At 34.3% G+C, this 66,897-nt stretch overlaps 5 protein-coding genes, 2 long non-coding RNA genes and 2 other non-coding genes across 10 annotated transcripts; 7 read left to right on the top strand and 2 right to left on the bottom strand.

The window, feature by feature from the left end:
* Positions 1-7,608: 7,608 nt before the first annotated feature.
* Positions 7,609-7,681, top strand: TRNAR-CCG. The gene has a single exon. It is a non-coding gene; the product is annotated as a tRNA-Arg (tRNA).
* A 2,532-nt stretch (positions 7,682-10,213) lies between these two features.
* On the top strand, positions 10,214-10,286 carry TRNAR-CCG. Its single transcript has one exon. It is a non-coding gene; the product is annotated as a tRNA-Arg (tRNA).
* Positions 10,287-16,392: 6,106 nt separating this feature from the next.
* On the top strand, positions 16,393-17,926 carry LOC115999860 (phosphoenolpyruvate carboxylase kinase 2-like). 2 transcript variants are annotated; one of them, XM_031239799.1, is made up of 3 exons: positions 16,393-17,203; positions 17,372-17,404; positions 17,479-17,926. In XM_031239799.1, exons 1-3 carry the CDS (start codon positions 16,405-16,407, stop codon positions 17,523-17,525), a joined length of 879 nt encoding a protein of 292 aa, XP_031095659.1. In that variant the 5' UTR covers positions 16,393-16,404; the 3' UTR covers positions 17,526-17,926. The 2 variants fall into 2 exon arrangements, with proteins under 2 accessions (XP_031095659.1, XP_031095660.1); XM_031239800.1 differs by lacking the exon at positions 17,372-17,404.
* A 2,024-nt stretch (positions 17,927-19,950) lies between these two features.
* On the bottom strand, positions 19,951-21,180 carry LOC116000331. The gene is made up of 4 exons (XR_004094092.1): positions 20,773-21,180; positions 20,572-20,645; positions 20,229-20,266; positions 19,951-20,139 (listed from the first exon to the last, which is right to left on the bottom strand). It is a non-coding gene; the product is annotated as an uncharacterized LOC116000331 (long non-coding RNA).
* Positions 21,181-24,513: 3,333 nt separating this feature from the next.
* LOC115999561 (pollen-specific leucine-rich repeat extensin-like protein 3) lies at positions 24,514-24,933 on the top strand. Its single transcript, XM_031239403.1, has one exon. The coding sequence runs from the start codon at positions 24,514-24,516 to the stop codon at positions 24,931-24,933; it is 420 nt and encodes a 139-aa protein (XP_031095263.1).
* An 18,519-nt stretch (positions 24,934-43,452) lies between these two features.
* On the bottom strand, positions 43,453-45,925 carry LOC115998081 (protein GRAVITROPIC IN THE LIGHT 1-like). Its single transcript, XM_031237548.1, has 2 exons — positions 45,788-45,925; positions 43,453-44,937 (listed from the first exon to the last, which is right to left on the bottom strand). Exon 2 carries the CDS (start codon positions 44,874-44,876, stop codon positions 43,608-43,610), a length of 1,269 nt encoding a protein of 422 aa, XP_031093408.1. The 5' UTR covers positions 44,877-44,937; positions 45,788-45,925; the 3' UTR covers positions 43,453-43,607.
* Positions 45,926-50,812: 4,887 nt separating this feature from the next.
* LOC116000424 lies at positions 50,813-51,728 on the top strand. Its single transcript, XR_004094104.1, has 2 exons — positions 50,813-50,904; positions 51,234-51,728. It is a non-coding gene; the product is annotated as an uncharacterized LOC116000424 (long non-coding RNA).
* Positions 51,729-52,613: 885 nt separating this feature from the next.
* On the top strand, positions 52,614-54,595 carry LOC115998365. Its single transcript, XM_031237922.1, has 2 exons — positions 52,614-53,318; positions 54,328-54,595. The coding sequence occupies exons 1-2, from the start codon at positions 52,671-52,673 to the stop codon at positions 54,394-54,396; spliced, it is 717 nt and encodes a 238-aa protein (XP_031093782.1). The 5' UTR covers positions 52,614-52,670; the 3' UTR covers positions 54,397-54,595.
* Positions 54,596-54,830: 235 nt separating this feature from the next.
* On the top strand, positions 54,831-56,481 carry LOC115998364 (rubisco accumulation factor 1.1, chloroplastic-like). Its single transcript, XM_031237920.1, has one exon. It carries the CDS (start codon positions 54,968-54,970, stop codon positions 56,318-56,320), a length of 1,353 nt encoding a protein of 450 aa, XP_031093780.1. The 5' UTR covers positions 54,831-54,967; the 3' UTR covers positions 56,321-56,481.
* The last annotated feature ends 10,416 nt before the right edge of the window (positions 56,482-66,897 follow it).

Below are 66,897 nucleotides of genomic sequence, written 5' to 3'. Positions count from 1 at the left end.
TTTTTTTTTTTTTTTTTTTTTTTTTTTTTTTTTTTTTTTTTTTTTTTTTTTTTTTTTTTTTTTTTTTTTTTGTCTCTCATGTGTAATTGGTTTACTTGAGTGGTTGGATATGTGTAATTGGTGTACTGGTACGAGTTTGCAAAAAGAAAAATTTTGGTCTAATTAGTTTTGTTACATTAAAGAAATAGATGCATAGAATTTCTAATTTGATTCCCTTATACTAATATTTATAAAATTGATCCCGTCATTTTTAGGTATTGATATTCCTATATGTATGGATCAAATTAGTTGACACTTAACACGATAAACTTAATTCACATTTGATCATGAAAAAAAAAAAAAACTTAACTTAGATTTATTTTTGTAAAAAATGCAATAAAATTATTTTCAAGGTACCTTATTTGTAATATTTAGTTTAATGCTCAACTTTGAATACTATGTATATAGTCTGATTAATTAATTGACCAAAATTCATTTTAAATTTGTTATTGTAATTTTTTTAATACACTCTAACATATATTCATAGTATATGTTCAACAATTATGTCAATTCTGATTCGGATGAAGTTCGAATCTAAGACCTTCCTTATGTAAATCAGTGAGTAAGTTAGGAATAATAAATAGTTAACAAAATATTCCATTATTAAAATTTACACCAGAATGTAGGAGTATTTAAGAAAAGTAAAGTAGTAAAAATAGAGAAGCAGCCTCCATCAACCTACTGAAGCACAACGAGTCAACAGTTGCCTCTACTGAGGCTCGAATCCACTCCCATCATCCATGTGGAAGTGTTAACCGGGACACCGGATGCCACTTGACCACAAGGTCTTTGGCAATGAGATAATCATTGTGTAATAAAATTATCTAGAAATTAAGTTTTTCTTAAAAAAGTATTGAGCAAATACCAATTTTAGCCCCACGGTTATTAACAAAATGACAATTTTGGTCCACATGTATAATTTCTATCAATTTTGGTCCCACGACTATTGCTTTAGTACCAATTTTCATCCACGACTATTATTTTAGTGTCAAAATTCATCCCGCCGGTCACCCATCCTTTTAATACATTCAAAAATCTAAAATTGTTAAGGGTATTTTTGTCATTTTCAACTTAATATTCCAATTTGAGAATGAATAAATGGATTTAAGTCCTAAGATCGATCAAAATTTATAGTTTTCCTCCTCATTTTACCTTAATTAGAGGAGAAAACTGTAAATTGTGATCGATCTTAGGGCTAAATATATTTATTCATGCTCAAATTGGGATATTGAGTTGAAAAGGATGAAAGTACCTTTAAAAATTATAGATTTTGGCACGTTTTAAACAGATGGGTGACCGGCGTGATGAATTTTGGCACTAAAACAGTAGTCATGAGACCAAAATTGGTACTAAAACAATAATCGTGGGACCAAAATTGGTAGAAATTAAACATGTGGACCAAAATTGTCATTTTGATAATAGTCGTGGGACCAAAATTAGTATTTGCTCAAAAAGTATTTATGAATTATTAGCTTACTATTACGATATTTTAATTTATGAAAAAGTTTACGATTAATATGTACAAGTGATAAATTATATATTATAAGTTGTCAATAAGCAACTCCTTTGATGAGTGAAACTTAAAATTTTTATGTTTTAAACTAATTGGCGGACTAATTTGGAAAGATTTGAAATATTCCAATAATGGCCTCTGGCGTGCAGTGCTTAGTAAAATGTTGATCAACCGTTCACGATTAAGGTATACTTTTTATTAGTTGTACGTCTTTATATCATTTGTCTTTACACTAGACTAGATTTAGGATATGATAACTTTTATTAATGAAGTTTATTGAGATACACACTAGGATTTGGGTGCATACTTTCATCCCTAACTAACTACTACTATATATATATATATGAGTGTAGATTCTTCCAATTTTTTAAACCAAAATGTGATTGGGTTTTAATTATTTTAAAATTTATATGAAAACTAATTAACAAACTAAGAAATAATTCATAAATTTCGATTAAATTGATTAATCAAATTAAAATATTTCGATAGGATTAAAGGATTTTAAAACTAAATTGTATATTTGTAAGATTGTGAAGACCAATTGCATGATTGTGATAAAATTTAATAATTTATATACGTAATCCTCCGTGAAAAAAAAGTGTCGAAGTTTAAGAGGTCGTAACATTCTCAAATCTCAATAGATTATACTAAGGATCTTCTTTAGACAAAAATCACATTTTATGTAGAGTAAGTTACCTTTCATAGCACTAAACTAGGGAGTACATGTCAAAATTCCAGCTAATTAGGAACACATGACTCTCATCTTCAAGTTAGTTAAATCAGTCGCGCCGTGTGTTGGTGTTGAAGAGAACTGAACGTGTGTGATGCATGAGAAAACACTTCACGTGCTATTTGTCTATCCATGTAGGGTCCACTCCTCAACTTAGAAAGTCGGGATTTGTAAAATTGATGTTGCAAATGATCGACGATTGTCATAAACGCTTTGTACATCCCATCAGCTAGTAACTACTCTAATTTTTTACATAATGATGAATAATTGATCTACTCATTAGTATCATAACATATCACATGTGTAATTAATTAAAAACTATAACATGACGTTTGATTGGAAAGAAGGAATTAGAGGATAAATGAATTGTAATTCTGTGAGAAAAGAATTAGGTGGAAATAAAGTATGAATTCAAATTTTATTGTTTGATAGGCATGAACTAACAGAATTACGGGTAATTAAAAGGGAACCAGCGATATAAAGACTAACATTCCTAATAATAATAATGATGATGATTAGGGGGTGACCCCAGCCCAGGTGGTAAGAGAGATCCACCTACAACTGAGAGGTTGTAGGTTCGAACCTCAAACCCAAGCCGGTCAGCTATGGGTAACCTAGGCTGGTCACAAGGTGAGGAATAAATAATAATAATAATAATGATGATGTTGTTGTTGTGTGTCAGACAGAATTTCATCCAGAAACTGCTACTAAAGATATGATATCACTAAGGTTGTTGGATACAACATGAAAAGGATTATTAGATATTGTTTGCAAGTTGAGGCTTGTGTACTGTTTGAAGGGTAAAATTGTCAACACAATAATTTTTTTCTCCAAACAATGTAGTTTCACATGTCAGAATTATATGAGAGAAAAATTACAATTATAATCTATCAAACAGATTGTAATTTTTACATAATAATAAGCGTTTAATATTCTTAAATTTAATGTATGGGTAAATCAAAAAACAAACCAAAAAAAAAAAAAAAAATTATAGGCGTTTGTATGATGATGATGATGAAAGACAGAAGCGGGTACAAGGAACATTCAAAGAGACAAGTAGACAACCGTCACCTTGTCGACACATTAATCCCATGTGTTATCAAAACCCCAAATCAATCGGTCTTAGGTAACGAAACCGAATTAGCTTTTAAGTTACGATGTTAAGCAGGAAGTAACAGTTGTAGTTTCACGGAGGAACATCAGCGCAACTTCCTGTGTGTTCCCCGAACTAACTAACGTAACCTACCTTCAATATATATAATTCCTTCATCAATTGAAGGCGATCGAATGAATACCGCCGCCTCGCGAGAACAGTGGGCTCACGTTAGCCTGTTTTAAGGAAATTGGATGGAAATCCATTGAAAAACAAACCGCTGGTGGGACATGCACAATAATGATGCTTCTGATAGGTGGATGGCGGAAAAGACAGGAAATGAAAGCAGACGAATGGCGACAAATAGGAAACAATAAAATCTTTAATTATATGCCCATTTAATTCAATTCGCATCACTTTAAGAAGATAATTTTCATATTTCTTACTCCTTCTAGACTGCATAAAGTTGGTTTCTGGAAAAACTTTCAAATCCCTCGGAGTTTTGTGGATAACGTAATGGATTAATATTTGATGCACCGCCGGTTTATAAATGCTATACACCGGCGGTGAAAGAGAGATGCCACATTATTAAAAAACAAAGTCAATATTAATCGGATCTTTTTTTGTAAAAAATCTAAGATTTGTATTTTATTAGGAAACTCTTTTATTTCTAAGCATCAAAATATATTACTTTCCTAAACATATTACTTAAATAATTACCTACAGTATTATCCCCCTCCCCCCTCACGCAGTCATGCTCCAAAAAAAAAAAATAATACAGTATTATTATTTGTTTATTAATAGTATAATTAAATATTTTACTAAATATAAATTGGATTATATATAATTATATTATAATCAAATATGTTTAGTAAAATAGTTAATTATATTATTAATAAATCAACAACTATAATTAAAATTCTTTTATAACTATAAACGACAAGGCTGTTTAGTGAAATATTTAATCATATTATTATATAATCAAATATGTTTAGTAAAATATTTAATTATATTATTAATAAATACATAATCACATTAAAATCAACTGATAATTAATAAATGATGACTTTGTTTAGTACAATTTTTAATTATACTAGTATTTTAAGAATATTTGGATCGATATACAATTAGATAAATTATAGCATCGAATATTATGTAGCGCAATTGATGAAATTGGTTGGATTGATTATGTTTTCTGATGTTTTCTTTGCTTGAATTAGAACAAATAATTGTCCAATTACCCGTGCGATTCACGGATAATTTTATTTATTTATTATATTATTAATAAATCAACAATCACAATTAAAATTAATTGATAAATGTTACTGACGACTTTGTTTAGTAAAATATTTAATTATATTATGAATTTTTGTTTAACAAAAATATTTTACATAATATAATTAAATAAAATATTTTAATAATTCATAATATAATTAAATATTTTACATAATATAATTATGAATTTAATTATGATTATGTATTTAATAATGCCCGTGTATATTTCGTAAAATATTTAATTATACTATTAATAAACAAATAATAATACTGTATTGTTTTTGTTGGAGCATGACTGCGTGAGGGGGGGAGGGGGGATAATACTGTATGTAATTATTTAAGTTGTATTGTTTTTTTTTTTTTTTTGGAGCATGACTGCGTGAGGGGGGAGGATGGATAATACTGTATGTAATTATTTAAGTAATAAATATGTTTAGGAAAGGAATATATTTTGATGCTTAGTGATAAGTGCAAAAGATGCCATCTTTATAAGGTCATTATCGGATCGTCTAGTGCACAATTCGTTACTTTTGTGATTGATTTGTCCCTTTATTGCGTTAGAATGATTGACATTGCTATTAGAGCCCGTTCCACGCTTGGCTAATTGTTTTGTAGGTAAAAGATGTGCAAAAAGGGCAGGAAATGACAATATTTCAGATAAGTGAAGAACGAACCAAAGTTGGAGCAAAATTAGGCCAAGACTGCAGTGGACGCGCGTCCACCCATGCGTCCGCCCCTGCGTCCGAAATTTCGCTTGCAGAAGTTTGACAGCAGAACAGAGGTCTGCTGTGGACGCGCAGCGGACGCGAGGTGGACGCCCGCGTCCAACTTTCAGCCCGCTGAAGTTTGGAGTCTGTGCAGCAAAAGGCACGCTGGACGCGCGTCCAGCCGTGCGTCCATCGCGGAAAATTCAGCAGTTGGGCGAGATTTAAAAGGGGAACTGAGCCAATTTGCAGGGGATCCATCACACTTCAGTTTTAGATCATTTTAGACTTTCTCTCTCTAGGATTAGCCTAGAGAGAACTCTCCCAAATCACTCCACATTGCAATTCTTAGTTTAGATTAGAATTAGAGAAGAATTCCATTGGTGCAAGATTGTGATCTACATTCAAGTTCAAGATTAAAGTTCAATTTCAAGTTCAAGTTCAAATTCAAAGTTCAATTCCTAGCTAAGTCTTCCTTTTAATTTCTTGTCATTACTTTTACCTTTTGCTATTTCAATTCCAAGTATGATTAGATAGATCTTTGTGGATTTGGATTGAGCAATGTTGTATGGATATTCTTGAGCTTTGAATTGATCAATTAGGTTTTGCAATTGCTTTGATTATGAGTTTGATTGTGCGAATGGTGATCTTCTTTGACTCTTGTGTAGGGGTGATCAACCTATATGAGAGGTGTTTGGAAAAGGAGTCTCATCTACGAGAGTAGAGTTACTCCTTAGCCTAGCCTAGCACATTTCCCTCTCACCTTTGAGAAAAGGGAGAAGTGGAAGATAAGAGGCACATAACGTGTTTGACGAAATGCCTCTCCTAGCCTAGTGATCACAAGGATGACATTACGGTCTAAGGAGTGAATCCATTGACCACGAGAGTGGCGGTGGTGTTGGTCATTATCTAAGTGTTGCTAGCCTAATATCTTAGGAAATCAAGGATACCTATATGAGTTGCAAGATCCAAATCCTCATTTCCAATTGATTGTCTCTATTGTTGTTCCTTGTTTTCATTACGTTTCATGCACCTTTCTTACTATGTTTGGGTTAGCTTTCAAACACTAAACACTCTTGTGCTTAATCCCCTTACCGCTTGAATTCCCTCCTTGCCATCCTTTGAGAACGATACTCGGGAACTTCTTCCCGTTTTAACATCTATTTCTTTCCATCCACCGCGAAAACTACACTCATCACTTAGAAAGAAAAGAGTTTCCTAATAAAATACAAATCTTAGATCTTTTGCAAAAAAGGACTCGATTAATATTGACTTTGTTTTTTAATGATGTGGCATTCTCTCCTTCACCGCCGGTGTATAGCATTTATACACCGGCGGTGCATCAAATATTAATCCTAACGTAATTGGTTTTTTTTACTGTAAAAAGTTCCAATCAATTTCTTTAGGCAGATGAAAAGTGTTATTAAATCATGTTTTAATTTATTCAGTAAAGTAAAGTAATATTGTTGTTGTGGTGGTGGCTGTGATTGTCATTATTGTTATCATTATCATTATCGTTATCATGATCATTTTTAATAACTATGACTATCCGTCAATAGATACATATATATGGCATGTGGCTCTTTTTTGTTTTGGAAATAGACACATTCCTAGCAACTACTAGCTCTTCTTCTATATTCGTTCTCATCATAGACACACGGTTTAATTTTTATCGAGTCATCTTAGGCGTCTCTCATGCATAATTGTTTGTTTTGTTAACGTATCAATTGTTCTGTTTTGGTCTTTAAAATTGTGGTTAATTGATTCTCACTTCCCATCGTTGTGCCAACTCACATTTGCATTCCTCGACAAAGAATCTCCTACGAGCCTTAGTCACCTCTTTACTAGCTAAGCAAGTAATCATCACTATTTCACAATATAATTTTTAATATTTTTTTAATTATTATACATTTTTCAATTATATATTGAACATGCATATTTATAACTAATATCTTAATAAAATTCAATATTTCACTTGAATATGATTATTCTATAAATATAATTATATTAGTTAAAAGTTTAATGTTATAGAAAACATATATTAAACTTTAAGAAACTCAATTAGACTTTAATTTTTTACCTGGATCATTTGAGTTTGACTTGATAGTGATTGAATCAAATTCACATGTTTACCAAATTAAATTAAAATAGTCTTGACAAACTAAACTCTTAGCAATATACACAGTTGCATATATTAATAGTATAAAGTTTATCAAAACGTTAAGTAAATTATATTGATCAATTTAAGCAACAAGTTCGCGTGGCCTAATGGATAAGGCGCTCGCCTCCGGAGCGGGAGATTGTGGGTTCGAGTCCCACCGTGAACGATTTTCTTATTTTTATTTCAAATTTATTTAAATTTGGCGAATTCTCTATCCCATTACCTAGAGCCCAAAACATATAGTTCCCGTTCTGATATAAGCTTAAAATGAACAAATGGGCTTCATGTATTGGGTAGCCCATTGTAAATATGTTCACAACAGAAAATTAAAGCTGCATATAAATACCCTTCATTTCAATTTCCAAACAATTCAAAATATTCCGGCAAAATGTAAATCAAAGTTTTGTTTTCTAGAGAAATCTGTTTGCTTGCTACAATGAATTCTGTGAATTGGAGATTATGGATTTTTTGGCTGTGCCTATTTGCGCCATCATGTGATATTATTGATCGCGTTTTCGGAGCTTCCGAGTTTCAATGGCGATGAATTCCTGCTCGGTATCTGAGTGCTTGGCAAATGGCAAGTCAATTCGCTATACTATAACCACATGATTGTTATAATCTCATCTCAGATGAGGTCTCCAACTATGCCAAACAGCTCCGTGAGGTACTCCTAATTGAATGAAATAAATTAAGTTGATTTTTCGCTTGTGTCTGTTTTCTCCCCCAATTTTATGTTAATTTTTGTTTGTATGTCAACTTGAAGTGATCTGTAGCAGTATTTCTCTCTTCTATAATTGTGCATTAAATGGTTTGATACGCAATATAGAACGAATTTCCTTGTCACTATGCCACTGCATGTCTCTTTGTATGTGAATACCCAACATTTGCAGTTAGAAAGAATTTATCCCAACTCCTAAGTTGGTACCAGATACTATGGTCTGAGGAACTAGGTTATTGAACTCCTTTCATTTTCTTTTTAGCAGTGGGTTATCAAAGGTCTGTTTAGACGCAGGATGTTTTGTGCAAACTTAAAAGATTCTAAAAACTGAATTCTGGAGTAATGGTTGTTGTCTTGTTGAGCCATCATTATATGTTTAAAATGATATGATGAACAAGTTTAATATTTTGAATTTTTACACCAGAGGTATGTCATATTTTTATATTGTTTAACTGTATTCTCACTCTTTCCAGTTTGCTATTCGCTAGGATATGATCCTTTCCCTCATTGTCATCAGTCACCTTTATGTAAAGCTTATGCGATTTCCATCATGTCAATTCTTTTATTGGTATGGAAAATTTCAGATTGTCTCGAGTGCATCACAAAATGACATGCTCCTAAAATACTAGTCTGACAATAATTGTTCCCCCGGGAGTGCTTTGTTATCATGTATGGAGTATTAGGTATTTATAGTTTTAAAATTGAAAGCTATCTCGTGAAAGAACTTCTCATGTATGTTTGATGTTTCTCACAGGTGACCAAGGTTTTTTCAATTCCTAGTATGTAGGATTTCGTAATGTGCATGCTTTTGAATCAAATGTGCCTCAGAAATTCATAATGTCATAAATTCTAGACCAGTTCCTAAAATGGAATGACTTTCCACTCTGTACAATGCAGATGCTGGCCTTTACAAGCTTTCTAACAAGATAAAATTTTTGTTTGAAGGATTCTTCCACCTGTGTCTGTGTAGGCAGGCTGTTTTGCAGAAATGACGTACTGTAATTGTTTATTCTAGCTGGAATCTTTTTGTTACGTTTTCTGACTATGGATTTAGCTCATAATTAGCTCTAATCTAAATTCTTTGGCTGCAACAGGCAAGAGCTACCAGGAACTGGAACGGGCGAAAATCCTAGAGACAAAGACTTTTTCTTGTACTTTTCAGCTACTATTGTTCATTTCTGCAGGTAAGATATTGCCAATCCTTAGTTCTAGCCAATAACGTAATTATATTCTCTAGATGAAAGAAGGTTTTTGACTGGATTGGAGACTAAGTCACTGTGTGATCATATCAGACATTTGTGCTACAAGTTCAGAGCTAGCAAGCAGGAGGATTCCTCGCATATTCTTCAGTTCAAGCTTCTACCATCGACGCCAATCAATAGGTACTTGTCATCAACTTTTAGGATCATGATACTGATTCTGCTAAGGATTCTTAAAATCACAGATTTACATTTGAATAACTTCCACAGTTCCACGTGCAAGAAGTCATTGAAGTTCATATTTTGTTCTTTTTTGTAGTTAATCAGGGATAATGATGTTTGATGTTTCTGCACGGTATCATGGTCCAGGTATGGGATTTCTTATTTTCTTCTCTATGATGTCATTTATAGAATAGGAAAGAGAAATTTTTAGTGTTCATTCAAGGTATTCTCTCATCTTCTACGGTAATATGATTGAGCCAAATGAGAAACAGACAATCTGAACAAACATGCACAACCATGAAGAAATGTTAAATGGCTTAAGTAGATAACATTGAAAAGCACAAACTGCCATTCAGGTTTCCAGTTGGAACATCTCTTTCAAAAGAAACATTCCTCTTTCTATACCGAAATCCCATGTGGCATGATCATGTGTCACCAGTCACTACTTTTTTGGACCGAATATTAATGATTATTATAGGTACACAAACTTCATGTTCCATGAATCTCAATAGTTGTTGGATATGCACTCAAGACATGCATCCTTTATAATAAATGAATAGTTCGCGTGGCCTAATGGATAAGGCGCTCGCCTCCGGAGCGGGAGATTGTGGGTTCGAGTCCCACCGTGAACGAATTCTCATTCCTTTTTAACTTTTGGTGCATTCTCTATCCCATTACCCAGGGCCCAAAATATATCGTTCCCGTTATGATATAAGCTTAGAGATGAATAAATGGGCTTTATGTGTTGGGTAGCCCATTATAAATATGTTCACAACAGAAAATTAAAGCTTCATATAAATACCCTTCATTTCAATTTTCAAAGAATCAAAATATTCCGGCAAAATGTAAATCAAAGTTTTCTTTTCTAGAGAAATATGTTGCTTGCTACAATGAATTCTGTGAATTGGAGATTATAGATTGTTTGTCTGTGCCTATTTGCACCATCATGTGATATTATTGATCGCATTTTTTGAGCTTCCAAGTTTCAATCTCCAGAAGAAGCTTACCTCACGCTTCTCTACGGTGGCGATGAAGAATTCCTGCGTGGTATCTGAGTGCTTGGCAAATGGCAAGTCAATTCGATATACTATAACCACATGATTGTTATAATCTCAGATGACGTCTCCAACTATGCCAAACAGCTCTGTGAGGTACTCCTAATTGAATGAAATACATTAAGTTGATTTTTCGCTTGTGTCTGTTTTCTCCCCCAATTTTATGTTAATGTTTGTTTGTATGTCAACTTGAAGTGATCTGTAGCAGTATTTCTCCTCTTCTATAATTGTGCATTATTGTTCTAGGAGTTCAGGTTTATCTGTTGATGCCGAGTACAACGTGTTTGGATTGGTTGTATTAAATGGTTTAATATGCAATATAGAACGAATTTCTACTTTCTGTTTCATTGCAGGTTGATGGATGGATTGTGGAAGCAAACCAGGACAGAAAACTAGAAATATTAAATATGACTTAAGTACAAAAAACAGGTGGTTCAATTGCTTAGTAATTCAATTTTTTCGCCAAGAGAATTGGGAAGAAATAGATTGAGATGTTCTTACTTTTGTTGGAACATTTTATAAAACTATGGCCAAGTGAATCATTGCGTACTTGTTGGTTAATGAAGTTTGTTTATGGTTTCTTTGGTAGTAGTTGTGGAGGCACCTGAACGGAGGCTTTGTTAGGCAATCAACTCAATGGGCTTAAAGGACCAAATACTTATCTGTAAACTGTTTTTGAAATGTAAGCATGTAAGATTATCAAAGATCTGTTTAACTCCTTTCATTTTCTTTTTTAGCAGTGGGTTATCAAAGATCTGTTTAGATGCAGGATGTTTAGAAGCTAAGTCATTGAAGTTCATATTTTTGTTCTTTTTTTGTAGTTAATTGGGGACAATGATGTTTGATGTTTCTGCATGGTAGCCAGCCTCCAGGTATGGGATTTCTTATTTTCTTCTCTATGATGTCATTTATAGAATGGGAAAGAGAAATTTTTAGTGTTCATTCAAGGTATTCTCTCATCTTCTACGGTACTATGATTGAGCCAAATGAGAAAAAGACAACCTGAACAAACAGAACCATGAAGTAATGCTAAATGGCTTAAGTAGATAACATTGAAAAGCACAAACTGCCATTCAGGTTTCTAGTTGGAACATCTCTTTCAAAAGAAACATTCCTCTCTTTCTATACCGAAATCCCATGTGGCATGATCATGTGTCACCAGTCTCTAGTTTTTTGGACGGAATATTAATGATTATAGGTACACAAACTTCATGCTCCATGAATCTCAATAATTGTTGGATATACACTCAAGACATACATCCTTTATAATAAACAAATGGTTTAATTTTTGTGGTCTGCTCAGTGTAGTGTTCGATTCTTATTAAGGAATTGTCCTGTTGTGAGTACCAGTGTACAAGCACTTTAAAAAACTTTTAAATCGTTGAAGTCACATTCTATGATTTACTTTCTTCATCAATGCTACAAAATAAGCTTAAGGGTAAATGACAACTTTCAAGATTGGGACGAAAGTGTTTTTTTAACATATAGTTGATGAAACCCTGAAATCAATCATTATTGTATAGATTATGGTCCACATAGCTGTGTGGATCATACTATTAAATAATGTAAAATCAATACACAAATAGTGCACTTTTAGTATATTAAAAATGTACATTGTATTCATAAAAATACATTATTTGAGTATTGAAAGTACATTATTTTGTATAATGCATATTTAGTATACGAATAATGTATATAGCACTATGTGTACCATAATTTGCCTCCCGGAAATACTATGGGCTGCAATTCCACTCCACCCACTGTATTAACGTCAGAAATTAAACAGGATAGATTGTGCCTAGCTGCGTGGAAGACTGGAAGGTGGAATCTGGTTTTACGTGTTTTATAATGCATGTTAGGCCAAACTTATATTTAAATCATATCAGGTGAGATTATTAATTGGACCAACAACATCGATCACGTTGGTTCGGTACTATCACCCCCACTTGTTAGCATAAACTAAAGGAAACCTGGAAATTCTTAGTGGGCATATAACTTTAGCTGAATTGTAGTGCGATTTGCTTGATATTTGATAGATACAAAGTTCTAAGTTTAATTCTTTGTAGGAGTTATTTATTGACTTTCTCAGTTTGAATTAATTAGTTATGAGAACTTAGGAGTGTATTTTTTGTTGAAATTAAAAGGAAATGCTTAGTAACAAATGTTGGATGCTTCGAGGTTGTTCAATTTAATTACTCTGTAATTCATAGTGTGACTAGTCAATTCATATGTTAATAAAAAATAGTTCATATATTTTCATCTAGTTACATAATATATTAAAAATTACAGATAGATGTCATTACTTTATTTATTTATTTGCAATTAATAGTTTTTAAAATAAAAATAAAAATTGCAAAGTCAAATAGCATTCATGCAGTTTGTGTGCAATAAATTTTTTTCCAAAAGAAAAAAGAAGCATTTGCTATCTATCATGTAGAATAAAAATAGTACGGCAGTCACCAATGACCAAACTACCAAAGGGATACTTGATGCTCCGTCTACCTCTAGGTCAACAGACAAACGCATATGATACGATTCTGTGTCCTGTGAATCCTCGTACAAACAATTAAGCAATGGAAATTTTATACAAATTTAAAATACGTAGAATACTCTTCGTTAACCACCCCCTCCAAAAAAAAAAAAAAAAAAACGCTTTTGAAAAATTATATGTTATGTTTGGGTGACAAGATAAAGCCACAATTAGTACATGATGATGTACATTAGAGATTTGTGATTTTTAGATACAAAAGTCATATTTTACTTACTCGATCACCGCTTTTGTGACAAAAAGAAACTATATATTTGTTTGATATAATTTACTTGAGTAATGTTAAATTATCTTCTTCAATTTACCTTCTTATGTGGCAATAATATTAGTTTGTTCTTTTATATTTGCTTAATAAATATATCCAATTTTTTACTGAATAGAGTTGGCTAATGCATAGTAGCCGATGAATAAAAGGAATTTGATTATCATGTTAAGAGAATATTATAAGGTAAAATGAGGAAGGAAAATTGTATTATTTAACTTTACTATAAATAAGTACAATAGTATAACTGTATAAGATTTCACAGAAAATCTCTAAATTCTATAGTATGATAGATTTTGAAAACTAAAAATGAAATATCTCATGCAAATATGTAAGCAATACTTTGCTCTCTAATGCCCTAATCAAAAACACACACACACAAACAAAAAAAAAAAAAAACAAAAAAAAAAACAAAACAAAACAAAAAACAAAAAACAAAAAACAAAAACAAAAAAAAAGCAAGACCATTTTTAGTCTTTCAATTGTAAGTAATAAAATATTACTAACTTGAACATAGTGAATATGGTACACCTCAAGATTCTTCCAAAGTCGGATCACATACAGGAGCAAGATTCCATAGCTATAAAGTATATATGCAAGTTGAAAATGTCTAAGAGCAAATTCAATGGTTTTTTTTTTCTTTTTTCTTTTTAAGTTTTTATTAACAAAAAATAAAGTTTGACAAAGAGAGGAAACAAATTAAATTTTAAAAGTGGTTACCGGTTGGTGATTATCCTGACGCGTCTGTTACACACATAAATCACACTTATGCTTGACATGTTCCGTTATTTTTATTTATTATTATTATTATTATTATTATTATTTTAATACTCTTGACAAAAACCATTAAGTAGCATATATATCCTTTTTATAAAAAAAAAATCAGCATATATATCCTTTAAACACCCAGGAAACAATTTCAATGGTAATGCTCTAAAACTCACTAAAATATTTTATATCTCTTCACAGTTCACTAATTAAACATAAATTTAAAAAAATTAAAATAATAAAGATTCCTTTTAAAAAAAAAAAAAAACTAAGAATAAAGATTCCTAACAATCAACGATTGGCCACTATATTAAAAAAAATAAAGAATATAATTTCAAACTATAATACTCAATTCTTTTATACATATATCGGTTGCCAACCATCCAAGTTTTAACCTGCTAGTCATACAACAATCCAAATAAACCATCATTAATTTATAATCATCGTCGTTGTCAAAGACATGACCTATAATTACACGCACGTACTCAACAAATACCCATAAACATCGGAGAGTGACCCAAACTGCTCTCATGACCAAGAAATTAGTAAAACAATTTGACTTTTTCTACCTTAAAAGAAACGACAACCCACCGCCTTGGAAATCATTCATCATAATTTACAGATTATAATCATTTTTAATTACACTTTGACATATAGACTTAACCTAAACAAATTAAACAATATAGTTCTATAATAGTTCTATAATATTATTGAAAAAATGTATAATGTTTTTTTTTTCTGAAAACCAAAAAAAAATGTATAATGTTGATTGGCACAAATATAATGTCTCTCGAAGCATGTGCAAACTAAAAAGTTTAGGAAAAAATGTTAGGTTTAATTTGTGTTATGTTATTTAGACATTCTTACAGTATTATGTACAAATTTGAATTTTTTATCATTTATTTTTTTATTACACATGATAAGAGATATAGATACTAATGTGTATGACAAATTTATACAGTAGTTATACCGTGGACCATGCATCATGGTTGATACTGCAGTTGTGTTGAATGGATACTAAAGTTGTGTTGAACTGATACTGCAGTTGTGTTGAAAGGAAGCTGCAGTTGCGCAAAACAGAGGTCGTTTTATCCGTCTGAAACTGCAGTTGTATTGAACAGATACTGCAGTTGTGTTGAGCAGATGAAATGACCTCTATTCGCGCAACTGTAGTTCCCTTTCAACATAACTACAGTATCAGTTCAACACAATTGCAGTATTCGTTCAATACAATTGTAATATCAGTCATGACCATGGTCCACAGTATAATTTGCGAAATTTATACTTACAATAAACTAACATACATCACTTTCTCTTACTTCATCACTTTATAACGTTACTAATGTCAATCATGTTCATACATTATTATTACATATCTATATAACAAAAAAAATAGAAATTATGTTATGTAAACTAATTAAGTTCGTACACGTACTACATTTATATATTATGCTAATGCATTATTTTTTTGAATATATAATATATATAAACTTTTTGATATCTGCCGATCAGATTCTTTTTTTATTGTTGTAATTGATATAGATTTATTGTATTAAAATTTAAAAATATCTATTATTGATTAAAATTCCAAATTTCCAATACATAGTTTTAATGAAAAAAAATTACAAACCAATCAATTATTAAAATTTAGAATTTTTTTTTCGAATTTGCTAAATTAAATTACACCTAACACAACACTTTGAGATAGTTGGTAAACGAACTACCGATTCCTTTGTTTTTTGAAGGGTGCTAAAGTTCAATTATTGCAATAGTGTGTCATGTCAACAGTTTTTTACGATTTTTTCCGAAAAAGAGTCAAATTTTGAATTATTTTTTTGTTAACAGACTAGAAATATAAGATAGTGGTTGTGGACTTTTGGATAAATCAAAAGTATATTTGTTTCTATATCTGACTGTAAAAAATATTTTACCGCATTGATCTTTATGGTAAACATTTCCGCCTATTATATTATTAATTTTTTAACTATATTTGTTTTGATGAGTCACTATATCATAGAATATTTTGGGTATTATACTTTTCTTCTAACATACTCTTTGGACTATAAATAAAAACCCATAGGAGATTTACTCACACAAACCATATTTCTCAACAAAACATGTTCGAGTGCTTGAAAAAGGAGTACCAGTTGTGCGAAGAACTCGGGCGTGGTAGATTCGGCACCGTCTACCGCTGCTTCTCGCCGGCCACCGGAGAATCTTTCGCCTGCAAAACCATCGACAAGAATCTCTTGCTGGACCCCACCGACCGCGAGTGCTTAGACAAAGAGCCCAAGATCCTCCAACTCCTCGCCGGGAGCCCAAACATCCTTAACCTCCTCGAAGTGTACGAGGGCGACGGTTACCTCCACATCATCACCGACCTCTGCGGCGGCGGCGACCTCTACGAGCGGGTGTCGTCGCGGGGCCCGCTGTCGGAGCCGTCCGCAGCCGTCATTTTCCGGCAGCTCATGTCGGCCGTCCGGAGCTGCCACGTGGCAGGGATCGCCCACCGGGACATAAAACCGGACAACGTTTTGTTCGATTCTCGCGGGGGGGTTAAGCTCGCGGATTTCGGGTCGGCCGAGTGGTTCGGAGTGTACGAGGTCGAGGAGGGGAATGTGGGGATGAGTGGGGTGGTGGGGACGCCGAACTATGTGGCGCCGGAGGTTTTGATGGGTAGAGAGTATTGTGAGAAGGTGGACGTGTGGAGTGCCGGGGTGATTCTGTACATAATGCTCGCCGGCGTTCCGCCGTTCTACGGGGAGACTCCGGCGGAGACGTTTGAAGCCGTTCTCAGAGCGAATTTGAGGTTTCCGACCAGGATTTTCCGGTCGGTTTCGCCGGAAGCTAAAGATCTGCTCAGGAAGATGATGTGCAAGGACCCTTCTCGACGATTTTCAGCAGAACAAGTACTAAGTAAGTTATTCTTAATTTTTTCAACATAAAAATTCTCATTTCTTTCTCTTTTTATTTCAATCTGATCTCGTCCCACCCCAACAGCGGCATATTAGTCTTCTTGATTTAAGACTGTAAATTATGAATATTGTATACTGGTTTACTTTTTTTGATTGTTTGTCAATTTAGGTCACAAGGCGGGTGTTTCGATGCACACTTCAAGTAATAATTGCGTGTTTTTATGATATTTTTCAATTTATTTGTTTTGGATTCTCAACTTCATTTGGTATATGCAGGGCATCCATGGGTTCTTAGTGGAGGAGAAACCAACTCCCTTGATTGATCTAGCTCACTTGAAAGAAAGGACTACATGCAAGATTACAACTATATACAGAATAAGATTGCACTTTTAACTCCGATAGTTTTATGTAAATCAGGAGATGTGCTCTCAATAACCTATCAAAAGATGGTTGTAACAATATGTGATGTAAAGATGCAAGTATGCCCTATTTTGTAGACTTAAAAAGGCTCTTTCTTGGCCCTATAGTAATTTGGGCAATACATCAATCAAGCCATGGGTTTTCTCCTATGTTTTTGGTTTGATTAAGAATCCTAGGTTGAGGAAAGTGCCCACAGATTAAGGATCACTTTCTGCAGTTGCTGCCATGTATTATCCTGGCCGGTTTTGCAAATCAAATATATTGTGTGGAAATGTTTAAATGAATATATATTTTCCTTTACAAATTTTCCAGCATAATCTCATATAGTCTGTTGATGTGATATATTGTGTTTGCGCGGAATAATTAAAGTTTAAAGCAGATACTTTAGTTTGGTGCATGTGTGGAATATATAAGCTGAGAATAATGCAATCTTAGCTTGTCCTACAAATTGAATTGAAGTCGGAAAGTGGAAAAAGTGAGTAGTGTTGATAAGTTCTTTCACATTTAAGTTGTGACGTTCAACTAACATATCATTTGTATATTGAAGGACAGATGCCTAAATTCTGGCTATTTTGAGTTGGGTTGGTATAAGAATCCCCAGCTATAAAGACAATCGTAGCATATCCTTCTGGATTATACTTATACCGATCCCCAAGAAAATTAAGAATGTTTTAAGTGGCTAGAGAATTTTACAGTTTTTATATTTTTGAATAGTGTGCAATGTAAATATTGTCTTGTGATTCTAACCGGGAAATGATTACAATAAGGTCAGTCTGAAAGTCTAAGATGCCAAGAGGTGATAAGCTCAAATAAAAAAAAATAAAAATCAATAGATCACTCTCTCTAAGAGTTAATTGAACTTGTAAGTTAACATATCAATTTAACTAAGTTGGCAGACAAAGATGTACATCTTAATTAGTGCATTATAAATATTAAAGAGCTCTTATTTAAAGTAGCAGTTAAACTCTATGAACTTGAGGAGACCTTAGATCGAAACTAGAGTATTATTTTGTACTATATTATAAAATTTTATAGTTTCAGATAAGAATCAAATTTTAGGGGTATAATACAACTTGGATCCAATCGATATCAAATGCTGTATAAAAATGTTATCAGTGGAGTAGCATATCAGGTGAGCCAACATATTGAGTGAACCACGTGGACGGTTGAAACTTGGTCCAATTTCATAGTAGTCCCAGTAGGAGTAAATCACGTGCCGTGTCTAACTTCTGATAAGCTATCTATCTTTAATTATTCTTTGCTTCTCTGTTTTCTAGAAACTATAATTAATTTGCTTAAAAAAAATTAGAAAATGGTAAAAGCATATTTTATACACTCACTGAATTTTAACTTTTGACTTAAAATTCAGCAGTCAATGGCATCTTTAATATGGTTAGAATACATTTTGTTGGTTTCAAGTTGAATCCTCTTTATAACTATTTATTAACCTTTTTGGCTTAAATTTATTAGATTACTTATAATTTTTGGTCAATTAGAATTATAAGATAGACTTCATTCAAATACGGCGGCGAGCTTCGGTGCGGTCATGCGGTCTAATCTGCACCATCCAATTTCATTAATCCTACTGAAATTCGCGTATGTTTAAGTGGAGTTATTATAGTAATTTTAGGATTTATATTACATGAATTAGAATGGTGCATTTTAGTACATGCTGTGGTGTGTTTTATTACGTATGTTGATGCATTAACTGTGTTGTGGAATGATATGTTTTAATCTATCCGCTGGTGCATTTTCATACGTAGAATGATGTGTAATTATGTTGTGGAATGATGTGTTTTAATACGTCGTTTGGAGTATTTTAATACATTGAATGGTGTGTATTTTAACACGTGTTTCTAATAAGTGTGCTGTGAAATGATGTGTTTTAATCCGTCCCCTGGTGCATTTTAATACGTTGAATAATGTGTATTTTAACACATGTTTTCTAATAAGTGTAATAGTGCATGTTTATAATCTGACATGAGACACGTTGTGGTACATTTTAATACGTAGAATGATGTGTTTTATTAAGTATATTGATAAATTTTAAGTGAATAGGTGCATTTGGTATATTGTGTGGAATGGTGTATTTTATCGGTCTTCTGGCGTTTTAGTACTTAGAATGGTGTGTTCTGTAACATATATATTTCGCGTTGATTTGATGAGTTGATATGATCTAATGGCTGAAAATAGGCCGCACGGCCACACCTAATGACCATGCCACACCTAATCATGACTATATATATATATATATATATATATATATAGGGTTATGTTCAGGTGTGGCCACGTCCTTACGTACGGCCGTGCGATTTACACCACTAAATGTTAAGAAATGTACTACTCAATAACATTGGAATGCTTCAGTAAGTTCTCACACTGCATGTAAGCAAGCAGAATATATTCAAACTAGAAGATAAAATTGGAATGCTCCACATGAAGTCCATCAAGTGCAATTAATCCTTGTGAAGACGCATACCTCTTTTGAGCTATTGGAGTGTCTTGAAAAAGTTTTGCCTAAGAGAACACACACATAAAGTAGCAATCAGAGATTGCAGTATGACAAATGATACCCTAATTTGATAGCAATCAGAATTTCTTCTTACCTTTCTTTCTCAAGTTTGGATTTCACATCTTCAATATCCTGCAACCATTGCATATTATTACTAAAGAAAACTATTCCAGAAAGACTTGTGGTCCAGATTTAGGACAGCAAAGGCTACAACTATGGAATGAAATGTACATAACAAAGCCAGTTGTTAATCTATACAAAATGGGAATAGGATCATGTTGCTTATCAGTTTTGCTGCTAGTGTAAAAACATTGTAATGACAGAAGGTATGACAGTTAATTGGGGGAATAAATTTTTGCAGAAACAATATTCAGAATGCATATTATTATAAAGATGCCAAAAAGTGCATTGAAAAAAAACAGAGATGTACAATCTACCTCTTGCTCTAGCTTTTCTTAAGGTCTCCAGATGAAAAAAAAAAAAAAAAAAACAGAGATGCGAAACCATTGTCCTGGAAGAAAAAATCAGAACAATTAAAAATTATTATCTAGAAAAAAAACACAAAAATAGACCAAAAATGAGAAGAGATACTAAACCAAAATTTCAACAGATTATATAAAAATAAACTAAACACATACCAAACTTAAGCTCATTTACTTAAAACCCAAAGAAAATCGGAAAAAAAAATCGTAGATCTATGGTTTCACGCAAATCGCTGGTAGATGATCGCAGATGGTGATTCTCGTAGATCTATGGAGTCTTTTGCCACTGACGGTTCTTCTAGATCCATGGTCCCATGCCGATAGATGGCCTCGCACTTGCCGGTAGATAGAGAGAAAAAGCTTTGGCGGTGAACTCTCATTTGAGAGAGAAGAAATTGCTGTGGAAAATGGTTATCGGCTCTGGAGCTGCGTTGTTAAGGAGGGAGGACTGAACTCTGAACTCTGAAGGAGGGAGAAGGGATTAAGAGAGAAGGCGCCACATACTGAAATTTTGGGGTAAAAATTTGGTATGGCGCCATTTATTTTTATTTTTTAATTTTTTGGGTCTAAAATATAGTAGAGTTTAATTGGTTGAGTGTATACTTTAAGTCTTTTATATAGTTATCTAAGTGTAATGTAGTCTATAAGTACAAATTATGCAAATTAAAAACTTTGACTAATTATAATAAAATATACATAGTAATAATTAATCATTTTGCATTATTATAGAATAATATGCACTCCATTGATGTAGTGAAATGTATTATTTCATGTGTATTTTCAATGTAGTTCTTATAACTAAGCGTCATGGAGATGGTGCAACTATATGTTTGCTATTTGTTAGAATTGCCTAAGATAATAGAAAATATGATGAAATTGTTGAGTCGGTCATTTGACATATGTACAATCTTTGGAAAATCTCTTTACTACATTGTTATTATCAATAAAATTATTATTATAATTATATACTAATATGATCAATGACAATGTTTTTTTTCAAAATTTATAATTGCTATAAAGACATGGTGGTCAAGCCATAGCTGCATATCTAGACAAATACTACATTGTAATATAGCCAGTAGTACTAAAAAAAATAACAGTGCTTTTTTTTCAAAATTTATAATTGCTATAAAAAAATATAATAACTTCAACTCATTAAAATTTTTATTCTAACTTAACAAAAATTTATACTATATCACTCACAATTTACAATATCACCCACAATTTGTTAAATATGCTATATAAAAGGTTTATAGTAACAATATATTTCTCCAGCATATTTAATAAATTATGGATGATATAGTAATAACTTTTCTTAAGTTATAATAATGAATTTTTTGTATTATGGTATAAAAGCAATAATACACGATGATATATACAATTCATTACGTCAGTTTGATTAGAAACAAAGTGATGTGTCGTTGAAATTAAAGGGCAATCATGGTTATCGCCGTAGGAGACACTGTAGCAGCGTTAGAGATAGTTCGCTCAAACAAAAAACTAGCAAAGTCATTAGGAATGGACGTTATGAGAAAACCTATACTACCGATACCATATGAATGTTTGTATTCTGTGATAAAATAATACATAGTATAATACACGATGATATACAATACATTATGTAGTATTATGAAACTCAATAGAACTAGAATTATACAGTTTTAACAAGAATAAAGATTTTAAAGAGTTACGTTGAAATTATAGCATATGTATCTACATAGAAAGTGCAACACAACCTTATTTAACAAGAATGGTGATATATTATTTACTAGTAATCGAAAAAAAAAGATTATAAATGAAATAATCAATGATAAAAAAATCATGTGACCTTCATATCATTGAACCACAACAATAACAACAACAAAAAAAAAAAATTTAAATTAAAAGAGGATTTCCGACCACCATTTAATGATGGTCGGAAATACCGTCCACCTTCCGACCACCACGGGGTTAGAAACAATATGAGTTTAAAAAGATTAAAATACCGGAAAAATTTCCGACCATCTTTACTAAGTGGTCGGTATTTCCGACCGACATGTAAAGGTGGTCGGAATTTCCGACCACTTTTAACTCTTCATCGTAAAAATGAAAAAAATTCACTTTTTGTGACCATTTTGGGTGGTCGGAAAATAGGTCGGAAAAACGCAGATTTCCAGCAGTGAATTATGTTCTTTGTCAGATCGCATGGAGTGATCTTTGTTTCCTCCTCCCTTCATTTTGATAGCTTTGTATTTTGATGTTAGCTAAGTAATGAATGGTTTTCTTTTCTTTAAAAAAAAAAAAAGATTCCTCCTGTTTTGTTTCTGGATGCTCTTATTTTATATTCTTTAGTTTCCACAACATATAGCAGTGATATATTCTTTTGTTTCTTTCTCCGTCTAGCTTTCTTATATCTTATATTAAAGATAAGAAAAATGATATTCAATAAGTTGACTGAAATAATATTGACAAAAATTAAATTTGTAAATTATGCTCTACCTATTAGACCACTCATTTTAGAGTGCATCGTACTCATTGTAGAATGTAGTAAGTTTATATATATATATATATATATATGCCTAATATTTTCTTTTACGGACTAACCAACTCAAAATAAATGCTTTTTGCCTCTAGGCATTATTATTCTAACAAATGAGAAGCATCTCTCTTTTCTTTTCTTTTTTTCTTTCCTTTTTTTTTTTTAAACCAACAAACCTAAATATATTAATTCGAAAGGTTCATATAGCTTGAAGATTACCACCACGAGGCACAAACGCAACAAGTAACAGACTCCAACTACATAATAGTGCGAATATCATGAACGAGAGAACCAAATGGGGTATTGTTCACACCTTGTTCCACCACTCTATTCACAACCTGAGCGTCCATTTTCACGATCACTCTTCGCCACACCATTCGTTTAATCCAGCTCAGAACCTCCCGAGCCCCATCCTCTATGCTTCACGAACCGTGAAAAGCCCTTGAACTTTCTGCGTCACTACCCAGTGCAAACTCCCTCCTCATTTCGAATATCCCACCCAAAACCCATGCACTGGTTCTCAAAATCCATAGCACTATCTATGTTAATTTTAAGATAATTTCTAGGGGTAGGGGACCATTCCACTGAATGCACAGACTTACCAGAAGAACTTTGCGCAGAAACCATTTCCTGAGCATCCTTTCATGTTGTAACAAACAACAGAGCATGTTATAACATGCAAGGTCCCAGGATCCTTAAATTGGCTATTCCACACTATATGATTTTGATTGTCCCAAATAGCCCAACAAACCACTACCACCTTTAACACTTAATTGTTTTTAATAAGATAGGAGTTTAATTCTTGTTTGAACATTGAGAGTTTGAATTTAGATTAGAGTTCTTACACCTAATACAATGCTCCCTATTTTGAGGTTTAATAACCTAATTGGTAACTGTTGTACGTATTGTTGAGGGCCTACCTATTTCGCCTTTAGAGCAACCTCAATAGTATGAATTTTTTATTGATTTCTTTCAGATACACATAAGAGAGAGAATAAAAGATGGAAGAGAAAGAAAAAAAAAAGAAAAAAAAAACTAAACAAAAAAAAAAAANGAGAGAATAAAAGATGGAAGAGAAAGAAAAAAAAAAGAAAAAAAAAACTAAACAAAAAAAAAAAAGAGTAGAAACTCATACCATAACGTGCTCAGCTGGGCACTTCCATTAACGACACACAACTGTTTTGTTTTCTTCTCAAATTACTTTGTTTCCTTCTCTAATTCAATAGACCCACAAAAGTCTTGATTTTACAAGGAAAAAAAAAAAGAAAACTTCACCTAGCATTTGTTCAAAAATAACTCCATTTTTTCTTAAAAATTGTGAAAAAACCGGACACTCTTATCCATTCAAGATATTTTGTTTTGAATTGAGTCAACGAAATATGGAGAAATTTTTCCTGGCCATCCATTTACGTTGTGCTCTCAACACCGGAATTCCAAGAATGAGAACACTCAACGGGAATTTCACGGTAACAGTGTTGTTGATGATGCTACTTCACTTCTCCAATGTAGCTACACAACACCCTTTCTCCTCTTTAATGCCCTTCCATACACTCATCCTGCCCAACAATCAAACTGATCGGAAAAACCCGGACCCACCGCCTCCTCGGGCCAATGTTCCTCGCCACGTCGCTTTTCTCGCTCCTCCTCCGCCAAAACACCCTCCGCCGCCTCCACCACCGCAACCGTTGTTTTCTCCTCCGCCACCTCCGCCTCCGCTTTCACCACCGTTGTTTTCTCCTCCGCCACCTCCGCCTCCGCTTTCACCACCTCCGCCGCTTTCACCACCGCCCAATTCTTAGATTATATATATCTATTGTAGGAGAGCATAACCCAATTCTTAGATTATATATATCTATTGTAGGAGAGCATAAAAAATTCTTACGCTATTTGTAAATTGTAATGTGCTTGAATTTATAAGTTAATCGTTGTTTTCTCCTCCGCCACCTCCGCCTCCGCTTTCACCACCGTTGTTTTCTCCTCCGCCACCTCCGCCTCCGCTTTCACCACCTCCGCCGCTTTCACCACCGCCCAATTCTTAGATTATATATATCTATTGTAGGAGAGCATAACCCAATTCTTAGATTATATATATCTATTGTAGGAGAGCATAAAAAATTCTTACGCTATTTGTAAATTGTAATGTGCTTGAATTTATAAGTTAATCGTATTAAAATTTTGTGCAACTTTACCTAAATTTTGTGTTTGTGACAATTTTTTAAATTAGTAAATTTGATATTAAATTTGAAATTTTGTGCAATTTTACCTAATTTATCACTTCTTTGAGTTCTTTCCTTGCACTAGCAGACGTAATAGCCTCCCCACCTTTTATATTATATATATTTTATAATTTAAATTTTTCGATTTCATCAAAATACATAAAAGGTGGGGAAATTATAGCCTTCCCCACGTTTTCTAATTTAAATTTTTCAAATAAAATATTATTGATTTGTCCTCAAGCTCATGAAGAGATAAATGGAATAAATCTAATTTCAAAAAATTCACTACTAAACTATATACTTTTATACTAAATAAACAAATATTACATTGTAACAGAGTACGTCATACTCAAATCTAAACTTTCAAACTTTATGCAAGAATCAAAACCTTGGGCTATATTTTGGTCTAGGTACACCCACGTTTGCTCAGAGGAAATCTGTCACTTGTGCAAATCAAACTAGAATTCTCCCGAAATTCTTTCCCACAAAGAGAGCTCACTTGTCACCTGAGCTACCCCATTGGGTTAAACCTCGGGCTATATTATATTATTATGAGTAGCATTCAAAGTCAACAAGCGCGTTAATCTTGTCTCCATAATCATGCATAAATACCCGGAGTTTTTGATAGCCAAATTCAGATTAGCGAGTAAGAATAATGGGCAAATTTGCAGGGTTGATGATGGCGTTATTATTGATTCATGAAGTGATGCCGCCGCTTCATTTGACGATGGGTGCAAGAGAGCTCCATCCCAATATAGATGATAGCAGAGTCGTCAATATTATTCAATCCGATCGGGAAACGCTGCCGCCTCCGACTCCACGGACTAATAATCCTCAACATTATAGTCCGCCGCGGCGTTGGCCACCTCCCCCTGCTCCGCTGCGAACGCCCCTGGCGCCGTCGTGGTGTTCACCGCCTCCGTCATCTTAAGTCTTTAGTGCCTGTATTCTCAAATAGATTTGTTAGATCATGAAAACAACAGTGGTATTTTCTGTTTCTATTTGTCTTTGTGTGCTTGTTATTATTCTTATATAATAATATAAATAAATGAGAAAATGTTTGATGGGCTCTAATGGATTGGTTCCTATCAGTCTTACATTCGGTCTCAGTCCAAGCCCATTTCAATCGCAAATTTTACAGCGGTCCACAATGCATGGTAATTTATGCATCAAAATGACATCGTTTTGATTAATGATGGCATAAACGGTTATGTTCAGCGCTGTTAACTCTGTGTGTATAACATATTTAGTTTCATTTTATATACTAAGCAATTACCTTTCAACACAACTACAGTTTCTTTTCGATATAACTACAGTTTCATTCGACATTATACACTCAAATTTGTGAAACTGTTATTCAGTTTCTTTTCAACACAATTACAGTATAATTTCGATATAGTTACAGTTTCATTTGACAATATGCACTCAAATATATGAAAAGCATTTCTTTACTTAATGAAACGATGGCATTTTGAGACCATGGTCCACCATATAATGACTGTACTTTCAATATGATTAAAGAAAAATGACTGTATTTAGATGAGCCCGTACAAAATCTGTATTATTTATTTCCTCCCACCGGCTAACCAACTCAAAGTTAATGCTCCCTATCCTATGTAATTTATTACGGAGTAGAATTCAAGATATTTTTCAATTCTTTTATTATTCTATCCAATAACATATATATCTAGATCAGACTTGTTGGAAATATATATATATATTTTACTAGCCTGCAGCCATTTCCGGAATTTGAAGAATGAGAAGACTTGTGGTAACAGTGTTGTTGTTGAGTTCTCCAATGCAGGTAGGCAACATCCTTTCTCCTCATTATTGATCCATGAAGTGACGCTGAAGCTTCATTTGGCCATGGCTGCAAGACAAGTCCCTTCCTCTGTAATGGGCGCCGTATATGAACGACTCGTCAATATTATTCCAAAACACAATAATAATTTTCAACATTTTTACCCTCCACTGTCTGATCGATATCTCGCCACCTGCGATGCGACCTTCGATTTGGTAGTAGTGTAGGAAAAGATCAGAGAAGCGCTATTTCTTTTTGGTGCTAGATAGGGAAAAAAAATTATGTGGACACTCTTATCCACTCAAGATATTTTTGTTTTGAATTGAGTGAACGAAATATGGAGAAATTTTCCTAGCCATCCATTTCTGTTGTGCTCTCAACACCGGAGTTCCAAGACTCGACGGGAATTTCACGGTAACAGTGTTGTTGATGATGCTACTTCACTTCTCCAATGCAGATACACAACACCCTTTCTCGTCTTTAATGCCCTTCCATACACTCATCCTGCCCAACAATCAAACTGATCGGAAAACCCCGGGCTAATGTTCCTCGCCACGTTACGTTGCTTTTCTCGCTCCTCCTTCGCCAAAACACCCTCCACCACCCAGCCGTTGTTTTCTCCTCCGCCTCCGCTTTCACCACCTCCGCCGCTTTTACCACCGCCCAATTCTTAGATTATATATGTATTGTAGGAGAGCATAAAAATATTCTTACGCTCGCTTTTTGTAAATTGTAATGAGCTTGAATTTATAAGTTAAGCGTATTAAAATTTTGTGCAACTTTATTACCTAAATTTTGTGTTTGTGACAATTTTTAAATTAGTAATTTCATATTAAATTTGAAATTTTATTTGTGCAACTTAACCTAATTTATCACTTCTTTGAGTTATTTCCTTGCACTATAGACGTAATAGTCTCCCCACCTTTTTTATTATATATATTTTATAATTTAAATTTTTCGACTTCATCAAAAAATAAAATATTATTGATTTGTCCTCAAGCTCATGAAGAGATAAATGGAATGAATCTAATTTCAAAAACCTCACTACTAAATTATATGCTTTTGTGCTAGAGGAACAAATATTACATTGTAACTGAATAATTCTCAAATATAAACTTTCAAACTTTATGCAAGAATCAAAACCTTGGGCTATATTATATTATTATGAGTAGCTTTCAAAGTCAAACAACCGCGTTAATCTTATCTCCTAAATCTTGCATAAATAACCGGATCGGAGTTTTTGATAGCCAAATTCAGATTTGCGATTAAGAATAATGGGGAAATTTGCAGGGTCGATGATGGCGTTATTATTGATTTATCAAGTGATGCTGCCGCTTCATTTGGCGATGGGTGCAAGAGAGCTCCATCCCAATATAGATGATAGCAGGGTCGTCAATATTATTCAATCCGATCGGAAAAAGCTGCCGCCTCCGGCTCCACGGACTAATACTCCTCAACATTATAGTCCGCCGCCGCCGCGTTGGCCACCTCCGCCTGCTCCGCTGCTAACGCCCCTGGCGCCGTCGTGGTGTTCACCGCCTCCGTCATCTTAAGCCTTTAGTGGCTGTATTCTCAAATAGATTTGTTAGATCATGCAAACAACAGTGATATTTTCTTTTTCTTTTTCTTTGTGTGCTTGTTATTATTATATTATAAATTATAAATAAATGAGAAAATGTTCTGTGGGCTCTAATGAATTGGATTGGTTCCTAACGGTCTTACAATGGAATATCTTTCTATAATTACTTGTTCAGAGAGTTAATATCGCGTCCACTAAATTTCAAACTCATTCCCTCCATATAAGAATGCAACCGTGTGCCACTAAATCATAATGTCTTGGGAACTAATTATTTCTTTTTGTTTCTCTTCTTTAGTTTTTTTCATAGAATTTCTTTTTTTTTGAATATTCTATTCTTTTTCATAATTTTTCGCAATCAAACAAGTCGTAACTCGTAAGCAATTATTCTATTCTCTTTAATAATTTTCTTAATTTCTGACCAGTCATATTAGTCTGCTATTGACTACACAAGTCCAAAATAAAAATGATGTTAGATGAGCCCGTACAAAATCTCTATTATTTATTTCCTCCCACCGGCTAACAAACTCAAAGTTAATGCTCCCTATCCTATGCAATTTATTACAGAGTACAATTCAAGATATTTTTCAATTCTTCTATTATTCTATCCAATACCATTTATATCTAGACTTGTTGGAAATATATATTTTACTAGCCTGCAGCCATTTCCGATCTCAACACCGGAATTTGAAGAATGAGAAGATTTGTGGTAACAGTGTTGTTGTTGATGATACTTGTTGAGTTCTCCAATGCAGGTAGGCAACATCCTTTCTCCTCATTAATGGCCTTGGATACACAAATCCTGATGAATAATAATATTGAAACTGATCGGATAAAGGCGGAGCCACCGCCTCCTCAGTTCAATCGTCCTCGCCATTTTTATGTTGTCTTTTCTCCTCCACCACCGCCGCTGCCGCCGTTGTTACCTCTTCCGCCACCGCCGCCCCCGGGTTCTTAGCGTTTCTGGAATTATTTATGTACTATTAATTCTATTGAATAGGATAGGTCACCAATTTGTACTTGGTATTATTATTATTAGACACAATTTTATTTTTTGTCCTAAATCTATAGAGGACAATATATTTTTTTAGTCTTTATTTATTTATTTATTTATTTTTCAAAATATTCACTTTTGATCCTAGTATTACTGTTGTATGATCATTTTTTATCTTTTATCAATAAAATAGTTTAAATTTCGTTAAATACAATGCAAGTTCATTTCGGTATTCAATTTTTTTAAACAAATAAACATAAAAATTATAGCAGATCAACTTATTTTGTATAAAAAGATCAAAATATCTTTGTGATAAAGTAAATACTCGATTATACGGTGAGATATACTAAAATATACTCTATTACTTTCGAACCAGGTACAATGTTTTTATACCCTAAGCGCAAGCCGGTTTACATGACAGTGGGTCAGAGGTAAATTTAGTAGTGCAAACAGTCAAAAAAGTCACATTCATAATTACTGAAAAAATACCAAAGAAAATAAGGAGAAATCAACATTTTGGTCCATTAATTGTTTTTCAACTGTCAATGTAATTCATAATTTTCAATTTCAACCGATTTGATCATCAAATTGAATAAAATTTCATCAATTAAATTCTTTCAAGGACCAAATCGACGAAATTTGAAAAATGTGAAAATCACCATTTTGATATCTGAAAGGGTTTAATTGATGAAATTTTAAACAACTCAAAAATCTAATTAATTGAAACTGAAAACTAGATACTACATTGACAATTGATGGACCAAAATGGTGATTAACTCGAAAATTAAAGAAAATATGTTCTTCATAGTTCAAACTTAGGATTTTTCAAATTGAATATAAAAATTTCATTTTCAATAATCACAAAGTTATAAGTTTGAAATTTAATATGAACTATATAGTGATATTCTTGGTATTAAGTAGATCAACTATTGTCTCAAAAAAAAAAAGTAGATCAACTATGAACTTAAGTTAATTTACGTTGTTGCAATTATTTACCAGTAAAAGTTAAACACGAAGTTCACCAAAATTATAGATTTGATGGTGATGGTAGAATTTTTTGTAAATTAAAAAATTTCAATTCCATAAAATTTAATTTGGTGTGACCGTAAGCAGTGTCGCACCTTCTGGAGAACCTTAAAGTCAACAACGGCGTCATACTAGTCTACCTAACCTTTCATAAATAATCGAAATTTTGGTAGATGAAGTTGAGATTTGCAGTTAAGAATAATGGAAAAATTTCAACAGTTGGCGATCTTATTATTACTGATCCATGGAGTGACGCGGCAGCTTCATTTCGCCATGGCGGCAAGGGAAAACACTTTCTCTGCAATGACTTTAGATGATATACTAGTGAAGATTCAACCCGATCGGAAAACGCCTGCGCCTCCGACACCACGGACTAATGCTCCTCATCATTTTAAGAGTCCGCCGCCAGCTCCGCCGCGCATGCCTCCTCCTCCTCCTCCCCTGCGAACGCCGCCGCCGCCGCCGCGGTGTTCACCGCCTCCGTGATCTTAAGTCTTTAGTGGCTATTCTCAGAAAGATTTGTTAGTTTGAGGAAAACAACAGCGCTATTATTTCTTTCTCCTTTTCTTTTTTTTTTTTTTTTTTTTTTTTTGGTTTTGTTTCGTTTTTCTTTTACTCAGAAATGGAAAGTATGTCGACACAAATTTGAACTTATAAATTTTTTTTTTAAAATTGTGCTTTGTAAGTTTTTTCTTTTTTCTAGCCAATTTTTTTTGGGAGCAAATAAGTAAATAACCTAAAACTAGATTAATGAAGGAGATGCAAAATACCGCAAATTATGCTGTGCTTCCAATGCGACGCAGTTTCACTGTATTTAAAAAAAAAATTACTAAACCTATAGCCGTGAAATGTGTGAATGTGGAGGTTTCAAATTGTGAATATGGAGTATAGAATTTGTGAATGTAGAGTTATGAATGTGTGAATATGTAGTAGAATTAACAGAGTTCTAGCAGCGCTGAAATGTGTGAATGTGGAGGTTTCAAATTGTGAATATGGAGTATAGAATTTGTGAATGTAGAGTTATGAATGTGTGAATCTGTAGTAGAGTTAACAGAGTTCTAGCAACTTGTAGCCCTGTAATGTGTGAATGTGGAGTTCCCAAGTTGTGAATATGGAGTATAGGACATGTGAATATAGAGTTTTGAATGTGTGAATGCATAACAGTACTGAACATATAGCCCTGTAATGTGTGAATTTGGAGTTTTCAAATTGTGAATGTGGAATATAAGGTCTGTGAATGTAGAGTTTGTGTTTTATTGCGATGAGGAGTCGCCGTTAATTTTATTATTTTTAATAAAAAAAAATTGTGAAACGACGTCATATTGGACCCAGGTCCACCTCGGGTGCACGGCATAACTACTGGCAAAATACACCAAAGAGAAAAAAGTCTTCCAGACCACAGGAGAGTCCACCGCCTTATCCAAACCATGGACAAGTTGGCTTGATGATCTAATAATAATAGAAATTGAAATCCAACCACTTTAACTCGGCATTAAAAATTTCCCAAAACCTAACCACTATTTTTTTACGTGAGTGACAAAGTAAATCGTAGTAACTATCCAAGTGTATTTATTAGATAAATTTCACATTAAGATCTTAGTCAACAAAAGACAATAAAAAAAGTAAACTACTATATTAGATTAATTGACTAAAATAAAAAAATTCAAACGAAACTGATTTAAAAAAATCAAACTTATTATTATTAAATTAATAATATAATTAATTTGACTGGAGTTGCTCTTGTGTACCAGTTTGGTGTGTTTCATTGAGGCACAACTTTGGAAGTCAGCAGACGCGTTAAGCTTGTCTCCTTAATAGGGATGCTGATAGCCTAAATTGAGAGACACAAATTGGAAGAATGGTGGGCAAATTTGCAGGATTGGTGTTGGCATTATTATTGATCCATGAAGTGATGCTGCTGCAGCTTCATTTCGCCATGGCTGCAAGAGAACTCCCTTCCTCTGTAATGGCCGTCGATGATAGACTCGTCAAGATTCAGCCCGATCGGAAAAAGAAACTGGCGCCTCCAGCTCCAAAAGCCAATAGTCCTCAACATTATAAGCCGCCTGTTCAGCCGCCCAGGCCACCTCCCCCTGCTCCGCTCCCACCGCCGCCGCCGCCGCTTTCACCACCTCCGCCGTATTAAGTTTTGGTGATCATCATTCACAACCTACTTGTTTGTACGAGGAAAAGAGCAGTGCTATTTAAAAAAAAAAATAAAACTTTTGATCTAAATGTGTGTGATTTATTTATTGTTAGTACTTTTTATTTTGTTTTTTTTTAAGAAAGTACTTTTTTGTTTTGATAACAATAATATGTTCAAGTTCATCATTTGTGATAGAAATTAGAAATGTTTATATGTTGTTATATGCTCATCTTTTTGTGTGTGATTTATTTATTGTTAGTATTTTTTTTTTTTTGAAGAAAGTACTTTTTGTTTCGATAACAATAACATGTTCAAGTTCATCACTTGAGATAGAAATTATATGCTAATGGTAAATAAATGAAAAATGTTTACTTATATAATTATCGCTCTATATTAATTTTTTTTAATTTAAAAAAGAACAGTTATTTATTTTGATGAATTATTAGTAAATTTACTAACAACACACTGAGTTAATAAGGAATCTATGTATTGGATAATGACTTGAAGGGCAGAGTCTAACATCTTAACATTGAAACGTGATTTTGACGCTATGATAATACAAAATTAATGTGGATATATTTCATAGACATAAAATTTTAACAGGATACAAAATGTTGAATAATGTTTAACTATTTTCAAGTTATTAAGCCGGCCATAATTTGGAGGATATGCAACAAGTTGTACTTCTTTGATGGAAATTAAATTTAAATAACAACTTATTGGCGTCAACTTTCGAAGTCAACAGACGCGTTAAACTCTTCTTGCTATTCGCCAACTTTCTACAACTTTGGCCAACCTCCGACGAATTTTCAACGAGACTACGAGAGAAACACCAGTGATTGGCGATTGTCAAATGATCACCGATCGCTTTTAGAGTTGGTTGCCTTCTCCGGCGAGTCAATTATATTGTTGGTGTTTATTCTGAAATCTCATTAAAAATTCGTCGGAAGTTGGGGTGGAGATGTGAAAGGATTGTTGAAATTGGTCAAAGAGCCGTTGAAACCCTAGTGATCGACATGCAATTAATTACAAGTCACCAATTGATTTTTTAGTTTCAGTGCTCCAAAATAACATGTTTTTAACTTTTTATATTTAATTGTAACTTTTAAAAGTTTAAAGGTCTAATTGTCTTTATTTGTAAAGTTTATGAGTTTATTTGATTATAAATACTAATGTGTGCTAAGCACCTTCTGCTCAGATAGCATGTAGTGACTCTTTCATTTGGGAAAACATGAGATCGAGTCTAATGTGTTAGTGATACTCGACAGAAAGAGAAAATACTAATGTGCCATTTGTTTAAAAATTTTCAAAACTCGATCATAATAGCAGGTAATAAAAGATAGGTACTCTAATTTAAGTTTTTTATACTTGACTAATTTAACACAATAAGGTCAAGAAATCGCTCAAACTAAGAGTTAAACTTAAAATTTTATATTTAGAAAATTAAAAACTTGATTATCTAACCAACTTGATTGAATTTAATAGTATTCACCTTCTTGTACGTCTAGACTCTTGACTGTGTATTGAGTAGTTTTCATTTGGGGCGCCACGACTTTCAAAGTCAACAAGAGCCCAAAGCTTACAATAAATAATGGGAATCTTCAATTCATACCCTAAATTAAGAATTAAGAATAGAATAATGGGGAAATTTGAAGAGCTGGTGATCGCATTATTATTGATCCATGAAGTGATGGCGCATTTTGCCATGGCTGCAAGCCAAAACCCTTTCTCTGCAATGGCCTTAGATGATGATATACTGCCCAAGATTCAAACCGATCGAAGAAAGCCTGCGCCTCCGCCTCCTCGGCGCAATACTTCTCCACATTATAACCCGCCGCGAATTCATCCGTTATCGCCACCGCCACCACCACCGTCGCAGCTTTCACCACCTCCGTCATCTTAAGTACGTTTAAATGGTTATTCCCAAAAGGATTTGTTAGATCAAGGAAAACAACAGTGCTGCTATATATATATTAATTATATCTTTTGTGCTAGTTATATAAATACTAATGGTTGTATCTGCATTTATTAAAATCAGTAAAAAGAGCATTTGTGTTTTGCTACTTTTTTTTTGGGTGTCAATCACTAAAATAATGATACTTTGTAATAAAAAGTCCTAGAAACGATTGAGTGTGTGAAGCATGATTTTTTATTTAAAAGTTATGTATTTGAGTTTTGTAAATACCTTAGTCTAGCACTTTACACGTACACGTCTTCTTCCTAGTATTTTTTGTGCCAACCACGCTACTATGAGTGTTCAACACTAGAATAAATGACAAAAAATCTGAAAGGGTAATCCATAAATAGAATATGATTCTAATATTTGAAGGTCATGTGTTTGATTATTGTTAATACCTTCTTGGTTGAACTTTTCACACAAAAGGAATGTTTTGAATAAGCCTGTCACAAAGGGAATGTTTAGCAAATGGTTAATAACTGACTAAGTTATATGATAGTTGATTGACTTAGCTGGTTTGACTACTATTAACTGCTTGATTGTATATAAAATAACATATAAGAGCATAACATATTCTGTTAATTTATTAACTCTTAAATTAATTTTACAATTTATTTATTTATTTTATAATAATAATTATTATTATTGATTACAAAGATGAGTGGAATCAAAAAGAAAAAACAACATTATTATTGTTGTTATGAAAACAAAAAGAAAAAGAGCAAGGCAATGAACACAACAAAGGAAATATAAATATTAGGGATGACAATGATAAAATGATCATTTAATAATTAAGGCCAAACAGCTGACTAAAAGTTTTACTCTTCTTATCTTTTGGCTTAGTGTTCCAATAAACTAATACAATAAGTCATTATATTCTACTAACAAACATTTAAAATAATATATTAACCAATCAAACTAGCTAAACTCAGTTAAAAAACCATCAAAATTGACTTATTAGCTATGCTATCAAGTAAAGCCAAACTTGTTATTCATATTTCATAGTGCAGTGATCAATTTTTGAATTATATTGTGCAACTTTTTTCAAGCTATTAAGCCGGCCAAAATTTGGACGATAACCAATGGTCACGTCAACTTTCTAAGTCAACAAACGCGTTAAACTTGTCCTCCTAGGATGATATAAATAATCGTAAATTAAGTTGCAATTAAGCACAAAAATGGGCAAATTCCAGGGGTTAGTGTCGGTGATGGTATTATTATTATTGATACATGAAGTGTCGCTGAAGCTTCATTTCGCCATGGCTGCAACAGAACTCCCTTCCTCTGTAATGGCCGCCGTAGATGATAGACGTCTCGTCAATATTATTCAAACCGATCGGACAAAGCCGCCGGCGCCTCCAACTCCAAAATCCAATGTTCGTCGACATGTTAATCCGGTACGACCGTCGCCGCCGCCGCTTTCACCTCCTCCGTCATCTTAAGCTGCTCATCTTATATTTTTTCTTAATTAGCTTGTTCACAAAAGTAGAAAAAATTTCTCCTCAATAATTTCTGCATTCCACCCAACAAAATAACAGGATAAATCACAGTGACTCATCAGTCTCTGGGATGAAAAGATCAATGCTTAGTGTTTACAAATTAAAGAGCCTTATCTTTTTTTGTGGGGTGATGTAAAAACAAATAAAGTTACACATTTGTTACGAGTTATATATAACTTTTAGTGTAGTGATAAGCTGGTTCTAACACTTTTGAACAATTATTTGGCATGGATTGACCATTCCGTTCTACTTTTGAACGGTGATTTGGATTTTCGTCCATGTAGAACGTGTAAAGGCTTGAATCAGAATGTATATTCAGAGAGAAGATTACAACAATATATAGAGCTATACATCAAGATTATCAGGGAAGTTACAACAGATCACAGGCTCAGTCTAAGACTAACAAATAGAGAAAGAGTAGGACAACAACAGATAAATAATATAATAATAATTAGTCCTTAATACGCCCCCGCAAGATGGTGGATCCGCTGGAGACACCCAGCTTGGACCGAAAAAGAAGAAACAAGGCACGCCCCAATGGTTTGGTAAGAGCATCTGCAATTTGTGACTTCAAAGGAATATGACAAACACATAGAGAACCATCAGCCACCTTTTCACGCACAAAAAAATANCTCCTAAATTATCACAAAACAAAGTAAGAGGCCGAGGCTGCGGAATTCTCAACTCAGTCAGTAAATTACATACCCAATACAACTCTGCCGCACCATTAGCTAGTGCCCTATATTCAGCCTCCATAGACGACCGTGAAACTGTTTTCTGACGAGTAGACTTCCACGAGACAATATTAGGGCCACAATATATAACATATGCTGTAGTCGAACGACCCCCATCGGACACTCCACCCCAATCAGAATCAACAAAAGCGGTTAACTGAAGACTTGGAGAGCGACGTAATACTAGCCCATAATGACAGGTTCCTTTCAAATAGCGCAGCAAATGTTTCCCAGCTTGCCAGTGAACCACACCAGGAGCATGCATATACTGAGACAGACGGTTAACAGCATACGCTATGTCTGGACGCGTGATGGACAAGTATTGCAACAAGCCAACAAGCTTCCTAAATTGAGTAGCATCCAAAACTTCATCAGAACCAGCTGAGGGTAACACAACATCCCTACTCATAGGTGTCGAAACCGGCTTAGCACCATCCATATCAAAGCGAGTTAGAATATCTGAAAGATATTGACTTTGAGAGAGAAACAAACCAGATTCCACATTAATTAATTCAACACCCAAAAACTGATGGAGTGCACCCAAGTCCTTTAGCGCGAACTGAGAGGCTAAGGACGAAACAAATGAATCCAAAAAGACATTATTATTTCCTGTGAGTATAATGTCGTCAACATAAACAAGAAAGTAAATAACAACATCATTTGCATCATAGATAAAAAGAGAGGCATCTGCCAATGACTTGCGAAAACCAAAACTCAACAGATAATCAGATAGCTCCAAATACCAAGCACGGGGAGCCTGTTTGAGGCCATAAATAGCCTTTTTCAATTTACAAATATACTGTGGGTGATTTGGATCACGATAGCCCATTGGCTGCTCCATGTACACTTCCTCATGTAAAGTGCCATGAAGAAAGGCGTTATTGATATCAAGTTGGCGCCGCACCCAATGACGGCTCAAAGCAATAGAAAGAACAAGCCGGATCGTCACAGGTTTCATCATTGGGCTGAATGTTTCAAAATAATCACGCCCGGGCTCCTGCAAGAACCCCTTAGCTACCAAACGAGCTTTATACCTATCAACCGCACCGTTTGGCTTCCGCTTAACCCGAAAGACCCATTTGCAACCAATGGGCACATGGTTATCACGCGGTACAAGCTCCCAAGTATTATTCCGAATTAGAGCAGTGTATTCATCATCCATAGCTTGCCGCCATAATGGATCCTTAAGAGCCTGTGTGGCAGTTGACGGCTCAAGAGAGGAAGGTAGAGGATGAACGGTTGAGTGATTTACATACTTGTCGTTAAAATACTTGGGATTTGGCCGACGAATCCGAACTGGACGAGAACAATCCTGCGATTCATGTGAAGGAATAGTATGAGTTGAACTAGAAGAAGCAGTAGAGGACTGCGAGTCGGAGGTGTCTGTATGGGCCGCACCAGGAGAACCGCATGGTGATGGCGGAACTGTTGGTGAGGCTGAAGGAAGAGGACCCTGCGAAGGAGGCTCATGAGGAGAATGAACAGATAAGGCAGGTGAAGATACCGAGTGAGTGTTAGTGGCAAGAGAAGCTGAAGAGCTTGTCATAGTGGGTGTTGGAACAATAGGATGTAACACCACTGGTGGACTCAAAATAACAGGAGCCTGCTCATTCCCTGAAACAGAATGACCGGAAGAACTAGAAGCAACAGGATGAAAATATGGAAAAAAATTATTAACAAACTTAACATGCCGGGAAAGATACACACGGTTAGTCAACGGATCAAGACACTTAAAGGCTGACTGAGTCGTAGAGTACCCAACAAAAATGCAAGACATAGACCGAGGTTGCAATTTTGTTTTCATATATGGCCTGAGCCACGGATAGCATAGACAACCGAAAGGTTTGATTTTTTGGTAGTTAGGAGAAGTCTGAAACAGTACCTGGAATGGAGATTGATTGGCTAGGACAGGAGTAGGCAACCGGTTGATTAGATAAACTGCACATTGGAAAGCATATGACCAGAATGTTAGAGGTAAGTTTGAGCGATGAAGCAATGAGAGCCCAGTCTCGACAATATGGCGATGACGCCTTTCAGCCGTACCATTATGCTCAGGAGTGTGAGGAGCAGTTGTAAAGTGAGAAATACCATGCAGATTAAATAGCGGGATAAGTTTTATAAACTCTCCACCATTGTCAGAAAATATGGAAATAATCTTATGGCCAAAGAACTTTTCCACTAATCTTTTATATTGAGGAAAAATGACAAAGACGTCTGATTTTTTTCTTAGAGGGTACCACCATATGTATTTGGTGTAGAAATCCACAAAAATAACATAATATAGGTATCCATCAACAGATTTTTGAGTGGGTCCCCATACATCTGTATAAATAAGTTGAAGAGGTTTTGTACTGACCATAGAATTATCAAAAAATGGAAGCTTGTGACTTTTATTTGTGTTACATGAAGTACAAGAAAAATTATTGAGAGCAAGGGAATCAAACGGAATACTAAGACGATTGAGAATATGCCTTAGAATTTTATTTGACGGGTGCCCGAAGCGATGATGCCAATCTAGAAGAGATGTGGAAACTGCAACATTTAACTGTGGTTGAGTAGACATAGAGGCACAATAAACATTATGTTTGTTTTCCCCCTTGAGTAACGACGCCCCCGTCACGAGATCCTTCACAAGGAAACAAGAAGGAAAAAATTCAACCGAAACTTTGTTAGTTTTACAAAGTTGAGAAACAGAAACAAGATTTTTTTGTAATTTAGGAACACAGAGTACACCAGACAATGAAAGGTCACGATCATTGGTAGGAAAACTAGTATGACCAGTATGAGAAATGTTAAGGCTTTTACCATCACCCAAGAAAATTTCATCCGGACCACCGTAATCTGAGAAATTCTGTAGGGAACCCAAATTTGATGTAGTCGCCACTATCAAATAGCCATTGAGTAGAGTCAATTGGTGCTGTTGTCGTGGTGGAATTAATAGCAGGGCTCTGAGCAGTATTAACGACCTGCATGTTATCCAATCTAACATTGTTCTCCCTCAGAAAGCGTGCAAGTTTCCTGCAAACACGAGTTTAATGCCCAGAGTTGTGGCAAAAGCGACAGACCTTACCATTCCAATCTCCACTGGTAGGAAAGCGACTTTGATTGCCATAAGGCCGCCAATTAGAGTTTGACGTATTATCTGCCTTTGGACCAGAAAAGAACCTCCCGTTTTGGAAATTCTTCGGTCTGGTCCGTTGCGCTACATTCGCCGTGGCCAATAGAGTTTGCTGCATCTCATCATTACACTTCATACGACGCTCACAGTCTTGTAAAATCTCACGGAGCGCCAAAAAGGAGATAGGTGTTTCTCTTGCATGGATTGCTGATGTGACCGAATGGAAGTCATCTCCTATTTGCGACAAGGTATGTGCAACCAGATCCTCATCTGAGACCGGCGATTGAACCAAGGCTAGGTTGTCAGCCAGTGTTTGCATCTCTTGCAGATAGTCGGAGACACATTTTGATCCTCGAGGATTGTTTGCAAGTTTGGACTTCAAGGATATGACACGACAACGAGAAGCGTTGGCGAAACTTGCTGTTAATTTCTCCCAAGCGTTTGCAGCAGTAGTAGTTGAGGCGAGTACTGGCTGAATGGTGTCCGAGCAACTCCCCAAAAGTGCACTAAGAAGAATTTGGTCTTGGCGATACCACACTTGATAGGCTGGATTCGGAGCCGTACGTGCAGTATCCGAAAATGCCGCAGGAGCTGCGGTTGTTCCGTCAACGTAACCGGCAGGACCAAGTCCTATGAGCGTAGCATAAACTTACTTACACCAAACCGGAAAGTTGGTAGAAGTAAGTTTGATAGGGAAATTTGTAGGTGCTGATAACGTAATGATAGAAGTATCATTTGTGATGGCCATGAGATCACGCAGGAAAAAAAAGAGGAAGGGAAAAAAAGATTTTACTCGTTTGAGTATATTAAGCTTTGATACCATGTAAAGGCTTGAATCAGAATGTATATTCAGAGAGAAGATTACAACAATATATAGAGCTATACATCAGGATTATCAGGGAAGTTACAACAGATCAGAGAAGTTACAACAGATCACAGGCTCAGTCTAAGACTAACAAATAGAGAAAGAGTAGGACAACAACAGATAAATAATATAATAATAATTAGTCCTTAATAGAACGCTTATGTCCGAAGCATGCATGCTTGTTGATGGTCATGTAATATTCAGTCATTAGTTCAAAGTTTGGAAACTACAACATAAATTTCAGTGGGAACTATCAGAATCCTTAACCAAATGGAAATAGTACAGTGTACTCTCCCTATTTAATTTGTCAAAAGATTAGACTTGTAAAAATATATATGTTGAACGATGCTAACAAATTAAATTACAAATCCCATGCACGACAACTATATATAGTACAGGTTTGAGGTTTCCCCCATTCAAAGCCTAGCTAATACGTTCCAACTTAGGAAACGTGCACATCTGCAATGAATGTATTGTGTGGGGATTGGTGAATTGAATGATGTTCCATTCTTATCTTACATTTCACATCCACAATAATGGTCAATATTTCTAAACTATAAATGCAATGCGACTAGCTCAATTCAAAAGGTATTAGTTAAAATTGAATTCATAACATTTTAATACAAAGGTCATACTTTAATATAATCCCTGGTCTTTCTTACCAAACCTTACCTGTGTGAGCAACTGAGCTGCTCACGCAAGCATCAATTTAAAAAATTATTGCCACCTCACACTTAACACGTTATAATTAAATTAAATCTCATAATTAATATAAAAAATTACAATTAGAGTGTAGTCAACAAGATTTGATTCCTAGATCTCTTAAAACAATTTTATAAAATACATATTACCAACTAAACTACTTTAATGATTGATTTTTTTTTTGTTTTTGTTTTTGTAATAGTATATTATCTAATTCTAATTAAAACATTACACACACGCACAGACATATATATATATATAATGGGGTGGGTTGGAGGAGGGGGGCACCCTCTCCTTCTCAGTTGTTCTTCCCCAATTCTTTTCTTAGAGTGAGCACTGATTTAAAGTAATGTATATTCAATATGTAATACATATATTAACTTTATTGAAGTAATGCGTAATTGAGTATTTGATACAAACTTGTATCATACTTCATCCATTTTACGTTTGAACAGTGATTTGAATTTTTGTCATTGTCTAACATAACACTTATGTTTGAAGCATGCGTGTTGATCTTCGTATACCATATATATCCTGTCATTTTAGATCAAGGTTTGGAAAATACGATGTAAATTTCAGTGAGAACTATCAGAACTTTCCTTCACAAAATGGAAATAATAGTCTCCCTACTTGTCAAAACATTAGACTTTTCGAAATACATATGTTGAAGCTAAGCAAGGATGCTACAAATTAAATATGCCATGCACGACAGCTACAGTCTCCCCCTATTCAAAGACTCATACGTTTCGACGTCCGAAATATATATGCACTTTTGCAATGAGTTTGAGTGGTAATTGGTGAAGAATCATTTTCCATTCTAGTATTTCATTTCACATGCATCCACAATAATAGTCAATATTTCCAAACTATAAGTACTAAACGAGCCTAATCAAAGATCCCCAAAGCCTTGACAGCATTTTCAAAAGGCCATTTGGTTCATAAGTTCATTCATTTCCAACAATGAAGATAGTAGCATGCTTTCTTTCCATCCTTTTGATGCATGAATTTGCATGGTTACACGAAAGCTACTTCCACGAGGACTCATTAAAGGGAATAGGGATGTGGCCAAGAATGGTTGTTTTTGCTGAGCCGGTAAGAAAGATGGGACCTGCTCCGTCACCACCGCCACCACCGAGATTGGCCCCTTCACCACCACCACCACCGCCACCGCCACCCAAGAATGGCCAACCTGCTCAATTAAGAATAGCCCCTTCAAGACGACCACCACCTAGGGCTGCCCAACTTGTTCGCCCAAGATTGGCCCCTTCACCACCACCACCACCACAACCGCCCAAGAATAGCCAACCTGATCAATTAAGAAGAGCCCCTTCAAGACCACCACCACCTAGGGCTGCTCAACTTGTTCGCCCAAAATTGACCCCCTCTCCTCCACCACCGTTATCTTGATTTTATTTAATGTAACGTTAAATAATGATAATCATTGCTCTAAAGTTTGTTATATTTTTTTTCTAAAAAAAATGTTTGTTATATTTATTGCTTTTGTTATATTTCTTGAAGATATGGTTGTGGAATTTAGTTGAAATTGGAATAAATAAGAAGTTTATTTTATTTTATTTTGAATTTTAGCGTTCCATTATATTGTTTTGCCATGGATTAAATTAGCCGCATATGGTAAGTTGTATAGTATATATGCATGTGATGATTTTGCACCATGAGAATCAAATGCACAAAAGGTTCACTCTGATCTGGAACTGAATATATCACTGCTATATCACATAGAGACTGCAAATTCAGCAATGGCATATAAAACCGAATGAAAATCACACAGCACATGTAAGTTAAGGAGTAATTTCAACCATAAAAGGTGTGGAATTAGAATCAATCAGTAACCTTCACACCTGTTAAGTAGACCTGGCATTGGATTATGCTTTCGTCGATGTAGAAACCGGGCATGACCATCAGCCCGACCTTTGGTTTCTGCTCGCTGTTTTCAACGATGAAATTCTTCAAAACACTGTCCATATAATCTTCTGAGAACACACTTCCCTTCTTGACCTGAAAAATCTTCACGGGAGGCTCGAAAGAATATGCCAGCTTATGCAAAAGCCAGATGGATTTTGCCATCTTTAGAAAAACCTGGTAGAATGCGGTCCTTGGATGTCCACCCCCAGTGACATAGTTTCGTTGATCCAAGTTCCCGAAAAATGAGACCTCCATCCTTGGGTGAAGCACTGCTAGGTATTTGCTTTTGCAGAACTTCCCGAAATTGGAATCTGGATTTTGGCCCACTGCATCTAGTGGATCCATTTCTCTCAATGCAAGATACTGGTGGAAGAAACTTTCCTTTGTTACTGTTGGATCCTCGGGTTTCACAGAGAAGCACTCTTCCTGAAACCCGCTGAACATTCTTTGGCAAATATGCGATTCAAATGCATATTTCTTGTGAGCTCTCTTTGCGTAGGTTACATCCGGCTCTATGGAGTTTGCTGCTTCATCGAGATCCCATCCAGCTGCTTTCATCATGTTAATAACTGGCTTGGAAAAATCGTGGATGGCTCTATAGGCGGATTCCACAGATGACTTGAAAAGATCAGGCGTCAAATCCACCGAGAAGAATCCATTTTCACTGCCAATTCCATCACATTCTCGGGCTGATAAGCCCCTAAGTTTGAGGTTCTTCTCCAGCTTAACTTGCTTCTGACTCGCCTCCTGGATTTGTTGCTGCAGCTGAACAATATCAGAATCTTTATTCTGAATCTCGGACTGGAATTTCTTCACCATCACCTCATATGTCTTCAACAAGCTTTGCTGCTCTTGAATTTCAGATGCTAATCGCGAGTCCTGAGGGGAAGCACAAACTGGCTTGGGGTTATGCTCCCGATAGAAATGCTTAAGCTCAGAGAGAGTCTTCAACTCCGAGATAACAAGTTTATCAGCACTCTGAATTTTGTCAGGGTCATAAGGAGTATGAGCAGATTGAAGTTGAATGTAGGCTGACTTCAAAGACGATACATTCGTAAAAATCTTAGATATTAGAGCTTCCAAAGCTTCCGGGTTTTGATTTGCAGCTTCTTCCATAGGCTGGGGGTGAACCTTCTGGTTGTTGCAGTCACGGGGTTGGGTATCTCTTGCACCAGTATGTTGCATAGCTACTCGCAAAAATATGGAAATTAATCAAGCCACAGCCTATTCCTTAGGCTAATAAAACCTGTAAAGCATGCCACCATAAACAACAAAAAAACAAATTATTAGATACAGAAGGCTCTGATGAGATGGGTATGATTATAAAGAGGTCTATTAACAGCTAGTATCCAAAAACAAGTCTCTCTCACTCTCTGTTTTTTTATTCTTTAATTCTCTCTCTCTCTGTCTGTGTAATATAATAAGTTTACATTGTTAAGCAGAGAGTATCAAATAGTGAATGGCAATTAAAGAATAAGCTATGCAGATGTTACCAGCAGAAATTAAAAAAAAAATGTCAATACTTAACAACAGCTGTGTTTTATATATAGCCTAAATTACATTATATGCAAACACATATTACATACACAACAAATCCACAGGCACATTGCCGAACCACGTTGTCTTTTTTACTTTCTGCCATTTTTCGATTCTTTATCTCAAACTTACAGAAACAAATGCAGATCAGTTTCAGCTTTCCTTTGACAAGAACTGTCAACTATACTCATCCCCTAATCCCCCAGCATATTAACAGCAGATGAGAAAAAATAGTATGCAGCATTGTATAAACCCTAAGATCCAACATTTTTATATTGTAATGCAAAACTTGAGTGGTTTCTTCAAGCTAAAGCTTTCAATAGATGAACTTTTCCTAAGATTCTCCGGTTAATGTACACATCTATCAGATCTACTCCCGTTTATCTGCAAGTATTTTAAACATCGGTTGAAACAATTGCTCAAAACAGAGCCTAAATGGAAAGCAGCAAACGTAATTCGCAAATCAGAAAAGAGAACTTCAAAACGCAATGAACGATTTCAATGCTAATTACTAATCATTTCCTGAAGAAAAAAAAAAAAAAAAAAGCAAAAAAACTCGCCTTTACTGTAAGATTTTGAGGAGGCGACAACGCAGAGCTGCAGAGAGCGAAAACTAAAGTTGAACCCTTAGCCTATCCGAGTTCCGGCTTCCATTGAAGCTGGTAACCGACATATTTCAAGGACGAAGAAGAAGGAAGCAAAGGAGTTGATAAAAGGTGGATATTTGGACCTAATATTTACCCAATATATTTTTGAAAATATTAAAAAACAAATTGTAAATTTTTAGTTTTAAGTTTTAATAGACATAAATATGGCTTGCAAAAAAAAAGACATAAATATTAATTATTTCATGCTAATGACCTTGTGGTCTAGTAGCTCTATGAGTTAAGTCCTAGTCGGGGCAAAAGTATGAACAATATTACATTGGAAACGAAAAATTATACTCTCATGAAATTTTTATACAACATAGATTACAAAAGAGTTTTTAACGTAAATAGTTAAGCTTATTGGATGTTCTTCATATTTTAATTAAAAAAATGATCGAATGTTATTCTATATGTCTACCGTCTACATGATACATGTGGTATTTTATATTTAAGTATAGATAATTTATAAATTTAACTCATTCATTAATGAAAGTTGATTTACAAATAAGATTCAAAATTGAATTCTTTTTTAAAAGAAAACACATTCATCTTAAAATATTATTTTAATAAAAATATATATGAAAATTAATCAAAGTTTAAGCTCAAACATGTATCTCACATCATAACAAAGGGAATTTGAAATAAATAAATTGAAAAATGATTAACCAGAGGTGGTGGTGAAAGAGATGATGAGAAGTCATCACAACAAGCGTGCTAAGTTCGCCATGGTTATGTTCCCCACTTTCCACCAAAAGAGAAAAAGGCATTTATATAATATTGACAATTAATAATTTAATATTAACCCAATTGTTCAATAATTATTAAATAAATAAATTGAAAAATGACTAATCAAAATTCTCGATAATTTATTTCTTATCAATCAAACAATATAATTAATATTGCAAAATAAAACTTTTTCTATGAAATTTAAATTTAATTATTTCTCAATTCTTTTTCATAAATAAAATGAATTGTTTTTTAATATTATTAATTTTGTCACAATGTATTATTTGTTCATACATATTTTCTCATACCTCATCTCAATTTGAATCTGTGACTTTTCATTTAAGATCACAGTTATGCAGTTCGGGGAAAAGTTGGTAAAGTGTGAACATTTGAACTTCATTCACCAATCGCCATCAAATCCTTGGAAAAATCTCACCAATCACCGTCAATTTTTAAAGAAAAGATATTCCTTTCAATGAAAACAGTCACAATAGACTTTAAACATAAAGACTTTAAACACCATCCAAAATTATAATTAGACCCAAGTGTATAAGAATTCTTTGAGTTTAATACTTTATAATTTTTCTTGAGTCATGTGAAATCGCATTAACTATCTTTAATAACTTTAATAGGGTACGATATATGCCAAAGATCTTGAAGTCTAGTGGCACTGGATTTACAGTCTCATATGGAGGGAAGTGGATTCGAGTATCTGGAGACCTGATCACAGACTAATTTGCCAACTAAGAGGGCAGAGAGATTGCCCAATCATCAACTTGTCATTATAAAATATTTTCCGCATATATCAACCATGAATAAACAAACTGCATGCATTCCGATCTGTTGACTGCACAACTTCCATTAAAGCTTTTAATTTATTTCAAGCTATATTGTTATATATATATATATATATATATATATATATATTCACTACATACTATAAATGAATGCTGCATAACTAGTATAGTAGTAGCTAGCAAGCTAAGATGAAAGTATTATTATCATATATTATGGTGTTAATGTTGCTTCATGGTTTGGCACTCGGCACCCGGAGCAAGATTATGAAGATGCGCTATGGCGGCCTGAAAGCCACACCGCCGGCGGCGGCGGCGGATATTCATGGCGCCGGGCATGAGTACGAACTGTCATCAAGAACGGTAAACGGGCCACCATCTCCCAAGGCAAACCGCATAACTCATTTTTATCAGGATGCTCCGCCGCCGCCATCTATCCTACTCTAGCCACGCGCCGCCGACTATATATAAAATCTTGGCATTTTGCCGGATTATTAAACAGTTTGTTTGCTAATTTTAACTCTCTCATCCATTTAATTAGCTGTCAAAGTGTTAATATTGTATGGAGAAAGTATAAAGGTTATTTGGGTCAGTGAATATTTATTTGAAGCACTTGTAGCCTATTTATGAAATTCCAAAAAAAAAAAGTTGCATAATTTACATAAACAATATTATCAAAATTGACAACTGTACTGCACTGTACTCTCCTTCGTTGACTTCGATTACTTCCATTATTAGAGATTGGTTTTCAATTCAAACATTTCAGGCGCAGACGCGTAAATGATAATGTTTGGAGTATTATATATATATATATTCACCACATACTACAAATGAATGCAAATACATATATTGTAGTAGCGAACAAATTGAAGATGAAAGTGGTATCATATATTATGGTGTTAATGTTGGTTCAGGGTTTGGCACTCGGCAAAGGGGACAAGATTGTGAAGATGATGAGCTATGGCGGCGTGAAAGCCACACCAGAGGCGGTGGCTGTGAATCCATTAAACGGTCATGAATACTCGGAATCATCAAGAACGGTAATTGGACCACCGTCTCCCAAGGCCAATGCCTTGGGTCATCAGGATTTTGCGCCACCACCGATCGTCTCCCTTGTCATGACGTCAAAGATTCTTCCGTCGCCGCCACCGCCACCGCGCCCCGCCTACGACTTTAAAGTGTGCATTTTAATTGCCTAATTATTATCCTTGTAGCCTAGTGGCATCCGGTTACACCCCAAAAGGAATGAGTTCGGATTTCAGTGGAGAGGATATTGGAGAAGACATTCATTCTTTGTATTTCAATAAAAAGTAGTTATAAACAAATAATGCATTATAATAGAGTCTGTAGTACTAAAAAAAAAATTCCCTTATTTTTAATTTAAAATAATAATAAGTTGGGTGATCCCCGGCCTCTTTATCTTGGCTCAAGGATAATTGATGTTTGGCCAACTGTACGTCATTATAGAAACAGATGGTCTTTAGAGCATCCCCACCAATAACTATTGGTGGGATAATGTCAGTCCAAAGCCTACATGGCAGGGGAGAAAAATAAAAAATGAGAAGAGAGAGAATGGGTGGGTTGCTTCTGCAAAATGGGGTGCATGAAACAGTAAATTTGCAGACATGGGACAATGGAACAACTCTGCTGTGCAGCAGGCGCGCCTGACAGAACACAGATTTTAATATTTTTTTTAAATTTTAGTTTTGTTTGGTTTTTTTTATTCATCCCTCCCAATTTTCTCTTTCCTAATCACACTTACAAAAACTCCTCAATTACCGCGAAATATCCCAACTGATAATGATGCTCTTACCCTCCCTTTTGTAATTTGATTCTTACTCATTAATAAATTCGTTGTTTAGTTTTCAATTATATATATATTTGATTGGATATTATTTATGTCCACCTACATGTTGATATTATATATTGAAGTATAATTCATTATAGACGATCCAACTCAATTATTGATTAACGAAAGTTAATTAGGTAAAATAGAGTTAGTATGGAATAAATTTCTTTCACCAGTAAATATTTGGGAATAAAATCTCATTTTCTCTCCCTTTATAACAAGTTTATTACTACGTCTCTCTTGTGACAAAAGGTGAAATCGCTCACTCTAAGCATCCCTACATTCTAATCCGACAGTTTATAAATGAATAAATCATAATAACTCAATTGAGCAATAGAGACTAAACTTTTACTCATTACGCACAAGTTTGTTATCCCTGGTCATATATTTGCACGTCAAAGTTGAGAGCGAAATAAAATTAAAAGTTGAAGTCAAGGCTATTAGGTAGTAGTGGGAAATGTACTTCTTTCATTATCAACTCCACTTTTCATTGGTTGATCATGTCTAATGGAAAAGTCTTTAATCATGTATAGTATTTCTTAAACGTTTGAGAGTACAGTGAAATAAAATTAAAAGTTGAAGTCAAGGCTATTAGGTAAAGTATCAATTAAAAAAGTATCAATTAGTAGTGGGAAATGTACTTCTTTCATTATCAACCCCACTTTCCATTGACTGATCATGTCTCTTTTAATTTATGAAAATGTCTTTAATCACGTATTACTTAAACGTTTGTTTTGAATAAAATTTGTCATATTATCCTAAATCATCATGTCTTGCATCATATTTGTCATAGAATTAATTCTTTATGGAAACTTTGGTATTATAAATATCAGCATCATATCTATCATTAGTTTATTATATATATATCTATATGTGTGTAACATATCAGATGTCATTGATTAAATTCATATCAACGATTTAAAATGAAGATTTAAAAAATGCAAGGACAATTGATAATTTTTGTATGTAAATGCATATTTTTTGTATTTGCATGGGTGCATTGATTTTTGCTCTAGAGTGCACATTATTGTGTCTTCTATGATACATTGTTAACAGTCTAATTTAACAAGTTCAACAAACCCGTTGCTAAGTCCCGTGGAAGAGGGAAAGAAAGTGACTGGTTTAATAATCTTGTGGGAAAATCATGGGTTCAAGAAATAGGTTTAGTAATTCGGTAGAGATGAATGAACATTATTGTGTCTTCCAGTGTACATTATTGTACCTTATAGTGCATATTATTGAGCCTTCTAAGATTTGAAGAGAATGCAATAATGACACTAAATTAGAAGTGTTATTTTTTTATTTTTTTGAGCTATTAATATAGACAAATCAACAGTTCAGATTTATAAGCATGTTTTATCTGAGCCTCTCTTCGCACTTGATCGTAAGCATGCATGCATGCATGCATACATATATATATATATATATATATATATATATATATATATATATATTTCATAACGTAACTCCCAAGAAAGGTTGATTTTCAAACATTTGAGGCGCAAGAAGATAATGTTTTGACTATAAATTGAGGTGTGCTGTTGAAATGCATTCGTACGTGTTTGTACTTTCTAGTAGTGTGTCCCCTCTGTCATGACCCTGGGGGTAAGAGTGGAAAAAAAGGAGGGCTTTGTTCCGTTATTCAAAATGATGTTTTACAAGTAAACCTAGCCACGTTGTTTAAAGCTTGAATGTGCATGTATTTTCTATTTTGTTGTTATCTTTTCCTATTTTGCTTGCAGTTGTTTTAGCAGCTGTTAGAAGGGTATTTTGGGCTTAGGTTTGATTCCCTGGGAGGTTTAAATAGAGGGGAACAACTTGTATAGATTATGCTTGAAAATTAATAACAATTGTTACCTCTTTTCTCTTAATTCTCTTTTTACCCTCACTGCACTTCATCTTCTTCCTTCTGCAAATTCTGCTTTTTCTTCTTCTTCTTCCTCTTGTAATTCTGTTCTGCTCTTCCCTTTTTCTCTGCTTTTGTTCCCAGGTCTATTTTACCCTCCGTCCCATAATGAAGATGAATGTGGTTTCATATATTACGGTGTTAATAATGTTGGTTCATGGTTTGGCACTCAACAATGGGAAGAGGGTTGTGAAGATGAGCTATGGCGGCGTGAAAGCTACACCAGAAGCGGCGGCGGCGGATATGGGTCCATTATATGAGCAATCATTAAGAACAGTAAGAGGGTTACCACCGTCTCCCAAGCCCAACCACTTACATCATCAGTTTGTTCCGGCTCCACCGCCCGTACTCTCCGGCGTCATGGGATCAAAGCTGTTTCCACGCCCACCACCACCGCGCCGCCTACTACTTTGAATCTCTAAAATATTCTTGTGATGCTATAATATATGCACAATCTATAAAGTGCCACTAAACATCATTTTGATGTATTCCTTAGAATGCATAATTTGATGCTAACAAACAATAAAACAATATAAATTTGGTGTATTTTATATTTAATGAAGATATTTTTTATTTTTATATTATTAGTAAACTGCATGATACAATTTTATTGAGATGCAACACTAAAATAAAGATGCATTATTATACCACCACCACTCCCGAGTCCCGTCACCACTACTAAAGATAAATTATTTGTGTATATAAAATACATTAATTGAATACTGAAAGTACATTATTATGTATAGTATAAAATAATATACATTCAGAACATAAATAATATATTTTTAATACATTAAAAATGTATATTACTCTGTATATTCATGTTCCACATATGAAATTTTCATAAGATAAAATCATTGACAAAAAATCTATTTTTAATATATTAAAAATTTATTTTTAGTACATTGAATACTTATCTTTTATATACTAAAAGTTTATTTTTAAATATATAACAAAATGTGTTAGAACGATGGAGAGAATATGTATTCTTTCTACTATTTGAAAAAAATGTATTATTTTTACTTTTTTTTTCTCCACTATCAAAAATTCAAAATGCAGATGAAGATAATGAATAAAAATTATATTATTGTCTTTTGATTGTAAAAAATAAAATAAAATATTTTTTTTTTTCACTTGCTGCCAAAGTGTGACATTGCAATATTATTGCATTCTGCTCCCCACTACCATTTGCTTTTTCTTTTGTCAAATAGAAGAGATGGAAGGGACCCAACAGGCAACAGCTCATGGATTTGGGGTCGCAATGGACTGATGGAGAAAAAAAAAGCGAAGAGGAAAAAAACAAAAATAATGACAAGACAAGACACAGACACAGACATGTTATTTTATTCTCTGACGTGACAAGATAAATATTTTATTTTCATCTCATGAGTCTTAAAGAAAATGTCAAATATCAAATTTTTATGTATGAGAGTTCAAAGTAGTATTTTTTAAATAAATATAAGTATAGGGGAGAGAGATAGCAAATTAAAGCAAGAAGAAACCTATCTCGTCCCTGAAACAATGGCGGCATCGGGCTCAAGCGTGAGTTTGAAGCTCCTCATAGACAAGAAGACACAAAAAGTAATTTTCGCCGAAGCCGAGAAGCCCTTCGTGGATTTCTTGTTCCACCTCATGTCTTTGCCTCTCGGGACCGTTATCAAACTCGTGAGCCAGAAGGGTGCCATGGTCGGCTCCCTCGGAAATCTGTACAGCAGCATAAAAAACATCAGCCAAACATACCTCCAACCCAACTTAAACAGAGACGTCCTTTTGAACCCAAAAATTGCGACTCCCTCTTTCAACGTGCCACTTCTCTTGGCCGCCGGTGGCGGCGCTTCCCAGGCCAAGAAGTTCTACGTTTGTACTGGCTCCAACGGGTATGCTTGCGGCCGCCGGTCCATCTCCGAGGACCCGAAAGCGATTTGTCCGAATTGCAGGTCCTACATTAGTAGCGAGGCGTCTTATGTTGCTCCGGTGAAGGCGGATTGTAGTAGCAGGGATAATGAAAGTGGTGGGGGGTTTGTGAAGGGTGTTGTGACGTACATGGTGACGGATGACTTGAAGGTGATGACGCAATCCACCATTTCTACCATTACCATTATGAATGATTTCAATATTAAGGACTTTGGATCCGTTGAGGAGAAGGATGTTCGTGTGGGTGTTGATGAGGTACTTTTCCCTCTCTCTCTCCTGTGATTAGGAAAATTAACAGTATTCATATGCTTTGTCGGCTAGGACATATAGATTCTCTTAAAATTGGAGATTCAACTTTTGAAGAAAAAAAAAATTAGCAGTATTCAAATGCTTTGTCAGGTCAGAACGGGTTGGGGATTCAACATATTAGGACTTAGGAGAAGGAAAATTAACAGTATTGAGCGTAGTGCACGACTAAATCCTATCCTTTGATTTAAAAAAAAAAAAAAAAAACCCTGTCCTTTACTTGACTAGTTAGGTTGGCTATAGCATATAGCCAATTGATTTAAATGAGTAAATTAGCTGGTTATTTATAGTCGATCTGTTCAATCAGAAAAGCAATTTGCTATTCCAGCAAATCAGTTGAGTTAACCATATATAATTGATGGTAAATTCAAGTCTTTCCTTAAAATTTTATTTGTTACTTCACAAAGTCCTTAGGAAGTATTGAACACTCAATAATTAGATCGGGAAATATTGAGCACTCAATAATTAGATGTGTTCTTTTCCACACTTGTGAAATAAAACCACGCAAAATGGTTTATTATTTCCTCTCTACACTGGCGAAAATAAAATCTTGACAATGTGAGGAGAGGGAAATGGATACATTGTCAAACTATTTAAATGATTTTTTTTATTAAAAAAAGAAAAAGAAAATGATAATCTTGCCTTTTATGTTAATTCACTTGTCCAAAAAAATTCATAGATGGTCGGAATTTTGATATGAAGAATCAAATATGCGCTTGTAAATTATACTTTTTGCACTTTTCAGTAAATCCGTGGGGTTGACTATAATTGATTGATTCAAGTAAATAAAATGTAACTAATTTGGTGGACTTGACTTTGTTACGGTTGTTTATGTTTCCTTGCACGTAATATCATGCATTTCTTTATTTATTTTCGTGGTGTTTACACTTATATAGCTATATATGATGATTTATGTGTCTTCAAAAAAAATGTTAATTTTGTTAATGTTGGTTGACAGGGATTGAAGTTGTTGAAAGCTGCTTTGCATACTGACTCCGTTCTCACAGCCGTATTCCTTGGGGAATAGAATAGCCTTAATTTACTGCAACGTAACATGCCCACAACCTTAGCTTTTTATGGCTTACTGTACTGGCTAGCTTCTGGGAACATGTTACTAGAGTGCGTATCTGGTTGAATTTTATCTATGTTTTTTGCAACTGAATTTTATCTATGTTGTGGTTGGTAACCATGAATGGTGCATTGGTGCGTGTTATGTTATTGTTTCAGTCTCTGTTTTTGGTAAACTGGTATTTGACAAGTGTGATGAGCAGAAAAACTGAGGGGGAAAAACTGTCACTTAAACAACATAGGGAGAAAAAGTGCTATAAGCATATAATATAAGGGGCAAAAGTGCCATTTTTCCATATTTATATGTACTCTACATTACAATATTCATGATCTGTAGTAAAATTTGCTACAAATATCCTAAGTATGATAAAATGAAAAATTCCGAAAATAAATTAGAGTCAAGTCGGGTAAAAATCCGACCCATTTTTAGTCATCATCCTCGGGTCCACTCTCAAAATATCAAAGAGCTGAAGAGTAGATAAGCCAATCTCTGTTTCTCCTCAAGCTTCACTACCTCAAACAGTAACACCATGCTTTCTCTAACTCTAAATACTACTCCCAAACCGCCGTCTCTCTCCACCGCCTTCCTCCCTTCCTTCCACGCGCCACCCAGCTCCTCCGTCATCCACAAGCCCATTCCCTCGCCAAGGCCCATCTCCGCCCTCATCATCCCACCTTCCTCCTCCGGCCAAAAAGTGTCCAACCAAAAGCAGGTCTACCAGCCTTTCAGGCCGCCTCCTTCTCCGTTGCCGTCAAAGTTCCGGAATCTAGACACAAGTTCCAAGCTCGACGTTCTTACCAATCGGCTTGGCTTGTGGTTCGAATATGCTCCTCTTATTACGTCCTTCATCCGGGAGGGATTCACGCATTCCACGCTCGAGGAAATCACGGGAATCTCCGGCGTGGAGCAGAACCGCATCGTGGTGGCTGCGCAGGTGCGGGACTCTCTTGTGCAATCCGAGATTGATGCGGAGACGCTCTCCTTTTTCGACAGGGGCGGTGCGGAGCTGCTCTACGAGATTCGGATCCTCAGCGCCGCCCAGCGGGCGACGGCGGCGGATTTCCTGGTGGGGAACAATTTCGACGCCAAGCAAGCGGAGACTTTGGCTAGGGCAATGAAGGATTTCCCAATGAGGCTCGGGGACCGCGGCTGGGCGGCATTTAATGCGAATTCTCCCGGGGATTGCCTGGCGTTCAGTTACTTCAGGCTGGCGCAGGAGTATGGAGCAGCTGGCTTGGAGGAGCTGCGGCGGCAGTCTCTGCAGAAGGGGCTGGAGTTCGTCGTGTCCGAGGCGGCCAAGCTTTTACTGGAAGCGGAGTTGGAAGGGAAGGCAGAGGTGAAAGAAGCCATTGTGGACGAGGTCGTAACCGTGCCATTGGTGAGAATGCAACTGGGGGAGCTGGCAGAGTCGACTGTCGTGGTGGTCTTGCCGGTTAGCAAGGCGGAAGCCACCCAGGTGGAGGCTGCACCGTGGAACTGCGAAGGCACAGGCAACTTCGGCATAGTGGAGGCAGAGAAGGAGTGGCGACGGTGGGTGGTTTTACCCGGATGGCAACCCATAGCTGCACTAGAGAGAGGCGGAGTTGCAGTGACATTCAAGGATGGGAGCACTTTGCCCTGGAGGGAGAGCCAGAAGAACAAGTCAGAACCCATTCTGGTAGTGACTGATAGGCAGAGGAAAGAGGTGGCCGTGGACGACGGCTTCTACTTGGTGGCCGGAGGTGGCGGTGGAAATGGAAGTGTGATGGAGGAGGGGCTAAGGGTGGTGGGAGGATCAAAATTGAAAGAAAAGGGGGTTACAGAGAGTTTGGGAATGGTGGTTTTGATTGTTAGGCCACCTAGAGAAGAGAATGATGAATTGAGTGATGAAGACTGGGAATAAATAATAGATACAATAGTCCTACCTTACTTAAGGTAGCAACTTTTGATGAATTCAATCTTCAATCTGCACTGATAGTATCAGCATTTTTCAGTTTCAAACTTGAATGTAGAGTTTCAAATGAAAAACCCCCAATATTTGCAATTTTTTTTCACTATGCATAAGATCCCAAATAAGCTTTGAATTGCAAGAGTGAATTGGTACAATACCTTTGGCTGTGGCCGGCCATGCACAAACTGGATGACTATTTGATAGAAAAGTGGTTCTTACCATCACATTAAATTTTGTATGTCATGGGTTCAAATCTTACCATCAGCACTATTTTAACTAGCTTAAAGTTGATTTAACTATCATCTAGTCTATCATAAACATTCTATTGTAATTTATAATGTATTTAGTATTTGTACCTTATTATGGAGGTTTGATATTTTGTCATTGACATTTCAAAAGTCGTTTGAACTTTGCCCATACTCAGATAATTTTCTCTGTATCTGCCCCTGGAAAAGCTAACATGTTTGTGTAGGATTAAGCCAGAAATGTTAAATAACAGATGAGGAAATAAAATGGAAATGAGATTAATAAAAACAAATGGTAGAGATCAGAGCTAAAGAAACAGAATATAACAGTAGCATATGGCTGACAGGCCTGAACAGCTCTACAAGCAGGTTTTGTGATATCTTGTTGAAGGACCTGATGTAGAATGGTGTACCATAGTCCAAACTCCAAAGGTGTGGCCAGTCACCAGGGTCCTTGGCTAAAAAGGGACAGTGGTGATGCCACTGAAGGAAGCGAAGTTGAATGCTGCCAACTTGCCAGAAATGGTTACATATCGTAAGATCAATTTCACCTCAGCTTCATATACCACAGGTTGACACTGCAGCTTCAATTGTGTAGTCTAGGTAGGCTAAGCTTCTCCATTGTCCTGCTGTCATCCCAGATTTCAGTATGCCATCTGCCATTACCTCCAGCATCCATTGGAAAACAGAAGCTGCAACCAACAACAATCAATCTCTCCCTAAGCGGAATAAGACAACCTGAACCTAATAAAACCATAGAAATGGATTTCGGAAGTAAAATTGCTCCTACATTAATTCTATACACGGGGAAATTAGATACATCCAATAAGGCAATAAGTACTTATTTTCTCAATGGCTGCCCAAACATTGAGAAAAAATTATAAGAAAACACACACACACAGCTGGTATAAGAATATTCTCCCAATCATTTGAAGTTTAAATCAGATTAACCTAAGTACAAATAAGACGCAATGCCCAGAATGGTAACATATTCAAAAGTCTGCTTCAACAATCCCTTACCTAGCCTAGAGACAGAAAAATGTTCATTCCATAAAGAATCCTCTTGAGAAATTGAAAATTGATCATCAAGTGGACTTCAAATATGGATGATATCTTTTTTTATATTGCACAATACATGAGCTCCAAAGGGTTTAAATCACCAATCAAGCCTTCGATATGTGCTTCATTTCTAGACTTTTCTATAACCAAGCAATTAACAATAGATAACCTGGAAAAAATTTCAAAAATCTCCCAACAACTTCTGTACCTAGAATCAGAGAAAATGTTGATTCCAAAACAAATCCTCTTGAGAAATGCTCATCAAGCGGATATACGGACAAAATCTATTTCATATTGCACAATACATGAGCTCCACAGGGTTTCAATCACCAATCAAGCCTTCGATATATGCTTCATTTTCTATCCTTTTCCATAACCAAGCAATTAACAATAGATAACCTGGCAAAAATTTCAAAAATCTCCAAACTACGTCTGTACCTAGCAAGAATCAGAGAAAATGTTGATTCCATAACAAATCCTCTTGAGAAATGCTCATCAAGCGGACTTAATACAGACAAAATCTATTTCATATTGCACAATACATGAGCTCCACAGGGTTTCAATCACCAATCAAGCCTTCGATATGTGCTTCATTTTCTATCCTTTTCTATAACCAAGCAATGAACAAAAAATAACCTGGCAAAAATTCAAAAATCTCCCAACTTCTTTACCTAGAATCAGAGAAAAATGTTGATTCCATAACAAATCCTCTTGAGAAATGCTCATCAAGCGGACTTAATAAGCCTACAAAATCTATTTCATATTGCACAATACATGAGCTCCATAGGGTTTCAATCACCCACCAAGCCTTCGATATGCGCTTCAACTAATCAATAAACAATCACCAAATGTGTACAATATCTCCAATTTTTTCAACTTCTGTATCTAGAAACATTGATAACTGTTCATACCATACTGAATCCACTTGAGATATCGAAAAGCATTCATCAATTGGAATGAAAAATATGGATAACATCTATATATTAATATAGCACAATACATGAGCTCCATAGGGTTTCGATTACCCATCAAGCCTTCGATATGTGCTTCATTTTTTCTGGATTTTAACTGAAATAAACAGTTCGAAGCATACAGCGATAAGGTAAATTGAATGGATGGAGAAGAGAACGAACCCTTAAGAAGCAATGGAAGTTCCGAGCGAGAGCAGCGACTAGGGTTTCGGCTTTGCTGGGCCCGAACGGCATGTGTAAGAAACAGAGACTGGAAATTTTTATTTTGTTTGAAAAATGAGTTTTGAACTTTTTTTTTTCTTTTTTAAATCGAATGAAAAGTGAAAACAATACAAAAATATTCTCCATTTTTTATATATTCTTTCAAAGTTTAAATAATTCTCCAAAATAAAATTTTAAATGGGAGGAATGATATCAAAGACTTGACAAGGGATGCAGAGAAAGCTTGGTGAGATTGTTACAAGTCTTGAGAACAATCATAGTGGTTGAACTCAATATGATTATTTTTTTGGTCAAGTTTAAAGTGTCAAGCAAAAGGGGAGAAAATTAATACTAAAAAAAAAGTGGTTGTTAGGCCACGTTCGTGCACACAATGCTCGTCAACTCTTATCGCTATATCAAAAATTGTACGGAGTAACTAATAAAAAATACACAACTTTATTTTTTTATACTTATATAACAGTTGGCGTCATATTTCGACGATGACAGAAAATTGAATTCGGCTCTTCAAGTCGCCACCCAACACCAAAGGCCACCTTGTTTGAACCTTATAAATGCCTACAACTTGTTTGGCGAAAGGGCGATGTCGCATTAAGAATTTAAGATTGAATATGATTTGAAGAGGATGGATGGTATATGGTTAATGAAGGGTGTTCTTCCTTGAAGAGCTTTGTTAAATATGCTGGAGATGTGCAAAGTATAATTGAAATGTCAATCAAAAATTAAGTTAAATTACATTTATTGATAGCAAAACATTATAACAAACTTTCTTATTAAGTTTCTTTTTTTTTTTTTAAACACTTTCTTATAAGTTTTAAATACTTGACTTCTACATATATGTTCGAAGATCATAGGGTCTTACTGACTTTTGTGTCCCTTTGACAACTTTTTCTTAATGATATGATGAGTTTGGTGTTTCTAAATCTAAGAAGTGTGAGCACATCATTTTTAAGTTTGGGTATCCCTCCCCCGATCCATTGATGAAAAATTGGAAAACATGTTGTTTATTCATTTACATTTAGTAAAAATCTTAAGAGTTGTACTAAAAAAACACACATTTTTCATATGAAATGGCCATTTGTATTTTTCCCTTTTATTTTCATGGATCATCAATGTTCAAGTTTCATGACTTTTTAGCTAGTTATCTTTTTCTTTTCAATTAATGTTTTAGCTCCAAATTAAAGGAAAGGAAAATGCTTTATAAGCTATATATTTTGTTTATTATGGACTAATTAACAATTATGAAATGAAGAATAACTACCTTGATGAGAATGATATGATTACTATATTTTACATAACAATCTAATTAGTTTTTTTTTTTTCAATATTTGATTATTAAATAATTTCTTCTTCTTTTTTTTTTTTTAAATCGTGATCAAATAATCATGGGCATTCAATCTTTGTTTGTCAAACCACGAGGTGTAGGCCTTAACTGTAAGAGGCCCTGTTTAGCCCGTACCGTACTTAGACTAATCCATGTTTGCACCGGCCCGACTCAATTAAGGGACAAAGTAATGGCCAGATTGATTTTTCCATACGAGATGACAATAGTTATACTATGGACCTGAGTCCACCTTGTAAGGTAGACCCGTGTCCATTTACATATTGAATGTTTTTATGTTCACAATTTAAATTGTGAACATCTAATATGTAAATTATGAACATTCAGTATATAAATTGTGAACATTCAATATATAAATTGTGGACATTCAGTATATAATTTGTGTATCAAGGTGAATCCACGTTTGTCACGAGAGAGAGTTTGATTTCTCAACATCTCTTAAGGAACGAGAGTGCGAACGCTCACACTAATCAAGCTGCTTTCATGGACACCCAATATAAATGAAAAAAAAAATAAAAGTTTTTGTTACCTCGTTACGAGGTAAACATCATAAGTTAAAAATAACATTATTTAATTTTAAAATGCCCAATTAAAAAGAATCATCAATTGGCGTGATACATAACTATTTGAATCAATTAAATATAAAATAATAAATTAGATTACTTTTTTTATTCGTTGGAGACTTGGAGGGGATACCCCAGTACTACAATTAAATTATTATTTTTTTAAAACCATGAAGTGTCTTGAACAGATCCTAACTGTAGCAGGCACCTTTAAGTCCGTACTATACTCAGACTAATCCTCAGTTGCACCGGCCCAGCCCAATTAAGGGGCAAAGTGCTGGCCAGATTGATTTTTTCTATACAAAAGAGGGTTCAAACTCCTGACCTCTCTTAAGGGACAAGAGTGCACGGCCGCCCAATTAAATTACTTTTTTTTTGAGAGAATTAAATTACTTTTTTAACTGCAGTGATTTCACTTTTTAATTTAATGCTTAGACTAGAAAATGATGAAATTGCAGTATAAAATCGAACTAAAAAAGTTCAATCATTAAGAAAACAAAAAAGCATAATCACACAACGACAAAGGCTTATTTGGTAATATTGTTAGCGTATCAGTTAATTTTAAATTATTTGACTATTATTAGTTGTTTGACTTGATTAAACAATCAATATGAGTGTTTAACTAATTAGTTTTTTGTAATAACTTATTGTTTCAAATTACTAAAATTCAAAAGCTGCTTTAAACAACTTGTTCAATTAGCTTTTTGAGAACGTTATTTTGCATGTAATCAACTATCAACTAACAGCTAATTTACCAAACATTTTTCTACTATCAGCTCATGTTATCAACTTGACACTAACTCAATCATCTAATAGTTATTTACAAAACACCCTCAAAATCAAGAAATCATAAAACTTGACACAATATGATTCTCGTACTAGAATGTTTTGATTTTATTAATATCCTCTCAGTCGAGTTCGTCACACCGGATCTTTCTAGTATTATTTACAATTCTTGTGTAATTTAAGAATTACTCCGTATTACATAGGAACGAGATTTCTCCAGTATATACCTTCGAGTAATAACGATAGCTTTCCGTCATCATATCTTAAAAAATTAAGAAAAAGAATTGTGTCATCATTACCATTTTTATTTCCCTTTCTTTTCTTTAGTAGAAAAGGCGGGGTGAGCTACCACATAGTATTATTTATTCATAGCATATGCAATGTTATGAACTAACATAGGAAAAAGGGAGAAAAAAAGTGGCTAATGTGAAGCTCAATTTAGGGCTGAAAGTGCAAAGGTGCATCATTAGGCCAACTAAATATGTCTCTTTTTAAACATTGTTTAAAGTCGTGTGCAAGATGTTTGTGTCTTTTTCAATAATAAATGTATCTTATGTTTAGATGTCATATGCTCATCATTCCAATTTCATTAAATTTATTGAAAAACTATAGCCTTTTTATTAAGGATTTTAATTCAAAGAGGATAACGTACACTTAATTAATATGGGAACAAATACTACAATAATACTTTTGCGAGTAGAAGGAAATATGTTGGTTAAGGCAAAATTTTGTTTGAGACCGTCTCACGGGTCTTAATCTATGAGACGGTCAGGTCAACGGTCAACCTAAATTTGTGTCATAGTTAATATTATGAGTTGGTCTTTGGTTGGTTCTAAATTATGTTCAGTAGGTTGAGAAAGTAGAAATGAACAGATATTGCATTTTAATAGAGTCAGTAGTATTCTAAAAAAAAAATCAAAAGAAATATTCCAATAATATATTTACAGAGTTAATTTCATTTTTGTCCTAGATTTATAGGTGTCATTCCAATTCTAATCTCTCTCTTTTTTTTTTCTTTTTTTTTCAAAACATCCCCAATTGGTCTTAATTAGTATTATTGTGGCATGACCATTTTTGGCCATTTATCAACAAAATCGTTTAAATTCTCTTAAATACAAGGGCATTTCGGTCTTCAAATACGGAATTTTTTTTCAAAAATAAAAATAAAAATAAAAATATAGCGGGCCAGCCAACTTTGTAAGGAAGAAAAAAAAAAGAAGATCGAAATGCTATTGTATTTAACGTCATTTGAACGATTTTGTTTTGACGGAGGACAAAAATGGTCATGCCACAATAATACTATGACCAAATGTAGATATTCTAATAAAAAAAAAAGATTAAAAGTGGACTACTACTTATAAATCTAAGACCAAAAATCGAATTAACTCTATATTTTCAAGTAGAAGGAAATATGTTGGTTACGTTAAAGCTTAACTTCTAAATTTGTAAAGGAACACACACACACACACACACACACACACATATATATAGCCAAAGACCTTGTGGTCAAGTGGCATCCGGTGTCCCGATTAACACTTCCACATGGATGATGGGAGTGGGTTTGAGGCTCAGTGGAGGCAACTGTTGACTCGTTGTGCTTCAGTAGGTTGAGAAAGTAGCTATGAACAGATACTACATTGTAACAGAGTCAGTAGTACTAAAAAAAAAATGTACGCATCACCAAAAAACACACCACTAAGTATGCAAATATACACCACATAGTGTTCGGAAATGCCATTTAGGGGTAGGGGAGTTATGGTGCATTTTTTTTTGGGTATGTTGTGTGTTTTTTGGTGTTTTTGGGCATTTTCGTTGTTGTGCATTTTCCTAGCATTAGTGTTGTATACCACATCGACCACACAAGAAGACGCGGCCACATTTGATCATATATATATATATACATACTTTTTGCCTTGACCTTATATACATAAGTTTAAAATAGTTTTTCCGTTTTCAATTTGGTCCAAAATTCCAAACTAACACAATAATATAATCAAACGTGAAGTGCGTTGGTACGACACAATTAATGATAATCTAATTAATAATTAATTATGCAATTATATATCCTTAATTGTACCACGAATAAGGCTTCTCTTGTCCTGGATCGGTTGTTGCACCTATAGCTACATACTTAAATTTAATTAAATATATTATAAAACTAGATTAGAACAAAATATTATTATTATTAGTATTATTTTTATTTTGACCAAATTAATTAATAACCTGTACTATATTATTACGGTAACTTTAAAAAATAAAAAACACTAAGAATTGTAAATTTAATAATACCATTAAAAGGCTTGTTTGGAACTTTGTGAAACTAACATTAAAAGTATCATTATGCTTTATTTTATTTTATTTTATTTTTCCCATTCACTCCCTATATTATTTAATTATGTTTACAAAACTCACACTTTCAGATGCAACAAATAAAATATAATTTAAAACGATTAAAAAAATATATAACATTAAAATATATTAATGTGTATATATAATAGTTGTATAAGTTGTTGAACCATATACTGTTGTATGTCTAGCAGACTAGCGGCCATATATTAATTAATGCAACAACCGTCCTCCTCAATAAAATGAAGACAATCCCGAACGGAATGTCTGAGTGGGGGAAGTATAATTCTCGTACTTGTTCATAACGAATTTGAATTTTTGTCGATATTCTTTTGTTTAATCTTGTCGTCCATGGTATATCTGTTTGGTTTACCTCTCATGCGTGGTTTGCACGCTATTACACATGAACGGAGTTTAACTAGTGCACACTCTCGGGCAATAATTGTGAGTTTTTCTCGTCGTCTAAAATTAAGATAAATAATTAAGACTTAATTTGATAAATCATTACGTTGCAAATATTATTGTCCATGACATAGCATTTTTTGGGCGAAAGTATGGAGGGCGAGGTATAGCATCCTACCGTCGAAATGAACGCTAGTTGCATGTTGCATAAGTGTAAATTAAAGAAATAAATTTGTGCATTTACTACTAGTTATAACTTTTAGTGTAGTGATAGTGTTTGATGTGATAGGCCGGTACCAGAGCAGGTTAGCTAGGAGATTGTTGAGCATTGATTTGTACAGTAAAATTCTACTAATTATAGCTTTTGATGTAATTGGTAAGCGTTTCATCCTGATTTATTGTATTTTGTTTCCTATTGGCTAATCATTGATTTTAAGCCAATTAATAATACCGATCATGTGACAGGATTTATATATAATATACTCTCGATCGAAAATATGAATATCATTTTCCATAAATTAATAAAAATTTTAGATTAAACACTTCTTTTAAATACACTAAATATTTAATACAATCAACTATTTGATGTGATTTATTTACAGAGTTCATGTCCTTTCTTTTTATAAAAGTATGGATAATCTTTGTATAATTGTATTTTGTTGGTATTAAATTAACAATATTATTGGGTTTAAGGAATTAGTAAATGGATAACTTATTTTAATCGGACAATAAGTAAATTTTATAAGTTTAATTTAAAAAGAAAATCAATTGATTAGGGGGTCATGAGAAGATTCTAGATTTCTTGCTAGTAGGTTGAAGTGAAGAATATTTTATTATAATAACGCGTGACATTTGTTTAGTGAATGAAAAGTCTCATATAAGATTTATTTTCAGGTGAGGGTTTGATTCCATAAGTGCAAAGTTTATTGTTGAGTATCGATCAAAATTATATTAACTCAATTTATCTTCTCATAGATCGAGATAAGTTCATATAATCTGGCGAAATTGGAAAATATGGGTTATCAAAAAATATTTTACTATAGTAAAACAATGTACGGATTATAGTACTAATTAATATTATTGTGACTGAAAATATTTAAATTTTATTTTTTAATGAAGGATATTTGGGTATAGTAAAACCACATATAATAGTTTATATATTGTAATATAAAATGTTTGCGACTAAAAGAAGACGCTTAGCTTGTCTTTAAGGCAGAATATTATGCAAAGCTTCATGCTTACAAAACCTATATTATCCTATGCCTTATTATAATTTTCAAAAGGGAAAATTAAATTAATTAGATTCTTTAAAAGGAATCCAATACAATAATATTCCTGACTTTATTTAATTTTTGAATTGATTTGTCAATACATTTTTTATGGTTTGTTATTGGATTTGATTTGTCAAGACATTTTTTTTATGGTTTGTTTTGGATTTGATTTCTTCTACTTCTAGTTATTTGATTTTAATTCAAGATCATCACTATCGCTAGTGAGACTTGATCCCTGATCGTTATTTTCAAACTGTGATCAACTGAGCTACCCATGCGGACATAGATCAGATTTCCTTGTGAATATAAGTGTCGGAGTTTCAGTAAATTCACTATACAAAGCTTACTTTTGGGTGTTCCCTCGATCGAAAAAGAAGAAGAAGAAGAAGAAGAAGAAGAAGTTACGGAGTATTTTTGATTCAGAATATTTTTTCTTTTGTCAAAAATCAAACACTTAAATCACAAGAGGGCAAAGATTCAAACTCGACCTTGTGATTATAAGCGTAGATCTCTTGCTATCTTGACTGAAATTATCCCTAAAAATAAATCAATTACCTCGACAAAAGTTAAATTAATAGCAAGAGCATAATTTTATTTCCTTATAATTGAATTCAGTATCATGTATATATAATACCGTCCAAACGAAGTTGCCCAACAAATTTGTAAAAACTTTAAGCTACAAACTTTTAACATATTTATTAACTACTACAAGTGATGACAAAATTGCCGGTTTACATTGATGTGTAGGACAATAATGATGAAATTTTTCTACTGTTTTTATATAATACTATAATAGGGGATTTTTAATTTTTATATTAACTTTCTCCTGTCTCTAAGCAGTTTATACTGTTATGCCTAGGGCATCTACCATATGTTTTCTAAATGTCAACATTAATATTTAATTTGCATCGGTATAATATAATACGCGGTTTGACCAAGTTAAAAACAATTGTCATAGACTCACGTGAATACTAATATTTTTTTTGACGAACAATTAATATTTTAATAATTTACGTATGTACGTACTCACTAATTACTGATATGAAACAATTTTATAAAGAGTTTTAAAGTAAAAACTAAAAAATAAAATAAAAACCATGGTCTATGCATATTTATTCGTATTTAAAACATATAGTTGCACTCTATGTGTATAAACTATAATAATTAAATTATTATATGGTCGAAAAATAATAAATAAATTGATGGATCAGTAATGCATAGCATATGCTCACTGTGTCACTGGGCAGAGAGCAAACGTGCATCCCACTTAGGTTTAATTCCTCAACCCTCACGTGACCCTACACCCACAAAAACCCTAATTTCCA

This window comes from Ipomoea triloba, chromosome 12 (assembly GCF_003576645.1).
Source record: "Ipomoea triloba cultivar NCNSP0323 chromosome 12, ASM357664v1".
In the NCBI taxonomy this organism is placed as follows: domain Eukaryota; kingdom Viridiplantae; phylum Streptophyta; class Magnoliopsida; order Solanales; family Convolvulaceae; genus Ipomoea; species Ipomoea triloba.
This window is presented reverse-complemented; position numbering and strand designations above follow the sequence as displayed.

Coding starts and splice junctions, on each gene's coding strand:
- LOC115998365 (XM_031237922.1), top strand. CDS start 52,671: ATGGCGGCATCGGGCTCAAGCGTGAGTTTGAAGCTCCTCATAGACAAG. Junction 53,319..54,327: donor TTCGTGTGGGTGTTGATGAG/GTACTTTTCCCT, acceptor GTTGGTTGACAG/GGATTGAAGTTGTTGAAAGC.
- LOC115998081 (XM_031237548.1), bottom strand. CDS start 44,876: ATGCAACATACTGGTGCAAGAGATACCCAACCCCGTGACTGCAACAAC.
- LOC115999561 (XM_031239403.1), top strand. CDS start 24,514: ATGGAGAAATTTTTCCTGGCCATCCATTTACGTTGTGCTCTCAACACC.
- LOC115999860 (XM_031239799.1), top strand. CDS start 16,405: ATGTTCGAGTGCTTGAAAAAGGAGTACCAGTTGTGCGAAGAACTCGGG. Junction 17,204..17,371: donor TTCAGCAGAACAAGTACTAA/GTAAGTTATTCT, acceptor TTGTCAATTTAG/GTCACAAGGCGGGTGTTTCG. Junction 17,405..17,478: donor TGTTTCGATGCACACTTCAA/GTAATAATTGCG, acceptor TGGTATATGCAG/GGCATCCATGGGTTCTTAGT.
- LOC115998364 (XM_031237920.1), top strand. CDS start 54,968: ATGCTTTCTCTAACTCTAAATACTACTCCCAAACCGCCGTCTCTCTCC.